Here is a 60,948-nt window from a genome sequence, read left to right on the forward strand (position 1 = left end):
AACCACCCACAAGCCCCAACCCACATTCTTACGGGCTAGCTTCATGATCAGATGGCCAAGTAATGTTCTTCTGTTCAGGGTCACAATATAAGGAACTAACTTTAAGTAAGTTATTTACATGCCTGGCACTCTGCTGGTGTTGTTGACTTTCATAATAGCCTGATGAGATATAAGTTACTAGCTCTATTGTCTTTCTTTTCTTTTTCCTTTTTTTAAGATTTTTATTTATTTATTTGACAGACAGAGGTCACAAGTAGGCAGAGAGGCAGGCAGAGAGAGAAGGAGGGGGAAGCAGGCCCCCCACTGAGCAGAGAACCCGATGCAGGGCTCGATGCGGGGCTCGATGCTGGGGCTCAATCCCAGGGCCCTGAGATCATGACCTGAACCGAAGGCAGAGGCTTTAACCCACCGAGCCACCCAGGCGCCCCTTCTTCTTCTTTTTTTAAGTAGGCTCCATACCCAGCATGGAGCCCAGTGTGGGGCTTTGAACTCTTCACCCTGAGATTAAGAGCTGAGCTGAGCTGAGATCATGAGTCAGACACTTAACCAACTGAGCCACCTCTGTGCCCCAAGTCCTATTTTCAAATAAGGAACACGAACCTCAGGAGATTAAATAACTTGTCTAAAGTCAAACTGCTCATACGTGGTACAACCAGAATTCAACCCGTGTCAGTCCCCAAGCATAAGCCCTTTCTATACACCACACTGCCTCTTAGAACCGACTCCCAGAATTGCATTTCAGAACGTTTCATGATTAATCAAATGCTAAATTGAAGAGTTTTTGAAATGAAAGCAAACTAAGCTTATAAAAATAAACAAAATCCTATTTTATTTAGCAGGTGTTTTAGTATGGGTTCTCCCCCAGAGAAAGAATAAATGGAATATCCATCCTTATCTTCTTTCTTTCTCTCTCTCCCTCTCTCTCTGTCTCTCTCTGCCAATATATAGATAGATTTACTAGAAGGAATTGGCTCACACGGTTATGGAGGCTGAATAGCCAAGATATACAAAAGTCAAGACCTGCAGTCAGGAAGCTAGAGACCTAGGAGAGCTGGTAGTAGAGTCCCAGTGTGAGTCAGAGTCTAGAGAAGGGACAAGACCTATGCCCCGGCTTGAAGACTGTCAGGAAGAGAAAAATAATTCTTTTTTACTCACCGTTTTAGTCTCTTCAGGCTTTCTGCAGATTGGATGGAGGCCCATCCGCCCTGGAGAGAGCATTCTTTTTTAGTCTACTGAGTCAAATGTTAATCTCATTTAAAAAAAAAATCCTCACAGCGACATCCAGAATAATGTTGAACCATATATCTGGGTGCCCTGTGGTTCAACCAAGTTGATGCAAAATTAGCTATCACAAAAGGTAATAAATTTAGAAAATTCATCTCTCTAAGAGAAGCTACGGGAAAAGAAATATAAATGGTCTTTTAATACGTGGTGTACGTACTTTTTTGTTGCAATGATGTATTTGTTGAATATTGTGTTCTTGATACAGGTTTTTAATGGTTTGGAAAAATTAACTGGCAAAAGCATAAATATCTACTAAGGGCACATGGGACCAGGTTAGTGGGGCTGAGAATAATCCTGATCTCTTCCTGACATTTTGTTGTTTTTTAAAGATTTTATTTATCTATTTGACAGACAAAGATCACAAGTAGGCAGACAGCCAGGCAGCGAGAGAGAGAGGAGGAAGCAGGCTCCCCACTCAGCAGAAAGCCCGATGTGGGGCTCAATTCCAGGACCCCGAGATCATGACCTGAGCTGAAGGCAGAGCCTTTAACCCACTGAGCCACCCAGGCGCCCCACTTCCTTTCACTTTGAAAAGACATTGGTTCCTGCTCTAAAGGACTTTATTGTTTCCTGGAGAGACAGACTTGTAAATAACAATTAGAATATAATTGTCACAATGAAAGTCGGTACAAATTACAGCACGCAGTCAGGCAGAATGAGCGCACAAATCTACCTTTGTTTGGGGTAGGGGTACAGAGGAGGTAATTTTTAACGAGGCCTACCTACCTCTGCCTAGAAAGTCTCATCTTGTACATGGCCAGCTCAAAGGCCAGCTCTGTACTAAATGTCCCAAACATTACATTGTCTTGAGGTATAGATAATCGTATATGTATAGCTTATCTCCTCTGCTAAATGATAAATTCATTAGCGTAAGGTATGGACCTCTTAGGCATCTAGGTATCTCCCATACAGCCTAGAATATTGCTGGCACACATTCTGTGTTCAGTTAATGCCTGCTGAGCGAAGGACTGAAACAAAGGAGTAGGGGCTGCATCATTTGGCTCCCATTCTCCCAGATACTTGACCCTTTAAACATTTGAAGTAATTGCTAAATCAGACCGCCTTTTGCTATTGTCGAAGTAACAGGAAGACTTCAAAACCACCAAACAAACAAACAAATTCTTTTTAAGGTCATCTGCCCTATTCCTTGGTGCAGAAAACATGTTATGTAACATTATAAAATCTGGCCAATGAAGAGGGCTTTCTCTAGTTTTCTGTTTCTTGCTTCCTTAATAAACTCTACATTCTCCTTTCAAAAGATCTTGCCAACACTAATTCATTACCACTGTACCCATCAGTAGAATGAAAAATATTTGCATATCTCTTTGGTATAGAAGGGAAAAGAGGTCAGAAGCAATTCAGGACTTGGAAGCTGCTGGCTTTTCTATTCTCTGTATTATGAGTCGTCGTCTTTCTTTTCCAAACTGTTTTCCCACTCCATATTGAAATAGGGAATTTGATTGTGCTCCAGGATTTTGTGAGAAATATATAAGCTATAACCTAACAACCTGTATAAAATAGTTTTTTCCCTCCACAGCTTTTTTTTTTTTTTAATTTGACAGCCAGAGATCACAAGCAGGCAGAGAAGCAGGCAGAGAAAGAGGGAAGCAGGCTCCCTGCTGAGCAGAGAGCCCGATGCGGGGCTCGATCCCAGGACCCTGGGATCATGACCTGAGTCGAAGGCAGAGGCTTCAACCCAGGCGCCCCGTGCCTTTTGCATCTTGTCTTAAAACCAAGATAGGAGATCCTGGTTGGGGGGAGGGGGCGGGATTTTTCAATAACAAGCACAACACTTTTTATTCTTGTAAAACATTTTACAGAAAAGGCTATTATTGAAAAGATTTAGTTACCACAGGATTTGGGAGGAAACACACGGGAACCCACTGGTTTCACTCTGGTGTTGGGGGACCAGTATAAACCATCTCTGAATGTTTCCAAACTTCAAGATGATTATAATACTTCTATCAGTTACTAGACTTATATGAAGAAAGTGAGTCTCTTCATAACTGTTCGATAAGGGACCTTATAAAGATGTAGCGTGAGATAAAGAGGATGGCAAGTCTTTCCAGCCAGGTATGGGCTTTAAGATTCAGTGGGGACAGAGTGGTGCTGGCCAAGGGTAGACGGGCTGCTTAGGGAAGGAATGAATGCGAGCTGCCTCTGCTCCTTCTGTCAATACTTCTTCCTTTCCATTTTGTGAGCATACACTTTCCTGGCTGTGTTCAGGATATTCATCCCACTCTACCCTCTGCCTGGAAGAAACAGACACCGGCCCCTCACAGCTCTGTTCTTAATATAACAGTGAAGGGTTTACTTTCAATTATCTCTGGCTTTAGAAATCAATACTTCTTTCTCCCCAAGCTGGTAATTAAATGAGTGATTCAATAAAAGGAAAAGGAATTGGTCAGGCTTTTTTGGATGCCAGGAAAAGGTATACCTTCTTATCTTTTGTATTCACCCAGCAAAGCCAATACATTTTTAAAAATCCTGTATTTGTAATCCTGTGAGGCTACAACTGATTTAAGCCCGATTAAGATAAAGTGTCAAATTCAACCTTGGACAGACCAAGCGATGCCAGAATTTTGATACTAACATAGAAAAGTGGAATGCTTCTCTGGTTCAGCTAGGCATCCCTGCTCCCAAACTCTCAAGAAAATTAAAATTCTAGATTCTTAGAACTGGATGGGACCTTTGTCCTTGTGATTACCCCTCCGTCTTGGAACCCATGAGTCTTGCCTCCAAAAATGTCCCTTTATGTGAAGTAGGACTCTGGTGAACCAGTTTTTTGTCTGTTACCTCTTTGTAATCAGAGAAAACACAACTGGCCGAGATTGTTGTCAGTATGTGGGTGCGGCTGGAAAAAAATACCCACTGGGACCAAGAGTTCTTTCTTCACTGTATTCTGCTTTCATACTGTTGCTCATGAATAAAACATATTCACATGACATTTTCTACTTTTCTTCCCTTATTCAGTCAATGCAGATAGCCACTTCCTCCTGGGCAGTAGGAGAGAGGTATTGGCTCTGTGTTGCCGGAGATGAAGCAAAAGATGCATGAAAAATTATAGAATTTGCTTAAGAGCACATGATGGAGGGATCCACTTAGAAATGAGAAGAAAAGTCAAAAGTCTTGGACTCTGGTTAAGTTGCTTTCTTCCCTACAAAAAAAAGCTTATCTAGTTTCCAGGACAGGAAAAAAAAAATCCCTTCCTCTTTCTTTTAAATCAAAAAATGTTATTCCTAGGCGCCTGGGTGGCTCAGTGGGTTAAGCCGCTGCCTTCAGCTCAGGTCATGATCTCAGGGTCCTGGGATGGAGTCCCGCATCGGGCTCTCTGCTCAGCAGGGAGCCTGCTTCCCTCTCACTCTCTCTGCCTGCCTCTCTGCCTACTTGTGATCTCTCTCTGTCAAATAAATAAATAAAATCTTTAAAAAAAATGTTATTCCTTACTGCCGCTTGTTATAATGGCAGGCCCTGCGTACCCATCACGTACAGTACGGTTCCTGCTTTCACAGAGCTCGTGGTCCAATGGGATGAACAGACAGGAAATGACTAACAATGTGAAATGTTATCATAGTGTTAGGAGAGGGAAAAAGAGCATCACGAGAGACAGTAGGAGAAGAAAAGACAGAAGGAAAGAAGGAAGGAAAGGAGAGAACCAAAGCAATTTCAGACATCAATTTTTTACAAAAATACAAACTTGGGCCAGTTTGAAAATAGGAGCCTGCACTAAGGTAGGCACAATAGCTTTGTTTTTGTCGAATAAGGTAAATCATTTGGAAGGTCACATATAGCAAGAGCAGCCAGGTTCAATGAGACAGAGACATGCTCCTCTGAAAATGTCAGAGGGAGTTGTGGCTTGTCTAACCAGGTCGTGCCACCTTCAGTCACTGACCTCCCTGTTCTCTAGAGTGACTTCTTGGCATGCGCTGGCTTTTCCCATAGCTAAACGACTCCTCTGCCAACTTGGCTTATGAAATGTTTATAAGCAGTTTAGAATATTGTGATGAAAGGCACAGAGAGGTTCAGAGGGATTTTAAATCACACTTTCCTAATTTCTTTTCTTTCTTCTTCTCTCCTCCTCCTCCTTCTTCTCCTCCTCCTCCTCCTCCTCCTCCTCCTTCTTCTTCTTCTTCTTCTTCTCCTTCTTCTTTTAAATGATAGGTAGAAACAAAGGTTACCAGGAGGACTTTCAACAGGTTTGCCTCTAACATTTGCAGAACTACCTGTGAGACAACAAATGAGGGCCCACATACCATCCTTAAACAGCTAAAATGTATAAACCAAGCTAGCAAACTTCAGTAAAATTGGATAAAGGGATATTCTTTCCTTTTACCTTGACACAGGCCTTCATGCCCTAGAAGACTAGATTTGGGTTTATACTTCTCAAACTCTTTTTGAAGTTCCACATGAGGAAGTGATGGGATGGGAAGAGCTAGCCCCAGCCGCTAGCACCCTTCTCTCCCTACCCCTACCTATCCCTGTCCCACACTGAGAGGGCCCTTACGCTCCTTCAGTGAACCTTGTCACTCCCACGATTTAGTTCCAGGCACACAGCCTTCAGGCAGCCACCTGTGAGGTCTGGCAATGTATGCACAGGAGTGACAGGCCACCCTTAGAGGAAAGACACAGGCAAGGGGACAGGCTCTTCTAAAAGGGGGTTTGGGGTATTTGGGCAAGAAATGCTGGGGTTCTAGGTCATAGTGTGATATTCCTCTAAATGGAAAAACTGAGAAAGAGATAGATATCTCTAGGTCATATGGCAAATGATTTGCTAAGCTAGGATAAAAAATCTGTAGGGCCAAGTGTATCACCATCTCATCTGTATGATTTCACCTGGCTAGCTCCTGCCTTTTGTTTAGAAAGTCTAGGTAGAGTTAATGCCTATACACTGTGTCTCAAGGACTACTGCGAGGTCCCAAATGGCCACTGGAAAAGAGTATTCCCCACTGACCTGTCATATCTCCATTCTCCTTTTCTATGTACTCTGAAATTCACACGTTTTGTCACATAGTTTGGGAGGTAAAAAAAAAAAAAAAAGGATTGGGATACAGCCTTCAGGAAGTCTTTATCTAAATGGACATTTTTTTGCCTGAAAGACGACAGGCTTTAAAGCAAGAGTCCTTTATACATCCTCTATTTGTGGTGTTTGTCACAAGTGCCGCTCAACAAATACTACTGAAGATATCTCTTGGGCCAGGGACTGATTTGGATTTGGCAACAAAATGAGACAGACCCGGTCCATGTCCTCATGGAACATCACAGTGCAAATATGATGAATGTCACAAAAACAGAAGCCACAGGGAGCTTGGAGAGGGCCCAGCATGAAGAGCTGACCTGGATAAACTTTCTGGCAACTTGAAGAAAATAGGAACTAGATAGAAGAAATGTTAGTGGGAGAAGGGGCAGCGGAGTGCTCCATGTAGACAGAAAGAAACGTGTTAATGCTCAAAACGTAGAGAAGAGAGCAAGGAGGAAGGGTGGCCAGAGATAAGGTAAATTTATAAGCAGGGAGGAAGGACCAGGCACAGAGGGCCATGGTAAGATGTACTGACTTTATCCCACTGAAGGTCATTTTATTCTATGTTAATTTTTTCTAAGATTTTATTTATATATTTGAGAGAGAGAGAGGGAGAGAAGGAGTACAAGTAGGGGAAGGAGCAGAGGCAGAGGCAAGGGAGAAGCAGGCTCTCTGCTGAGCAGGGAGCCCAATGTGGGGCTCCATCCCAGGACCCCTGGATCATGACCTGAGCCAAAGGCAGACGCTTAACTGACTGAGCCGCCCAGGTGCTCCCCCAGTCAAAGTTTTTAAACAGGGAAATGACGTGCAGATTTGCACATCTGAAAGACCACTATGGATATAGTGTAGTGAATGGACTTCAGGCGTAAGGATAAGACACAGGAAACCTGTTCAGAAGCTATTTCCACACTCTAAGATACAAGCGGTGGTGGCCCGGAGAGACGAGGACAAAACGAAGAAAAGTTTAGTCGTTAGAAGTGGTAGGATAGACAGAACTGATGGAATTCACACAATGTATGAAGGAGGAAGAGTCAAAGATGATTCTTTGTCTTTTCCATGGTAGTGTTTATAATGATTTAATTTATCACAAAGTAATTATTTGTGCAATTGTTTATTTAATCTCTGTCTTCCTCACTGGGTTATAAGCAACCCAAGGACAGGGACCAACCACACTGAACACCTTCTTCCCTTGTGTCCATGCTCTGCATGGTGTGTGGCACGTAACTGTGTTTAAAAGCTATTTATTGGGGCGCCTGGGTGGCTCAGTGGGTTAAGCCGCTGCCTTCGGCTCAGGTCGTGATCCCAGGGTCCTGGGATCGAGTCCCGCATCGGGCTCTCTGCTCAGCGGGGAGCCTGCTTCCTCCTCTCTCTCCATCTGTCAAATAAATAAATAAAATCTTTTAAAAAAAAGCTATTTATTGGTTAAATTATACTTTTTTGTTATAAGCAGATGGGTTTCTGGTGGTATCATTCGCTCAGTTAGAGACATGGAGGAGGAAGAGGTTGGAAATAGGGAGCTTAACCCTCAGGAGAGAGAGATGGGCTGGACGGATGTGGGAGTCGTGAGCGTGGGGAAAGCAGTGTAGGGAAAGCAGCTGAAGCCAGGCAGTATAGGAGATAGCCTAATTAGGAAGTTTGGGATAAGAAAAGAGACCACAGGAGAGCCCTCTGAGGACTGAGTGTATTAAGGACGGGGTTGAGGAGGAGCTTACAAAGACAGCTGAGGGGTGGTTGGAGGTAGAAGGAAACCCAGGAGAAAATGGAGTCTGAGGCTTAAGGGAAGAATATTTAAGAAAGAAGGAGTCAGGGTGTCTAATGTCTTTAAGAACTCAAACACAGGAGGTACTCGATAACCCGCTTCTCTCTAGAGCTGGGCAAAAGCCAGCGTGATTTAAGGTGGAAAAAGGGAGGGAAAACAGATTTAGCCAATGCAACCAGTCCTGTAATTCATTTATCAGGTTAGCTGTCATCTTTCAAAACCATTATACTCCCAAGAGAATGAAAAGAAGGACTTGAGTTTTTTTTTAAAAAAGGCAGTGTGGAACCTGAGTCAACTCAAGTCCTCGATGAGGCAATTGCGGGAGGTTCAGGGGAACAAGAGGTCCGCAGGGTGAGTGCCTGTAAGACAGACAGAATAGGAGAGATAACAGATTGTTTCATCATTTTGCCTTGGGTCAACCCTAATCCTCACCTTCAAAGAATGTCAAAGGATTTACTGTCAGGACTTAGTTAGCCAATGGAAGGCCACCTCTCACAGACATATTTTGCTAAGACCCTCACCCAAATAGCTAGAAGATAAAGTTCTGTTGAGAAACTTTAGGACAAGTCTCCAAGCTTTTCACCATTTTCCCTGCGAAGAAGCTATCCAGTGGAGAGCAAAGAACATTTAAGAAACAGCAACAACAAAGCCCCTCTTAGCTGAGAACCTGGGGTTAATATTTAGTTAACTTATGGTTCAAGGATTTGATTTGTCGCGTATCATCATTCTTGCCCTTTATCTTATTATAGGGATGTTAACTGAACTCATAAAACCATTTGTGTGAGATGCTTAAACAAAGTCAGTGATAAAAATACAAGGTGATACTTCCTTTCCTAAGGGTTTATAAATTAAACATTAACCTCAAGTGCCATTTGTTACCAGAGGGTTACACATTCCATCCAATTGCTAACTAGAAAAATGGAAAGATAAACTACAGATTCTGTCTCTGGTTTGGAAACTTCTAGGATTATAAGGCCAGGGAAAGTTGGCATGAAAAAATGCCTTTCCAATCCTTAAGTACAGAAAACCAGACCCTCACCAAAGCCCTGACCTCGGTGGATCCCCCAGTGGCCTTGGATTCCTTGCAGCACCCCAGTTAGGAGGCTGTACATCCCACCTGCTTGGCCTGGCCAGCCAGGTCTCAGTTCTCTGCTCTGTAAAGGCCTTACCTTCCCAGCTTAAGGGGTCGGGAAGAGTCTCGTCTTTCCTGCCTTCTCTATGTCCAATCATTTTCACCACCTTGTAATCTCTCTTACCATAGAACTTCTTGTTCAGAAGAGGTTAAAGTTGATTTGAATAGAAATTGAGTGAAGAGGGGCTCCTGGGAGGCTCTGTGGGTTAAGGATCCAACTCTTGATTTCAGCTCAGGTCATGATCTCAGGGTCATGGGATCTGCCAGTATTGGTCTCTGTACTCAGCATGGAATGTCTGGGATTGTCTCTCTCCCTCTCCCTCAGCATCCCCTACCCCCGGACCCCCATCTCACACATGTACTCACACACACACTCTTTCTCTCTCTCTCTCAAATAAATAAGTAAATGTTTAAAAAAAGAAAAAAAAAAGAAAGAAAGAAAGAAAGAAAAAGAAATCTGAGGGCAGAAAGTTTAGGAAGTCGAATTTCTACAAAAGCAACATCTCCATGGCACATGTAAGAGTCTTAGTAATAAAATTTCTAATTCAGAAATTAGGCAAAATTGGGAATAAAGAAGTTATAGGAAAGCTGTCTTTTCAATGTACGTTAGTAAAGGCAAACGTGTTTTTGTGTGCATTTCTCCCCAGGGGCTGCTAGTGACAATGAGGATTAAGGGGCTTAGAAGCAAACTCCACAATACCCAAGATAGGAACTCCAAAAAGACAAGTCTTCATTTCCTGTCATCTTTACGCACCTCTTTTTCTCCAGTGAAGTATACCCAGATACCATAAACTCCTTCCTAGTATTGTTTCCATCTCTCATGATAATTTAGAAAAGGGCCCTTAAGTCTGTCCCTAAAATTAATTCATTCAACAAAGACTTAAGTTTCTTTTGTTTTTCACCATTGTGCCAAAGGCTGCGGCTACAATTGTGAATTAGAATTGATCCTCAGCTTCAAGGAATTTATGGTTTAGTAGTGAACCAGGAAAAAAGAAATCAGAAGATTTCTGGCGACCTAAAGCAGATTCTGGCACTTAAAGGCAATAACACCTGATCTACTTTATAGCTAAGTACATTTTCTGATTTTGTATTACTGAAACCATGACTTCAAGTCTAAATACACCTGTGTATTCATATAACCTTACATGTTTACACTGTTAAATTTTAAACCGGTCCTTAAGCAGAGGGCTTTTGCAATTCATTCATTCTGGGGTTTGTTTCTGAGGTATTTCTTAATACTGACGCACTTATCAGAAGACTTAAGCATACCCACCAGTTTTGAGAGTCAAAGGGCATATGTGTTAATAAGCACAGGGTTTGTTCATGAATATTCTCTTTTCCTTAGTTTCTTTTAAAAAAAATTTTTTAAGCAAAGTTTTATTGTTCGATATGTGCAGATGGTAAGGGATCTGTTTGTGCCTCTTCACCAGCAGCTAGGATAACTCCAGCCCGTGTCTCTGCCCTAAATGATTTGGCTCCGTGCTTTGAAACCCGTTGAATAAGTCCTTTATTGAAGAGCTTCTGAAGGGCAGCCCTGGCCGGGGCAGGGGGAGGGGTGCTTGCGTATCTCCAGGTTCTGAGACAACAGCCGGGGTTGTAACCTTGGAGTTGGTAACCTCCTTACAAAGTTTGTCCGTACATTGCTTGATTAAACATTTGCTGAGCTCGTCTCGAACTTTGCCTTGGGACCACTTCTTCTTCGCCACTTTTGGACCACTTCTTAGTGACCACAATTCTGGACACTAGGACTTTGTCTGTCTTGGCTGACTTTCCGGCCTCTCTCTCCTTCTTGTCCTTGGGCCGCCTGGCGAAACTTGGAGAGCGGCTGCTACCCTTGCAGCATCACTCAGATGCCTGAGGAAAAGGACTCTTTTCCCAGTTTTGATGGCTTTGTTTGCCTTGAGAGACATGTTTAATTATTACACAGCACTCCTATTTGACAAACAGCTTTCCACAGCTAGGACGTCTTCTACTTTGTTAACTAATTTGATTTTTAACCTCTTTTTTTTAAACCACTTTTAACCTCAAAAGTGTTTTCACAATTTAACATCCGGCTCCTGACTTCAAACGCTTGGTGCGTGAAACTGAGATACGGTCAAAGTGAGACAGAAGTGTAGGATGTCATGCCACGACAATTTAACAATATTCATCCTTTTCCTTTCCTTTTCTCCTTATGAACTCAGTAATTAATCTGAAATCTTTCTACTGCCAGTCTTGGTGAATGCGGAGTCAATGACCACTCAACATCAAGTTATCTTGCATAGAATAAATGTGGCAATTTCAGCTCATTCCTTCATTCAACAAACATTTACTGAAGGCCTTCTAAAGGGCAGGTTCTGTGGGAGGTGTGAGGATACATAAGTGAGGAAACAGAGAAAATTCCCTGCCCCTGAGGATGTTAGTGCAGTTTGCAATCATTGAACCAAAACTCCCAAATAATCAGTTTTGAGAATGGACTCTGCACTTTTAGGGGCAAGGGAGACAAATGACAGGAATCCCAGATCATTTGAAAGTGGCAGCATGTGGAGTCAAAGGGCCACTGGATTTGCAATCAGGAGACATGATTGTAGTCTAGCTGTACTAATCCTCTTCATTATTTTCTGGGTCTTAGCCTTCTCATTTCTTAAATAATGGCATCGAATTTCATAATCTCCAAAGTCTCTTCTGGGTTGAATAGTCTATTTTTCCATTACAGGTAACATGCATTTACTTACTTGCTTAAGGTAAATGATTTGCACGGATTGTAGAGTTTTTTTTTTTTTTTAAGTATAGCAATATCTAGGAGTCATCTTAAACTTTTATTCCTTCTGTAGGTACAGTATAGAATTATATATTATATTCAGAGTAATGATCCCGGGGAATTGCAGGATGCTGACTCAGTAAGAGAAGATTTAATTATGTTCATTAGACTACTTATTAAAGCAAGAAAATACCCCAAGGCAATTTAAGGGTATTTCAAACAGAGTGTCTTCTCGTTAACCTATAGTTAATCAGAAACCCAATTAACCAGTATGCTCTATTCCAAGATTTTGCTGTTTTTAGACTTATTTATTCTTCTTTACAACCAAGACCAAATCACCGATCCAGATCTCAGTTGCCCCACATTTATACCACTAAAATCAATGGATTATTTCCCCCTCAAACAATATAAAAAGCTACCAGAATAATCACTTCAGAGACAGAAAAAGTAATTCTTTAAACAAGAAATAGATATGAGTGAAATTATAAAATTCCGAGTTTTGCTTTAGAACACTCCAGATGTGGGACACCTGGGTGGCTCAGTGGGTTAAAGCCTCTGCCTTCGGCTCAGGTCATGATCCCAGTGTCCTGGGATCGAGCCCCACATCGGGCTGTCTGCTCCGCAGAGAGCCTGCTTCCTCCTCTCTCTCTCTCTGCCTGCCTCTCTGCCTACTTGTGATCTCTGTCTGTCAAATAAATAAATAAAATCTTAAAAAACAAAACAAAACAAAACAAAAACAAAAAAACCCCACTCCAGATGTGCTCTAAGTTATGTGCAATTAGAAAGCAAGGGAAAAAAAAAAGAAATAAAGCAACTATTTTCCAAGTACGCTTATATTTCAATAAATCTTAATAATTTCTAAATTCCAAATACCTATAGGTTTTCAAACATGCTAAATAAGGTTCTCTGGACAATGTAACTCACTGATGAGAGTATAAGCAAGACTACTTGTCTTTTGAGCTTGTGTGTTTTTCTTTTCTTTTTTTAAAGAAGCTTTGCGACCCCAAGATCCAGAGTTGCTTGCTCTACTGACTGAGCCACCAGGTGCCCCAAGGTTATTTTTCTTTATTCACTATATTTCAGAAGCTAAAGCTAATGCAGAATTCTTTGAACTCTTAGTGGACACTAACCTGGCTCAAAATTTTTTTTTTTTTAAGATTGTATTTATTTATTTGAGAGAGGGAGAGAGAGAGAGCCCAAGCAGGGGGAGGGGCAGAGGGACAAGCAGATTCCCCACTGAGATCACGACCTGAGTGGGAATCAAGAGTCAGCCACTTTAACCAACTGAGCCACCCAGGTGCCCCTGTTAAGCCCGTCTTCTGGAAACACTACTTTCTCTCTCTTTCTGTCTCTTATTTATTCTTATCTCTTATTTACTTCTCACTCTGTCAACATACCTTTCCTCATCATTCAACCTAAACATTTGAATTGAGCAAGTAGTACACATCTAACAATGTGAGAAGTGAGAATTCGAGGGATGTCAGAGATCTGGGCTTGGAGCCTGCAGTCAAAGACTTAACAGTCTAGGTGGGAGGATGGCAAACATGTCAGAGCAAACAAAACCATGAGGAAATCGTTTCACTAAGCCATGCCATCCTGGCTCACCGGTATAACTTTAGAAACTCTTGGTTGAGAAAACCGAGCAGTAGAAGACACAGACATAGAGAAACAAAGAAAAAAACATGCCACCATCTGCCAGGAAATCTTACGCAAATCTGCAGAGGTGCGAAGCCTTCTCAGGCTACCTGAGCTTTGGAGCCTACGTAGGCTATTAGAAAACACGCAGAGAGTGCAACCAGCTAGACTGGCGGATTTCTGTAAACTTTCACACATCTCCTTTCTAATTGTAGTAATTTAGCTGGATGTCACCAAACATGATGAAGCCATGGAAAAACATGTCCTGGTACAAGTATCAGAAAAGTGTAAGTGTGTGTGTGTGAGAGAGAGAGAGAGACAGAGAGAGACAGAGATTCAGAGAGATACAGAGAGAGACTTAGCCTGGTCAGCATCAACTGAAAGACACATGATCAGTGATCCAGCCTGTTCCACCAATATAAACCCGGGTGTTTTTGGGTGGAAATAGCACCAGACTAGAGGCTAGATCTATTACCCAATGCCTGACTTATGTGTACCAAATAAAAATATAACTAACAAGACATATCTTACAGCAGGTACTGGGCCACACAGACATGTTTTTGTAAGTCACACATTGACTTGGGGATTACCATAGTTTCACTCTAACCAAGACGGTCTCAGCAATTGACTTTTAACCTCAGCAGAAGGCCAGTGCATGCCTGGGCAGAGCCTCTTCCCAGTTCATTCCAGTTTCACAGCGTGGAGGTTTTGGATTTCTGATCTGGCAAGGATGTTCCACCCCATGACTTCTAGGGGATGTTTATGGAGATTAACCCACAGGTAAGGAAAAGAAACTGCCTCACCTAAAAACATAAGGAAGTGGTGCACCCTGCTGGACAAAGTGGCAATTACAGCCCTAGTGGGGTTGTTTTGGTTTGGTTTGGTTTTTGTTTTTTGTTTTTAGGACAGCGACCCGCTCATTTTGTAGCACTAGGTTTCTTCTCTCCACAATGTAGCACTGCTGTTCTCAAGGTCATTTTTCAGCCAGCTTAGGGTAGAAAGACTCGGGACAGAGATGGGGAAGCCCAGGGTGGGGGCACAAGGGCTTAGGAAGCCGGAGAGGTTAAGAAAGCAAGCCAGTTCTTTCTGCCAGATAGATTGTCCCCGGCTCCTCAAATCAGATCCACTGCAGTAAGTAAAGGCATTCCCTACTCCAAGTAATTCATTTGGGATCATTTAACCTAGTGGTTCTCAAACCTGGCTGCTCACCAGAATCACCAGGAGGATACTTCTAAAGATATCAATTCCCAGGTTCAAGTCTACCCCAAGAAACTCTGATTCATAAATTTGAGGAGGGGCCCAGTCATCTGTCTTTAGAGAGTGCTCCTGAAGATCACTGGAGGTTCGACTACACAAGATTTGGAAGGGAAACAATAATTTAAGAGGAAGCAGTCCTTGTAGGGCTCTGCAAACAGGGCTTCCATTTTTCAACTCAATAACAGCAAATGCAGTGAGAATCTGTTCTGTGCTAGTGAGTCCTCTAAGAAATAAGAACACAATTTATTGAGTAAACTCATCTATATCTTTTAGGAGCTTACTAAGCAGACCTCTTTTTGGTGTTTTCTCTTGCCCGTTTCTGGCAAAAACTCTGTGACACAACAGATTTGTAATTCCCTAGTACCAGACCTCCCTGTCTCCCTTTTATGTACCAATCATCCCAGTTAGGGAACAAGGGGATCTGGCTATCGTTGGCATCATTCAGAACTGAATTTGAATCCTAATTTAATCCTAATTTAATAAGTCAATCCACTACAAGACATTTAAAAAGTTACCTAGCCTTTCTGCCTTTATTTATAATAGGAATTAGTCCTACCTGCCTCTGAAGTCTGTTATAAGATTCAAATGAGATCATTTAAAATCCTTAGCCATCTGCCTGGTACATGCTGCTTAATAAATGTCATTTATTCATAGTAGTAGTAGCCGGCTCTCTTGATCTCTAGAACTTATCTCAAGCACCCGTGTCATCTAATGACTCTCTGTGTTCACAGTTTTTCCATGTACCAATGGCCTGTTTTGAGAACAGCTGGCCTGCCCTCTAATCACTTGGGAAGAAAGTAAAGCAAGGAAAGCGTGCTTCCCTCCCCAGAGTTGGCATGGGTAGATACAATAAAGATACAATAACTATATTTATCCATCTTAATTCCCTCTCCGACACCCCCACCCCTGTAATGTTAGAATGATAAAGTTGGAATTTACCTGAGCATGAGTTTTCAGACTCTGGTGAGCAATAGAATGATCAGGATCCCATATAAAAAGTGTGGTTTCCGAGGCCACTCAGCAGGATTCTGATTAAGTGAACCCGGTGGGGGGCACAGGGTTCTCCACTTGAACCCCCAGCTCACACTTTGAGACCCAGGGCTTTAAGAACTATGTAGTCCCAGGTGATGGATATGAACAAAACTTAGCGTGGTGATCATTTATATATATATATATATCAAATCAGCATGTGGTATATCTTATGCATATACAATGTTATATATCAAGTTTATTTCAGTAATAGACTGGGATAGGGGAGGACAAAGAATTGTGGAGTCCCAGGGTAGCAAGCTGAAAAGCTCCCAGGGGTCAAGCAGATCATGCACATGGTTGAAGGGGCAGAATGTAAGGCAAAAAAGGTGTGATGCTTATCAAATAGAACTGGAAAGTATATGTCTTTCTTTCCTTTTAGAAATTAAGTGATAATGGACAAACTGAAATAATTTTCTAGACAAATAAAATTTGTCTTTCAGCCCAGAAAGGTAAAAGGACTTGCTCAATGCTACTTGAGTAGAGGTAAAGGTGGGCCCAGAGCCTCACTTTCTGAATACCCTGGTCACCAGGCCATATAATTTCACAAGGGGACTCAATAGTCTCCTTCTTTGGCCCACTAAATCTCATACCCAGTGGGAGAAAAGGAAAAATAGCATCAGGAAAGTCCACCTGGGAGGATTACTCCAGCCCGGAATATGCCACCAAACAGAATTTTCTTCGAGAAAAGCAGTGAGAGGTCATGGAAGCCTTGCGCCGCGACCCCGAGTGCCGAAGCTTTCCCAGACTACAGACCAATGCTACCAATTATTTTGTGATAGATCTTAACACTCTTTAAATGTTTATTTTCAAAGCAACCAAAAGCAGTTTGTATCCTTCTTGAGGGAACTATCCACCTGGTAATGGTGATCAATAACAAAACTATCAGACTATATTAGTCCTTAAAGATATCCCCAACATATCATTAAGGGGAAAAACCAAATTGCAATAAAAATGTAGACTGTGAGCAGTAGGAAAAAACACATATATACATACGTGTGTGTGTGTGTGTGTGTGTGTGTGTATGGTGAAGGGACAGAAAAATGTTTAGAAGAATATCTTCCTCTTAACAGTAAATACCTCCAGAGAATGGGCCTGCAAAGAGGAGAGCATTCCCTTCTTATTTTGTGTATCTCTAAATTTTTTAAAAAACAATTAGAAAGTCTCAGTTTATGCATCTCAAAAATCAAATACGGTCCCGCATCTGACTCCTTGCTCAGCAGGGAACCCCGCTTCCCCCTCTGCCTGCTGCTTCCCCTGCTTGTGCTCACACTCTTGCTCTCTTTCTCTGACAAATAAATAAATAAAATCTTTTTTAAAAGATCAAATACAGGGGCGCCTGGGTGGCTCAGTGGGTTAAAGCCTCTGCCTTCGACTCAGGTCATGATCTCAGGGTCCTGGGATCGAGTCCCGCATTGGGCTCTCTGCTCGGCAGGGAGGCTGCTTTCTCCTCTCTCTCTCTGCCTGCCTCTCTGCCTACTTGTGATCTCTCTCTGTCAAATAAATAAATAAAATCTTTTTTAAAAAATCAAATACAGATAGTAGATAAATGGCAGTGATGACACCACAGTTTTTTAATCTCTCTAAATCCCCACATAGAAAGTGAGAGAGCAACAGAAAGCAAACCAAAACTCTGTGGACCACATTTTGCAAAGCTGGGTGACAGGGTATCTCCACGAATGCCGAGCAGGGGAGAGCGAATCAGCAACAGCCACACGTTTGCATAATTTCAGCATCTGTGCCAGAAAGCAACAAGACCTCTGACAGACCCCCCCCAAACTGAAAAACCCCAAAACAGTCAAGGAAAGGAAGGCGAGTCAATTTGAGAACATGAGATTAAACTGAGAGTTTGGCCTAATCCTGTTAGTGGCTGAGGGCATGGGGCCCATGGTTCAAACCTGCATCTTAGAGCAATCTAACCCCTTAGCAACTCTTGACACTGACCAGCCCAGGGCTCCATTCCGGGATATGGCCACACACTGAGAGAATCAAAATTCAGCAGAATTGGGATAGCAGAGTCAAGGAAAGAGAAGGTCCAGATCAAGAGGGGGAGGGAACAATGTCGGGAAGCTCCAGTCAGCAAGCTACCATCCTTCTAAACTATACTTGTATCTCCTAAAATTTTAGGAAAACCAATAGCACATAAAAATAAACAACAGAGGAGCACCTGGGTCACTCAGTTCATTAAGTCTCTGATCTTGATTTCAGCTCATGTCCCGGTCTCAGGTCCCAGGGTTGTGAGATCGAGACCCCATCACGCTCCACGCAAAGTGGGGAGTGTGCTCAAGATTCTCTCTTCCTCTGTCCCTGCCCTTCCCCAGCTCACATGCCCGCACGCATATATTCTATTTAAAAATAAACAAATCAACCTTTAAAAAAATAAACAACAGAGGGGCACCTGGGTGGCTCAGTGGGTTAAAGCCTCTGCCTTCGGCTCAGGTCATGATCCCAGGGTCCTGGGATCAAGCCCCGCATCGGTCTCTCTGCTCAGCGGGGAGCCTGCTTCCTCCTCTCTCTCTCTGCCTGCCTCTCTGCCTACTTGTGATCTTTGTCTGTTAGATAAATAAATAAAATCTTTAGAAAAAAACCAGAAAAGTATCAAGGTTAAATTGATAAAAGAAGTCATTATCCTTAAAAGGAAAATAAGAAGAAGAATAACATTTCTACAGATAATCTAAGCACACCAGAAAGACTACAACTACTTTACTCTGCTTCAAAACAAACAGAAAGCCATTTACAAATAATACAAGACATAAAAGAATAGTAGAAACTGAAATAGAAAAATTCAGAAATAAAGTTAAAAAACTCACGGAAGAATTAGAAATAAAAGAGAAAATTCAGAAATAAAGATTAAATGATGAGGAACATCACAGCAAAAAGATATCACAGATGATGCCTTAAGATAAATAAAAGGTGAAAAGAGGGGAAATTTAAAAACCAAAAAGAAATTGGGGCACTTGGGTGGCTCAGTCAGTTAAGCATCTGACTCTTGATCTCAGCTCAGGTCTTGATCTCAGGCTCATGAGTTCAAGCCTGCACTGGGTTCACTAAAAAAAAAAAAAAACCAAAAAAAAAAACAAGAGAAAGTGACAAATACCAAAGATAAAATAAGAACATCCAGTGTAGGGATAATGGGATATTGATACTCTTATCATTGGGAGAGATTCCAGCTATATTGGGAACATAAATGTTTAGAAATGTTTAACTTTTTAATTTAGCTTATTTTTTTTTTTAAGATTTTATTTATTTATTTGACAGACAGAGATCACAGGTAGGCAGACAAGCAGGCAGATAGAGAGGAAGGGAAGCAGGCCCCCTGCCGAGCAGAGAGCCCGATGTGGGACTCGATCCCAGGACCCTGAGATCATGACCTGAGCCGAAGGCAGCGGCCTAACCCACTGAGCCACCCAGGCCCATTTAGCTTAAACTAAAATAGATTAAAAGTTCGTTCAGTGCTATTGAAGTTGTTTTTCTAATTAGAATTCAAACCCCCTTTTCTAGGAAGGTATCCTCTAGCTAGTTACAAAAATGAACACTCAGGTGAAGAGAGTGAAATGGGTCAGGATCCCTTACATCTTGGACTGATCCAGGTTTTATGGGTCCTTATGCAACATGGCTCAGGTCATGATCCCATGCAATATGGGGATCCCTCTTTAAGAAAAAGAATACCAAAAAATGCCTTATTTCTGTAGATTTTACAACAACATGGCAGTTCAAGGGGCCCTAATAAAGCGTGGGAAGTCTACCTCTGGCCATGCCTACTTCTAATACCAGAATAGGCTGTCCTCTAGCTTTTTTACTTTTTTTTTTAAATACTTCATTTTTCCAGGGCCATTTTAGGTTCACAGCAAAATTACCAGCAAAGTACAGAGATTTTCCATCCACTTCTGTCCCCACACATCTACAGCCCCTCCCACTATCAACGTTTCTGGCCAGAGATTGTTATAATCAAGAACCTACACTGACACATTCAGATTTACTCTGGGTGTGGAACATTCTATAGATTTGCACAAATGTATAATGACACATGTCTATACCATAGTATCGTGCAGAATAGTTTCACCATCCCCCAAAATCCTCTGTGCTCCACCTGTTCATCCCTCCCCACCACTCCCTGGCAATCGTTGATATCAGTCTCCGTAGTTTTGCATTTTACAGAATGTCTTTTAGAGCAGGTTGCTGTTGCCGACACAACATAGTTTGCCTTAATTTTTAACTTTATCCTTTTTTTTTTTGGTGGGGGAAAAAACACCTAACACAGTATTTACCATCTTAACTTTTTAAAAAATATCTTATTTAGTTATTTGAGAAAGAGAGAGTGAGCATGGGTGGGGGGCAAAGGGAGCAGAAAGCCCAGCGTGGGGCTGGTCTCTCCAGGACTACCCAGGATCATGACTTGAGCCAAAGGCAGATGCTCAACCAACTGAACCACCCCGGAGCCCTCATCTTAACTATTTTTGAGGATCCAGTTCAGTAGTGTTAAGTATATTCACATTGTTGTGAAATAGATCTATTCTCTTTCCTCTCGCCCCAGACTACCTCCTTTTTTGTACTCTTTCTCTTAACAGCATCCTTATCATTCAGATTCAAAATCTCAGCAATAACCAATAACCTCTGACTTCTGTTTTACTTACTGACTCCAATCAGTGCCATCTGTAAGTTCTGTGGATTGAGCCAAGATGTTTCTCATCTCCAAGATGTTTCTCATCTCATCAGTCCCTTCCTTTCCAAGGTAATAATGGCAAGAGTTTTATAAGTGATTCTCTTATCTCTAGGATCTCTCACCAGAGACATTTTTAAAAGCAAATTAACATTTTCTAAAAGTTTTTAATCATGTTACTCCTTTTTTCAGAAAAAGCTTCAGTGACTCTCCCTACAAAATAAAAGATGGTGTCCTTAGCCTATCAAACCACATTATGCTTAAGATGCTATACCTTATCTTTTTAGCCTCATCTTCAATAAGCATGGCACGATTTCAGGAGATCAGCAAGAAGAGCCATTTTTGATGTCCAAAGCAAAGAATGCCTCTCTAAAAAGACCATGCTGTAACACTACTGTGACACTGATTTCATTAGTGCTCTCACTTCAAGAATGCCTCTCCTATCCCCGAACGATGTAAGAGTACACACCTTTGTGAAATCACAGGCAATAAAAGTAAAATGTTCATGCTCCTTGAATGTTCATGCTCCTTGTATTGTTTTTCTGTTGGATATAATAGAAATATAACTCCTCTGGACAATCTTGGAACCTAAGTCCCGAGAAAAACTCTGCTGGTCTGTCCACTTCTCTTTATGTCCACTGCTACCACCCCTGGCCAAGCCCCACCATCTCTCATCCGGACTACCACAGGAGCCTCCTAAATTGTTCTCCCTGCTTCTATTCTACACCCTTCTAATCCATCCTTCATACAATGGCCAGAATACATTTTCCCATAGTATAAGCCATACATGATACTCCCCTGGCTTCCAGTTGTCCTTTCAATGAAATCCAAACACTCTTAAAGCTCTTTCTGATCTAGTTTGTGCTATCTCTTTGAACTTACCTTACACCAATCTCCCCCCTTTGCTTGCTATACACCAACCATGCAGGTATTCCTTGTGCTCTGTACACCTGCCTAGCTTGTTCCTGCTTTTGGCCCTTTATATTTACTCTTTCACTCGAATGCTCTACCCTGAATCTATGCTGGGTGGCTCCTTCTTATCATTCAGGTTTCACCTCATAAATTGCCTCCTCTGAAATGTCTTCTATGATCACACAACCTGAAAAGAAGTTTGGGGTGCCTGGGTGGCTCTGTTGGTTAAGCATCCAACTCTTGGTTTTGGCTCAGGTCATGATCTCAGGGTCCTGGAACCAAGTCCCAAGTAGGACTCTGTGCTCAGTAGGGAGACTCCTTGAGATTCTCTCTCTCCCTTTGCCCTTCCCCCATCTATCATGTGCATATACACACACGTGCGTTTTCTCTCTCTCTCTCTCACATTCTCAAATAAATAAATAAATAAATAAATAAATCTTAATAAATAAATAAATAAATCTCAATAAATAAAAGGCCTGTGGTCATTTCCTACTAATTACCTTGTTTCATAGCACATATCATCTGGAATTATTTTGTCATTTGTTCAGTATCTATTTCCTCTCCCACGTCTGTAAGTTCCATGACATGAGTTGGTCTTTGTTTTCTTCACAGCTGCATTCCGGTCCATAGGCAATTTCTAGCACAACACAGGTGCTCATTAAATACGTATTGAATGAATGAATGAACTACCTTCAAGCAATCTGAAAGTGGTGTAGCCTGTTCTCTCTTTAAATACCCCAGAGAAGATTCCACCATTTTCTGAAAAATGAATTCCAGCATCCAATAACTTTTCATTGTCAGAAAGGTCCTCTTAATATCCAACCTAAATCCTTCCTAAGGCAATGGCTGTCTCTTCTCATTTGGTCCTCAACGGAATCATTAAATTGCCTTTTTATAGTCAGTAATAAATTTGTTATTGACCCTCTTAACACTAGTGCTAATTCTCACACCTTCTAACACTGTTCTTTTCTGTCCTTGTCAGAGTTCTCTGTTTCAAGCTCCATTTGTGAGTCCAGCACTGAATATAACTACTGCTCCTCAAATGTGCTATGTACAGAAATCTCAACTTAAAAAGAGCAGTCTGTACATCATCTCACTTCTTTCCTGATCTCTTTTTCTACAGGTTGTGCATGTGAATTCCTAAGGACGCTTGGATGCTTGGACCTTCTCAAGAATCTGCAGGTACAAATGAGAAGTTGCAAAATAGCTAGAGTGTATAGATCCTAGGAAAGCTTCCACAACATGGCTGGTCCACCTGTGCTTCAGCCACCCACACAAAGCAGGTCACAGGTGCAAGTCTGAAATTTTTTTTTTAAAGATTTTATATATTTATTTGACAGAGAGAGATCACAAGTAGGCAGAAAGGCAGGCAGAGAGAGAGAGAGGAGGAAGCAGGCTCCCCGCTGAGCAGAGAGCATGATGTGGGACTCGATCCCGGGACCCCAAGATCATGACCTGAGCCGAAGGCAGCGGCTTAACCCACTGAGCCACCCAGGTGCCCACAAGTCTGAAATTTTTAAAAGGGGTGGCATCGGGCTTTCTGCTTAGCAGGGAGCCTGCTTCCCCCTGCCTCTCTGCCTACTTGTGATCTCTCTCTCGGTCAAATAAATTTAAAAAATCTTTAAAAACAAAACAATTTATTTATTTATTTATTTAAAACATCTCTTTAATAAATGACTACTTATTAAACAAGATAATAAGGACCTCTCCCCCAAAAAACAAGTTTAGGATATCTTTCCAAATGCATACCCCAAGAAGACTTCATCAAATTAGTGAAAGAAAGAAAGACAGAAAGAAAACAAGGAAGAAAGGAAGGAAGGAAGGAAGGAAGAAGAGAAAGACAGGACTGATGTCAAAGAAGTTATTGCCTGTGTTCTCTTCTAGGATTTTTATGCTTTCGGCCTTATAGTTAGGTCTTTCATCCATTTTAAATTGATTTTTGGGTATGGTGTAAGAAAGTGTTCCAGTTTCATTCTTCTGCCTGTTGCTATCCAGTTCTCCCAACACCATTTGTTTTTCCCATTGGACATTCTTTTTCCCATTGGATATTTTTTCCTGCTTTGTCAAAGATTAATTGACCATATAATTGTGGGTTCATTTCTAGGTTTTCAGTTCTTTTTTTTTTTTAAGATTTTATTTATTTATTTGACAGAGAGAGTGAGAGAGCACAAGCAGGGAAAGGAGCAGAGGAAGAGGGAGAAGCAGCCCCCCCCCTTGCCCCTTTGCTGAGCAGGGAGCCCAACGTGGGACTCGATCCAAGGACCCTGGGATTATGACCTGAGTTTAGCTATCTGAGCCACCCAGGAGCCCTGGGTTTTCAGTTCTGTTCCATTGATCTCTGTGTCTATTTTTGTGCTGGTATACTGTTTTGATGACTACAGCTTTGTAATAGGCTTGAAGTCTGGAATTGTGGTGCCCCCAGCTTTGTTCTTTTTCAAGGTTGCTTTGGCTATTTGGGTTTTTTTGTTGTTCCATATAAATTTTAGGATTGTTTGTTCTAGCTCCGTGAAAAATTTTGGTGGTGTTTTAATAGGTAGAAGTGCATTAAATGTGTAGATTGCTTTGGGTAGTATACAGCTTCTTTCTGGGTATGTCTCCTGAGGCAAGGGAAACAAAATAAAAAATAAACTACTGGGACCACATCAAAATGAAAAGCTTTGGTACGCAAAGGAAACAATCCGCAAACCTATGGAATGGGAGATGATATTTGCCAAAGACATATCTGATAAAGGATCAGTATCCAAAATATATAAAGAACTTACAAAACTCAACACCCCAAAAAGCCAAATAATTCAATTAAAAATGGGCAGAAGATATGAATAGACATTTTTCCAACAGACACATGAAAAGATGCTCAACATCATTTATCATCAGTCATCAAAACTACAATGAAAATCACTTCTCGGCCTTTTGGCTAAGATCAAGTGTAAAAGTACAATGAGATATCACCTCACACTTGTCAGAATGGTTAAAAGCAAAAACACAAGAAATAACAGGTATTGGTGAGGATGTGGAGAAAGGGGAACCATCTTGCACTGCTGATAGGAGTGCAAACTTGGGCAGTCACTCCGGAAAACAGTATGGAAATTCCTCGAAAAGTTAAAAATAAAACTACCCTGAGACTCAGCAATTACACTACTAGGTATTTACCCGAAAGGACACAAAAATCCTAATTCAAAGGGGCACATGTTTATAGCAGCATTATTTACAATAGCCAAATTATGGAAGCAGCCCAAGTGTCCATCGACTAATGAATGAATGGATAAAGAAGAGATGGTACATAAATATAATGGAATATTACTCAGCCATCAAAAAGAACGAAATCTTGCCATTTGCAATGTGGTTGGAGCTAGAGAGTGTTATGCTAAGTGAAATAAGTCAGTCAGAGAAATACAAATACTACGTATTTTCACTCATGTGGCATTTAAGAAAAAAGAAGAGGAATACAGGAGGCAAAAAAGACAGAGGCAAACCAAGAAACAGACTGTTCACTACAAAAAACAAACTGGTGGTGATCAGAGGGGAGGTAGGGGTGGGCGGTGGGGGAGATGGGCCAAACAGGTGATGGGGATTAAGGAGCACACTTGTTGTGATGAGCTCTAGGTGTTGTATGCAAGTGTTGAATCACTATATCATACCCCTGACATTAATCCTACAGGCGTTAACTGGAATTTTTTGTTGTTGTTGTTAACTGGAATTTAAATGAAAACTTAACAAAACAGGAAAGAAAAAGGAAATCAACCAATATAATTCATGTACTTTTTTATGATAAAGAAAGAGAACATGTTTATTCACTAGATGGAGAGAATGTATGGGATAAAATTCAACATCCTTCCTAACTCTTAAAAATCTCTTATAAAACTAGGAATAAGTGGGAACCTTCTCTGATAAAGCCTCTAAAAAAATTCCCCGTATCGGGGATCCATCACTGAGTGACAGATTACCCCAAACCTTAATGGCTTCACACAGTAACAAACATTTGTGTTCTCACACACTTTCTGTGGGTCAGAGATTAGGAGAGGTTTTGCTCTAGCTCAGAGTTTCTGAGGAAACCCCAAGAATACTGGTTAGTATGCAGGTGTCTGAAGGCAGGACAGAAGTTGGAGGAACCACTTCTGGGGTGGCTTACTCACAGAGCTGGAGAATTGATGGTGGCTGCTGGCCGAAGGCTTCTTTGCTGCATTGACCCCACGGAAGGCTGCATCAGGATGCTCCCAACACAGCTTCTGGCTTCCAGAAAAAGAGCAAAGGGAAAACGCAGCATCTATTATCACCTAGTCTCAGAGGTCAAACCGCCATTTCCTCAGGATATTATGACACAGGTCAGCCCTGTTCAGGGTTAGACAAAGATTGTTTGGGGGCAATCTTGGGGACGGGTTATCACAACACCAAGCTGAGTATCTTAGTTTATGGCAAAACATTCAAATTATCCCCTTCAGTTTCATGAAGAATACAAAGGTTGCCACTACCACACTTCTATTCAGCATTGGACTAGAGGAATTAGCTGACACAGAAAAATAAGAAAAAGAAACAAAAGGAAAAAAGAGTCACTATTTTCAGATCCTATAGATGTGTCAACATAGAAAAAGGCAAAAAATTATATATATATATATATATATATATCCCACAAAACACAGGAATTAAGGTGAATAATGTTCGGGATACAAAGCCAATGCATAAAAATCAGCTGAATTTTTATGTATCAGCAACAATCAGTTAGAAAATGAAACTTTAAAAAATGATTTCAGTTACAGTGGCATAAAAAATATGAAGTACTTAGGGGTAAACCTAACAAAATACATCTATGACCTTGATGGAAAATATTACGGAACTTCACTGAAAAACATTATAGAAGACCTGACTAAATGGAGGGCTTTATCATAGTTGTGGACTGGAAGACTCAGTGTTGAGAAAATGCCAGTTCTCCCCAAATTGATGTGCAGATCTGACAAATTCCAATCAAAATCCTGAAAGTGTTTTGGGAGGAGGGAAGAACTGACAGGGCGATTCTAAAGAACTAGATGGAGGGACTTGCTATACAAAATATAAGGAATTATTATAAATTCCTAGTAATTAAAAAGGATCTTACTGATTTAGAGACAATGTAACTAATGAAATAAAATGGCCCATGCATAAATGTTCCTTCCATGGAACCTTGGCTTATTATAGAGCTGATAGTAAAGAACCATGAAAAAGATGATAGCTTTTTTGATAAATGGTACTTGGTTACAGATGAAAAATAACTAAATAACTACCTTACCCCATACACAAAAATCCATTCTAAGCGATCCTGGAAGGTAATGTAAAAAGTAAACTATAACATAACATCAAAGACTGTCTGTACAACTGATGGGTAGGAAAGGATTTCTTTTTTTTTTTTTTTAAGATTTTATTTATTTAACAGACAGAGATCACAAGTAGGCGGAGAGGCAGACAGAGAGAGAGAGGAGGAAGCAGGTTCCCTGCTGAGCAGAGAGCCCGATGTGGGGCTCGATGTGGGGCTCGATCCCAGGATCCTGGGATCATGACCTGAGCCAAAGGCAGAGGCTTTAACCCACTGAGCCACCCAGGCGCCCCAGGAAAGGATTTCTTAAAGAAGACACAAAGGCATACATTAATAATAATAATAAATGTGTTCGAATCTCAGATGCCAACAATTCTACAATGCACCCTTATATTAAGAAGGGAAAAACATTGCTATTTAAATTGTAGGACAATGTTTTCTCACTACTTAGAATTTTTTAAATTACACGATTATAAACTTTTTTTAAATTTTTTAAGATTTTCAATGCATGCATAAGAAAGAAAATTTGAGGGAAATAAACTAGTCAAAATGTTCCTAAAATGTTTTCATATTCAGAGCCTGAGTTTTAAAAATAGTTTTTGATTCTGTTCTTCACAGCTGTGTTTTCCACACAGCAGCACCCTCTACCATCAGGAACCCTGGTGATGACTGCTGCTGCTGCTTTTTTTTTCAATTGAGTATTTTGCTATGAGATTGGATATTTATTTAATAAGATCTGTTTTCATGTGGACTTGTCTCTGTGATTAGCTGTGGAGAGTTCATCATGTGTCAGGCAGCCCTCTGGGCACGGAGCCTGCTGAAAATTCTCTCTCTCCCTTTCCCTCTGCCACTCCCCTCTCTCCCTTTTTCTCTCCCTCTCTAAAAAAAATGTCTTGGCACCTGGGTGGCTCAGTGGGTTAAAGCCTCTGCCTTCGTTCGGCTCAGGTCATGATCGCAGGACCCTGGGTTCGAGCCCCGCATCGGGCTTTCTGCTCAGTGGGGAGCCTGCTTCCTCCTCTCTCTCTCTGCCTGCCTCTCTGCCTGCCTCTCTGCCTACTTGTGATCTCTGTCTGTCAAATAAATAAAAATAAAATCTTAAAAAAAATAAAAATTAAAAAAAAAAAAGTCTGTTCTTTGAGATCTCAAAGAATTGCCGTTGTCCAGTATGAGATCAGGAGTCACAACCAGGTCCCTGGAAGGGCAGGTAAGAACAATTAAATTGTGACTTGTTCCCGGGCTGGTGAGCATGGAAGACCCATCAGTTTTAAGAGCTGCTGGGTTAGTTCCCTGTGACTCCCATCACAAATGACCACAGCCTTGGGGCTTCAAACACAGCTGGAGGCTAAAAGTCTGCAATCAGTTTCAGCAGGCCAAAAGCAAGTGTGGGCCGGGCCACGTTCCCTCCAGAGGCTCTAGGGGAGAGCCTATTTCCTTGCCTCTTCCATTTTCTACAGCTGCATTCCTTAGCTTGTAGCCTCTTTCTCCCTCTCTAAAAGCCCACCGGCGAAACACCTTCGAATCTCTCTGTACTGCCACGTCCTATCACACCTTCTCCCTTCTGTCACTGCAATCAAACTTCCCTCTGCCTCTTCCTTATAAGGACACTGGCAATTACATTTGAGGGCCCTCCCACATAATCCAGGATAATCTCTCCATCTCAGAATCCTTCATTCAATCACGCTGGCAAAGTAACGTTAGTAATGTTAAGGTAAATGTCTCAGGTTCAGGGTTTTGGAAATGAATGTCTTTGGAGGACACTGTTCAGCCTACCACAGATGGTAAATGTGAAATAATATGCATCTGTGAATTGATGAGACATGATAATATCAATAATGGCTACTTTCCTTTTAGGGTGCTTGGCTGGTGCAGTTGTTTGAGCGTCAGACTCTCGGTTTCAGCTTAGGTCATAACCTCACGGTTGTGGGATCAAGCCCCACATCAGGCTATATGCTTGGTGCCTAGAGTCGGCGTGAGATTCTCTCTCACTCTCCCTCTGCACCTCCCACTTGTGCTCTCTCTCTTTAAATAAGTAAGTAAATAAATAAATCTTTTTAAAAATAGCTAATCTGCTTTCATGTGCCAAGTACTGTTCTATGAACTTCACGTATAATTACTTATTTGTTAAGTTCGACACAAGAGACTACCTTTACAACACAGGAGTAAGGATGGATTTCTTAAATAAGATACAGAGGGATGAACAATACGTGAAATGATAATAATAATATGAATAAATTACTACCAGTAATAATACTGAATTATTACATGTTGTTAATCATAACATTACAGTTAAATTCTAGGGGCGCCTGTGTGGCTCAGTCAGTGAAGAGGCTGCCCTCTGCCTTCGGCTCAGGTCATGATCGCAGAGTCCTAGGATCGAGCCCTGCATCGGGCTCCCTGCTCAGCGGACAGCCTGCTTCTCCTTCTCCCTCTGCCTGCCGCTCTGCCTACTTGTGCTCACTGTCTACCTCTCTGTCAAATAAATAAATAAAATCTTTTTTAAAAAATTATAAAAAAAACCCACAAAATTAAGTTCTATTAATCAAAAGACACTATCAAGAAAGTGAGAAAACATACCACAAATTTGGAGCAGACATTTGCTATGCATACAGTTGACAAAAGCTGAATGTCCAGGGTATATAAAGAATTTATATACATCATTAATATAGGAAAGACAAATAACCTAATAGAAAAAGTAGGTGAAAGACTTAAATGTACCCAACATAAAGTGCCTGAAGGGGTGCAAAATGCTGGTTGCAGTGTAAATTGTAGCAACTGCTTTGGAACACAATTTAACATTATCTTGTAAAACAGATGTGCTAACCCTATGATCACAAATTCCACTTAAGGAATATACACCAAAGAAACTGTTGGGGGGCGCCTGGGTGGCTCAGTGGGTTAAGCCACTGCCTTCAGCTCAGGTCATGATCTCAGGGTCCTGGGATCGAGTCCCGCATCAAGCACTCGGCTCAGCAGGGAGCCTGCTTCCTCCTCTCTCTCTCTCTCTGCCTGCCTCTATGCCTACTTGTGATCTCTCTCTGTCAAATAAATAAATAAAATCTTAAAAAATAAAAAAGAAATGTCTTTAAAAAAAAAAAGAAAAGAAATTGTTGGGATACGTTACACTAAAGAAACTGTTGGGATACGTGTTCTCAAAAACATGTATAAGAATATTCACAGCACCACTGTTAAATACTAGCAAAAGGTCTGACACAACCCTAATACTACCAACAATAAAATGGATAAATCCATACAATTGAATACTCCATATGCCACTGAAAATAAATTCATTACAGCTACACATAACAGCAAGGATAATCTCAGGAATGTAATGTTAAATGAAAAAAAGCAAACTGCAGAAGAATACGTATGGTACAATTTCACTAATATCGTTCAAAAAACCAAGCCAAACAGTATTGCTTAGGAATAAAATATGTGAACAGCAAAGGGATGCTAAAAAAAAAAAATTAGTTTTCCCTATCAATTTTTCTTTCTCAGTCTTGGCATATGTCTTCCAATCTTGGCATTGAGTGGAAATGGCACAGTAAAGTAAAAAGGAGTGGATTAACCAGGATCCCTGGGTTACTGATTGCTTTCTGCCTATTTCTATATAAAGACTACGAATTCTAAGTAGAGGTCATTTACTGTGAAAGAGGATCACTACCACAAGTCACATTATTCAGCATTAAACTGTCTCAGGCAGGTATCAACTTAAACCGGTTGCTGCTACACTTTTTGGTTGTACAAAAGCTTACGCTCAGCCTTGGCTCTTTCCACTCACTTGTACAGGTCTTCTGGACTCTCTCGGTCATCTATTTCAGAATGCATTTTGCTATTTTATTTTTATTTTTATTTTTTTAAATATTTTTTTAAAGATTTTATTTATTTATCTGACAGAGAGAGATCACAAGCAGGCTGAGAGGCAGGCAGAGAGAGAGGAGGAGGCAGGCTCTCTGCTGAGCAGAGAGCCCGATGCGGGCCTCGATCCCAGGACCCTGAGATCATGACCTGAGCCGAAGGCAGCAGCTTAACCCACTGAGCCACCCAGGCGCCCGCTATTTTATACTTCTATCTCTACCATCAGCATTCTTCTTCTTTTGAAAAAAAAATGCATTGAATGAATATATCTCAAAGACCCTGAGAAGCTCAGCTTGGCAGAGACACCATTTCTCCTCCGTCATTTCCCCTGTCATCCAAATTCTCAGGGAAGGAAACTTGACCGGCTTAGCTGGGTGATACCAGCTTATAACCATTTGTGTTGCGGATGGTAGAGGCTGCTCTGTGGCACAAAGTCGCTCCTGAAGGTCCCCAACTGGAGGTAGAGTAGCCCATAAAAGAAGTCCTTATGAGCTGGGTGGACGCTCAAAAAATGTTCTACGGAAGCTGTTATTTATACTAATTCAATGAATACCCTTATATACATGTCCCGAAAAACATCATCTGATTGCTTTCGTAGGACAAAAGTTGTAAAGGTGGAATTATTGGATCAAATGTATTAACGTGATTGAAATTTTATTTATTTATTGTTAATTATTTTGATTGAAATTTTAAATTCAGGGGCGTCTGGGTGGCTCAGTGGGTTAAAGCCTCTGCCTTCAGCTCAGGTCATGATCTCAGGGTCCTGGGATTGAGCCCCACATCGGGCTCTCTGCTCCTCGGAGAGCCTGCTTCCTCCTCTCTCTCTGCCTGCTTCTCTGCCTACTTGTAGTCTCTGTCTGTCAAATAATAAATAAAATCTTTAAAAAAAAAAAAGAAAATTTAAATTTATATTATCAAATTGCACTGCAAAGCATTGGATTAATTCATACTCCTCAATGTGTAAAGCGACCATTTGACAAAACACAATACTCTTGTCAATATTGGGTCTCATTTTTTTTTTTTAGAGATTTTATTTATTGTATTTATTTGAGAGAGAGAGTGAGTGGGAAGGAGAGGGAGAAAAAATCTGAAGTAGACTCCATGCTGAGCACAGAGCGCACCGTGGGGCTCGATCCCACAACTGTGAGATCATGACCTGAGCCGAAACCAAGAGCAGACACTCAACTGACTAAACCACCCAAGTGCCCCAGGTCCCATTTAAAAAAAAACAAAAAAAACCGTTGCCGGTTTGATAAATGAAGGTGGTATCTCATTGTTTTAATCTGTCTTTTCTCAAAACCAGCGAAGCTAAATTTTTTCATCTGCATTTTGGATTTTTTATTTCTTAACTTTTGAAGAGCTTACCCATATAAATAGGGCTGTTTTTTTTCAATCCTAATAGTTTGTATAAGAGCAACATAGACGTTGAAAATATTTCTATTTCTATTAGTCTTTTTATTTTGTTTATAAAGAGGTGTTTGTTTGCTTGTTTTTTGGATGCCTGGTTCAATCTAAAAAAGATACTGTTGCCTAAACATTGCCCTCAGATCTGTGTGTGTGTGTGTGTGTGTGTGTGTGTTTTAGAGAGGGAGAGAGAGAAAGAGAGATGGCAGGTAGGGGGAGCAGAGGGAGAGAGAGAATCTTAAGCAGGCTCCAGGGCCAGCAGCGAGTACAACTTGGGGCTCTGTCTCATAACCCTGAGGTCATGACCTGAGCCAAAATCAAGAGTCAGACACTTACTCAATGAAGCCACCCAGGTGCTCCTGTGTGGAGATCAAATTTAAGAATAGATTTTTTGGGGGGTGCCTGGGTGGCTCAGTGGGTTAAAGCCTCTGCCTTCGGCCCAGGTCATGATCCCAGGGTCCTGGGATCGAGCCCCACATCGGGCTCTCTGCTCCGCGGGAAGCCTGCTTCCTCCTCTCTCTCTCTGCCTCCCTCTCTGCCTACTTGTGATCTCTGTCAAATAAATAAATAAAATCTTTAAAAAAAAAAAAAGAATAGATTTTTTTAATACTCTGGAAAACAATAGATTAAAATATTAATAATAAGTACTGAAAACTTAGTAAGCATGAAGTGTCAAGCATATATTCAACCACAGTGGCCTCCGTTGTGCTAAAAAGCTAATTCCATCCTCTTTCATTCACTTAACATGGATCCGTATTCACTTGTACAGGTCTTCTAGACTCGTCACTTGGATTTCTGCCACTGGCCCTAAATTGTCTCTGCCTCTAGTCTCATCTAGGCCATCTTCCATCATTGCCAAAAAATAATCCATCAGGTATACAAATTTTATGTCACACAGCTGCTCATCACCCTTTGGTGGTTTCCAGTTGCCTTCAGGATAAAATCCAAACTCCTCAGCACAAGGTCCTTCCCCTACCCTCCACCCCCACTGCATTCTACCTAATTCTCTGGCCTTCCATCTCCATATCACCCACACTACAGCCACAGAGAGCTGCCCGCAGTTCTCCACAGGTACCCCAATGCTTCACAGATTGGGTATTCCTTCTGTGTGGAACGCCCTTCCTCCTTGTGACTATTGATGAACTCTTATTTATTTTTTGGATGCTCCCCCACTCTTTACATATGCTCAGAAGCCTGTCTGCTCTCTCCTGTTTCTTGGTTTTTTGTTTTTTTGTTAAGATTTTATTTATGTATTTGACAGAGAGAGACACAGGCAGAGAGGAAATAGAAGCGGGGGAGAGGGAGAGGAAGAAGCAGGCTTTCTGTTGAGCAGGGAGCCCAGCTCAGGGCTTGATCCCACAACCCAGAGATCATGACCTGAGCCAAAATCAAGAGTCGGATGCTTAACCAAGTGAGCCAGCCAGGCGCCCCCTGTTTCTTTAGGTACCCAGCTGTTATGCTTTCATAGCGTCTCATGCATTTCTTTCCCTTACCACTTCTGAGTGTACTGATCTCTTTCTTCCGGACTGTAAATGTGGTGACAGACTTCTCTATTCATTTTAATTCAGGGTCTTACCCAGGGCTTGAGACATCATAGACCATTAAGTTTTTGCCAATTAAATACAGAGACAAATGAACATTTCTAGGTTTTCTCAGGAAAAAGTACAACAAAGCAAATGCGACACTATCAAAGTTTTAAATAGGGATTAAAAAATGGAGCAGAGTGTTAGGACATTAATAATCATTTAAACGAGTTTACCACTTAGGTGCCTGGGGGGCTCAGTTGGTTAAGCATCAGACTCTGGAGGGCAGAGTAGGAAGTGGGTCGTCAAAGAGAATTTGTACTCTTTATGCATTTTGTCATGCTTACGTTTTTACAATGAGAATGCATTAATTTTTTTACAAAAGATAAGGGTATTAAATTTTCCCTTTGGGGGAAAAAATTCTGAGGTGATGGTGGAGTGCATCAAGAAACTTGTTTTAAATTTACTCTTTTTTCACAAAAAAATCGCCCAAGCCTGTTCTACCTCCTAGAAGTTTTTTCTGTCCCCTGGGAATTAATTCCCTAGTCAAGTAAACAGAAAGAACTTTGTTCCTGTTGTTGTCAGGGAAGAAGTCAAGATTGAAATTCAGGAGTCATTACTCTTTACCTTCCTAGGATTTGACACTAGGTCTTAAAGACTTGGCTTCTTTCTCTTTTTCTCTTTCTTTCTTCCTTCCTCTCTTTCTTCCTTCCTTCCTCTCTTTCTTTCTTTCTTATTCTTAAAGATTTATTTGAGAGAGAGAGAGAACAAGGGGAGGTAGGCAGAGGAAGAGGGGAAGGAGACTCCCTGCTGAGCCAAGAAATGCCGGTCTCCATCCCAGGAATCCAAGATCACAACCTGAGCCTAAGTGGAGTCAGAGGCTTGAGCTCAAACCAAGAATCTGAGGCGTCAACCACTTAACCTTCACCGACTGAGCCACCCAGGTGCCCCCAGCTGCTTCCTTTCTGAATGATAAAAGACAGAAAGATCTAGGAGGGTATAAACTTTTAGTTGTAAGATGAATAAGTTTTGGGGATCAAATGTATAGCACAGTGACTATAGTTAATAATACTTGTATTACTGTATATAATACTTGAAATCTGCTAAGACAGCGGATCTTAAATTTTCTCACCACACACACACACACACACACACACCATGTAAGGTGATAGATGTGTGAATTAAGTTGATTGTGGCAATCATTTCACAATATAATATATACATTTGTCAAAATATCACATTGTATACCTTAAATTTATACAATTTTTATGTGTCAATCATACCTCAATAAAGCTGAGGGGGAAAGGAAGAGAGAACAGAGGACCTAAAGTTGAGTGGGAGTCAAAACCCACCAAGCTTATGTCACAGTTAGGACTCCCAAATAACGACCTGGTCTGGAAGATTCCGGGTGGATGACAGAGATAGTCAAAATATTTAGGTCAAGAGCCCTCAATGATCCCACGTGAATAATTTGATAATGAATTAATCTGCTAATTCTTTATTTGTCAGTTGAGTTTGCCAGTGTAGATCTGGCTGGAAAGGGTTCTGAAGAGTGAGCAACAAGGGTGAAAGGAAGAGAACAAAGACCATTTCCTCTGGGGAGTCCTCAGGAAAGGAGGTGTGGATGCCAAAACAGGAGATGTGGCCATGTGGAAGTCAGTTGGGGGCCCTTTGAGGACCCCAACACTGTGGCTGAGGTGACCCTTCCTCTCTAGTGGACAAAAGGGGCAGCAACTCAGATGTGTGGGCAAGAATCTCAGTGTCCTACTTGCTTCACCACCAGAGTCTTAAGAAGTTAGGGTTTTGGTTACCTATTGAAATCTCAACCTGTCTTTGAAGTTCGGATTCTACCTTCTGTAGAAAACCTTCCCTAAATAAGCCTATGTGATTTACAGGCACTTTGAAATAAGTTAATACCTTATTAAATTACATTCTTATCTTACCACCATACTGGGCTGTAAGTGTCTCTAGGGCAGAAATCACATTTTGTCTTTTTAAAACGTCCACGCTGCCTAGCGTGGGGTTGAGAATGTAACAGGCGTTCAACAAGTAAGTGTTCCATGGAAAAGTTGAAAGGAAGAAACCCACGGGTACCCTAAAGTAGCCCAGGCTTCTTTCTAACTTACAGAGGTGGTTGGGTTGAATCCCCACATTTGCAAATCAGAGGGCTGAGGCTCACCCAGTACATGGTATATTTTTCTCTGAAGAAAGCTACTCTGAATGCAGATTAAGGCTCAAAGCCCTACAAAGGACAACCGGGAAAGCACAGTCTCTTCTAAATCCCCTTGGGGACCAGGCTATCCTCTCTGTGTGTCTCAGTCTGCGGGTGAGTGTGCATGGGTGGGGGAGGTAGTGGTGGGGCGGGAGCGCATAGGCAAGAGGGAGGAGAGAAACCCCAAGCGCTGATTATGTGGAGGGGATTTGCTATGTCTCTTTTCCTACCCCCCTTCTTTCTTTGTCCTCTTTCTCCGTGTTCCTCTCTTTGTCCCCTTTTCCTTGTCTCCTTCTTCTGCATTTGTCTGGGAGGATCCTGGAGTGTTCTTTTGATCGACTCAATCTTTCTCTGGCACTTGAGTTCTGATTGGCTGAAGGACTTAGAAGGGGGAAAAAAACTTTAATTAAGTAGATAATCTCTTCTTTGGAAGTTTGGCAGCTCCATTTCACCTCCCCTTAACTCTGTTTGGGATCGCTTACACACCACGAAAGTTGGGACTTGAGGAGAATTCCACCCCATTCCCACTGAGGAGTATATTTCCCCCACCTTGTCTGGCTCCCACGTTTTTAGAATTTTCTATCTCTGTTGCTCCAGAGGATTATGTTGCTTACGAAGCCTTCTGTGTGCATCTTCCTTTTCACCAGTATCCTCCGACTCAGCTACGCCTGGTAAGTAACCTGGACTCCTACCTGGAATGGGACTAAGTAAATGTATGTAAGGGAGAGAGCTTTTTTTCATTTCCTGAAGTGTGGGAAGATTTGGGATCTTTCCTAGGAAAAACTGTTCTATGGAGTAGGGGCTCTTCCTAAATTTATGGTTGATTTCAGTAAATCTTTAGGACCCTGACTAACTAAGTAATAGATTTAAAAGTAGATTAATAAATGCTATACTACAAATATTCTAAGTGGTTTTGGGGGAAATGGAAAGTAGTCCTCCCCCCCCTTTTTAACCAAATCCTGATGTCAGCATTGTGGAGAAAAGGAAGGTGGTTCAAAGCAAGTTCTACTGTGTTTGAATCTGATCTTTGAGGTGAAGGCTGGAGATAAAATACAATGGGCTCTTACTTTGCACTTTCTGACTTAACTTCACTTTTTTCAGAATATTCCAAGTAACTATGTCATCATGTCTTAGAGATAAAAATTAGCTTGAGCTGTTGAGTTGGTATTGGGTGAATAAACATATTTGAAATGAAATATTTTAGAAATCTAAACTTTCTACAAATTTATTTAATGTATACAATTTACACACAGTTCTACGTTGCTCTGAAAATGAGGAAATGTTGGCGAAAGTGCTTTGGAAATTATAAACCACCTCACCAAGGATAGGTGATGTTATTGTCAGTTTCATGTAGAAAGACCTGGGAAGTGCATGTTGCTAGAGTATTTGGAGTTTCTCCCCAACTGAGATACATAAGCTCAGCCTCTTTATCAGTTTGCATTTTGACCATCTGTTTAACCAAGGTCTGAATTCAACTGCTGCATAAACTGTTGAGGAAGCAAAGGTAGGCATTTCTTTGCTGTAATCAGCTTCCTATGCCAAGAAGGTATTCTTATCATAAATGAGTATAGCCATCTTTATTACAGACTTGGTAAGAAATATGCCCAATTTATACAATGATTTGCAAGTTAACGCAGTCATTTGCAACACTTCCAGTTACAAAGTGAACCACCAAATAATTGGTTCATTTCTAACTGGCATTTTAATTAAATATTTCACATTCAAAAAAAAAAAGTGTCTCTCTTTTTCCCCTCATGAGAACAAAAAGACAAAAGGGAGCGGAGACTATTTCAGAGCATTTCTACTGATGTTCATGGTATTCTTCAGCTGATTCAGTATCAGCAAAAGAGAAACACGAGATTCCTTTCCCCAGTCACCAGGGCAGTGTGAAGAATTGTTCTATAAAAAATACCTTTACTGTGTGTTCCTTCCCTGCTGGAGGGGGTCATGTTCATTTCATTCCGATACTGACACAGCCACACTGAAAGGTGGCTGGGTGGCTTGTCTGTCCAAATTCAAGTGTCTGGATTCAAAAAGAAAAAAGAAAAAAGAGATGTGAAAGAAAGTTCTAATTTAAAAACAGGGTTTAAGAACCCCTCCTCGCCTTGCCTGACTTTGAGGAGAAAATGTACAAATCTCCTGTATAATGTAATTAGATTTTAATTGCTTTTTCTCTATAAGCTCTAATTTGAATTAAACACTTACACTTTGCCAAGAGTCTGTTTTTGGTAGCATTTGAAGAGTGATTTTTAAATTTAACATTCAATCTTGATTATTCTTATAATGGAACTATCAGGGTTCTGCATAAGGTCACCTTCCCCTTTGTGCCATGCAGAGAAATTTGACCAACCACAGCCTTTCAGATATTTCTCTTAATACTTCATTACCAACCTTTTATGTAAGGGCCTCAAAAGCATTTAACAAATAGAGAACCACAATTTCTGCTTGGCTGTTCAATTGTAGGCTTGCCTGAAATTACTGTCAAAAAAGTCCATCAACAGAAGCTCTTGGGTTTGAAAGGAGGAAATAAAGATGACACTGACTTACAGCATGCAGTTTAACCAGGCTTCTCAAGGCAAGATGACTGGAAACTTTTTAAAAAAGCATTCTCTACCATTTCTTCTTGTTGGGACAATTCTGAGAATTATCCTTTAGTAACTTGAGAAAAATCTTTTCTTTGAATCTGTTTTCCTTAATCCAAATGGCTCCCAAAAAAAGAGAATGGGAATGCGTGATACAGCTAAGCAGAGAGTGATGGTTACAATGGTGCCCAGAGATGAGCCAATTTGACTTTTTGTTTCCATTACTCTTACTCATCTGGCATGAATGGGTCTACAACATGTTTTTCCTTAACTGTTGCCTTCATTTTACTTCAAATGATGTCTCATAATGATCCTAGGTTTTGCCCAGTTCTGCCCATTTCTCCTTTCTCTCTCTCTCCCCTCCACCTGCCCAACTTGATGACCAAATCAGAAAGATGCACTGGAACACAGAGGTTAACTATGGCTCTGCTCTCATTCTTTCCAAAGGCTTTAAAGGGGGTCAATTTCTTTTCTGCAGTACAGCAAGAATTTATCGAAAATATTTGGGTTTTAAGACAGCTTTTGAAATACACCATTCCTTGGTTTGCTACATTTATGTATTTAAAGTAAACTTTCTATGAACTTTCTATGAATTTCTATGAAATTTCATCTGATGATGATTGCAGAACCCCTGATCAGCAAGGGCTTCAGTGAGTGTAGGGGGGCTGTCTTGCATCTATACTCTCTCCAAGCATCATCTATAGCAAAAATTATTCTCCACATACATGTGCTACTATTTTTCAAATATGTATTATGAATAATAAAAATACATACTTAAAAGTATTGAATTCATGATAATTTATGGTTAAGTTTCTGTTAAGTTTTTCCACTAAAAGATACAAAAAAGAGCAGGATGCACTAAACTTTGCTACCATAAAAAGAAATTCTCATCCTCAGAGAGGCTGGGAATCTCTGAAGTTAGGGAAATAAAAGGTAAGTGAAAATTGCTTTGGAATCTGGAAAATAATATGCCAAAACCAAAGAGTCCATACCAATAGCTCCCCTGATCAACAAAAAATTCATAACCCATGAAAAAACTTGGGATTTACAGGGTAACTCTGAGGGGATTAGGTCAGTAGCTGCAACGTTGAAGGTCCTTCTAAGGGCTTGAGACACGATCACCGAAGTTGAATTCCCAGTTTTATCATTGATTTGTCAACAACTTGAGCCCTACATTTTTGCTTTCAGAGTCTCTATACTTCCTGCCATGAATAAAAATAAGTTAGCTAATAATAATAATAATTAATTAGTTAATGATATTTATTAGTACCATCATCATCATCATTTACAAAGGCTGAGAGTTCCTGGGAAGAGACACTTCATTACAACCTCTCTTACAAAACCAGTTTGTATAAATAAGGCAGATGCTCCATAATACATGTTTATTTTATGTGTGTGGATGATAATATGACACAAAGAAGCATCTCCTTTTTGTGATATTATATAAGCAGGAATATTAAAAAAGGATCGGAAGGAGTGTCAATCCAAACCCTCTCTTTTCCATGGAAAGAGTTTACTTTTTTCTCTTTTTCCCAGCTGGGACACTTGCTTTAATGCTGTATCTTAGGGAATGCTATTCTCTCTTGGGACTATAAGTATAAATCCCTTTTCCTGGGCTCCAACTACTCTTAGATTTTTTTCTTTTCCAACTGATATGATCAAGTTCTCTTAATCTGCTGGATGTTTGCTATTATTAAAATAGGGGCGCCTGGGTGGCTCAGTGGGTTAAAGCCTCTGCCTTCGGCTCGGGTCATGATCGCAGGGTCTTGGGATCGAGCCCCGTGCTGGGCTCTCTGCTCAGCAGGGAGCCTGCTTCCCCCTCTCTCTTTGCCTGCCTCTCTGTCTACTTGTGATCTCTCTCTCTCTGTCAAATAAAAAAAAAATCTTAATAAAATCAGTTAGGACATTTAGAAAAGATTTTATTTGTTCACATTTTGGGTGAAATATTTTTTGGCTAAAAGATTCCAAAGATCCCACTAGACCTTTGCCATCTACTCATTTTTGAAGACTTAGTTTAGGTATTCCCTCCTCCCTGAATTCTTCACAGTTAAATTAGCTACCTCTTCTCTCTGTCCCCATTATAGCAAGTGGCAGGTTAAGCCATCGTGGCACTTGGTACCTCTTACTGAATTCTGCTTTTGTTTTATAGATTTTATTTATTTATTTATTTGATAGACAGAGAGAGAGCACAAGTAGGCAGAGAGGCAGGCAGAGAGAGAGGGGGAAGCAGGCTCCCCGCTGAGCAGAGAGCCTGACGCGTGGCCCAATCCCAGGACCCTGAGATCATGACCCGAGCTGAAGGCAGAGGCTTAAACCACCGAGCCACCCAGGCGCCCCTGAATTCTGCTTTTGAACCTATCTTCTTCACTAGCCCAGAAACTCCTCTAGAATCAGACACCTTGCCTTATTTATCATCATGTCTCTTATGCGGAAATTAACCACAATGGTAATAATGGGTAACTTACTGTGCAGGCAGACACTGTTGTAAGTGCTTTACCAATTCTTCTATTAATCCTTCGAATTAGATACTATGGTCTTCTACATCTTACAGGTGAGGGAGCTGAGGCCCAGAGATTTTTTTTTTTTTTTAGGATTTTATTTATTTATTTGACAGAGATCCTACGTAGATCTTGGGGCAGGCCAGGGCGGGGCGGGGGGTGGGGGGAGCAGGCTTCCTGCTGAGCAGAGAGCCTGATGCAGGAGGCCCAGAGACCTTAAATAACTTGGAAGGTCACCTAACTTGTAATGATCCAGATGGAACTTGAACCCAGAAGACTTGGTTCTTGAGGCTTCATTCTGAATCACGATGATGATGAATGTGTTTTGAACTGACGTTTGCATGTAAACCATTTTACATAAGGGAAGAACCATGACAGGAAACCTTAACCTTAATTTAAACTTAATCTTTTCTTAAGTTCAGAAACTCCTAGAAGTAGGTATCAGCTCTCAGAAGTAGAGCATCTTCATATTTTCTAGTTTAAAGGTAGAAGGCTCCATGGTTTACTTAGGTCCTTACTCTTGTATTGCTATAGTCTTCTGAAAAAGGATAATTTAAGATTAGCTTTGGCCCTGCCCCATAATCTGGGACAAAATCTATCTCAGAAATAATGATAATGTGGGGGCACATGGGTGACTCAGTGGGTTAAAGCCTCTGCACTCGGCTTGGGTCATGATCCCAGGGTCCTGGGATCAAGCCCCGCATCAGTCTCTCTGCTCAGCAGGGAGCCTGCTTCCCTTCCTCTCTCTCTGCCTGCCTCTCTGCCTACTTGTGATCTCTCTCTGTCAAATAAATAAATAAAATCTTAAAAAAAAAAAAAAAAGAAAGAATGATAATGTGAACCAACGCTTAGTACATGTTCACTAAGTAACTGGCCTAAGACACAAAAATTGTCACTGGTGAGACAGGATTTGAACCCATAGCACTCAAGGCTTCTCTCCAATAAGCTTTTCCACTTCAGATAGGACCTTGCTTTGTTTTCCCTGCCCACATTCATAGCCAGGAGCCAGAACACTGGACCATGGTCCTTCCTGTTGTGGCCATCCTTCCTTCTCTGTCTGATACTCTAGTTCTTCTGGGAATGTTTAATGATGTTAACAGTAGTCTCATACACATTAGAAGTCTGGCATTAAGAAACAAAAGCTTGTGCCTGATTAGTATTTTTATATGAAAAAAATTAGTACTATTAGCTTATTTAAATTATCTTACACTTATTTACCCAACAAATTTATATTATTTCGTACTGTTATTTCATTCCTTTTATCTCACCGAAAACTGTCTGCAGGCTGATTTGGATTACATGTGTGCTGTTGCCCAAAACCTCAAGTTATCTGTTCTTTTCAATTTGGTGGGCCTGTGTTTGTTCGTAGATCACCCAAAAAGTATCTGTACTATCTGTACTGCTTCTGATGTTAAGGTTTTATGTGTAGTATAAGAAAGCTAGTTCTGATGATATTTTCCTAAGGATAAAGACCCATTTTTGTAGCACATCTTAGGGTCTGCAGGAGCCTGAGAATTATTGTAGTGTCCTCCATTTCATTATTTTTCATGTAACAGCTTTTAAAGAGACACTTAGAATCTTTAGAGCTCTTTTGTCTTTTGATTCCCCTTACACTCAAAGTAAAAGGCAGAGGCAAAAACAAATTCCCCAAGATCCCTAATTCGAGCATGTGATAAGGAGATATAGTGAATAAAGGTACAGTGTTGGTCAAGAAAGAAAGAAAGAGAGAGAGAGAGAGAAGGAGGGAGGAAAAGGAAGGAAGGAAGGGAAGGAGGAGAAAGAAAGAAAGAGGGGCGCCTGGGTGGCTCAGTCAGTTGGACATCTGCCTTCAGTTCAGGTCATGATCTCAGGGTCCTGAGCCTGAGTCGGGTTCTCTGCTCAGTGGGGAGCCTGCTTCTCCGAGCCTCTCCCTCTATGCTTGTGTGCACATTCTCTCTCAAATAAACAAATAAAATCTTTAAAAAGAAAGAAAGGAAAGGAAAGAACTCTGTTCTATCTCCTTCAGAAAGGCAGAGGAGAATTCACAGGGCTTGGAGAGAGAGGTCAATATAATTTTTCTTAGGATAAACCCTGATTTTGCAGAAAGCAGATTTTTTATACTAAATCAAAGACTAGCCTGGAGGAAATCAAGCTCTTTTCACCTAAGTAACATTCCCCGTTGCCTCCCATTGAAATACGTCTACATTCAGAGGACCTCTCAAAAGAAACTACCATTCACTCTGGACAGATTCTCTAGTCTCTTTATAAGACAATGACTTGTTTTTCTCAAAATTTTTTTGTAGGCACTGGTTATTGATCATATCATTTCTCTGTACGCTTCTTGGGTCAAAGTTATCTCTAAGCCAAGAGCAATCAGACCATAAGGGGATCGCTTAAATTCACCATTACCCAGCCAGTCCAAATTCACTTTTGGTTGTTTCCCCAACTTCAGCATCCTTTTGGACCCAACACACCATGAGGCTGTGTTCCAGTCATCTCCATAAGGCCCTGTAAGTGGACCAGTAGTTCAGTCTTTCTGTACAACTCCGTAGATGAAATTCTTAGGTTTTCTAGGCCAAGCTTAAACCATCCTGCCTTGTGAGAAATTTCCTCTTCATTCAAAACTAATTCTCTTTTGCTACCATAAATCACAGTCCTTTTCCTTGACTCAAGCTCTTCAGGCTCACCATAGTTGAACTGAAAGATTCCATTCTACACGAGTAGCCAGGATAATAAATAGCGAACCATATTATCCTAACATTTCTTCATGTTAATCCAAGGTGCCTGGTGGAGCCCACGCTGCATACATGATTGGTTCAGAAGCAGCATATTGTTTAATTCTATGTTATGGAAAATTTCATTTTTCAACAAAGAGAGAGAGAACAGTGTATAATGGACCCCCACAACTCTGCTTCAACAGCTGGCCTCTGCTAGCTCATCTTGCTTCATCTTCTCTCACATTTTCAACTGCATATATTTCTCTTTGTCTAAATCTTCTAAATACTTCTAAAAACTGGAAGAAGAGCAATAGGAAAAGAAAGCTCCTATTGTGTCTGAGAGATCTAGAGTCAGTGAGTAAAGTGAATCTTGGAGAACGTATAAATAAGACCAGCTGCCCTTGGGGAGAAAAATGAAGAATAAAAATTAGTAAAAAGAGAAAATTCATTCAAATACATTTAGTTTATTTCTGTTTGAGCTGCAGCTGATCAGCAAAGGCAACAGAAGTGGAGCGTTGGATTGGATTTAGTTCCATTAAATAGTAAAAAATGATACATAAAGTGTCAATTTTCTAACCTTGAACTGTACAGCTAGTTGATTTGTAGGCTAATTCTCAGAGTTACCGTATACACCTACCTTCCTGATCCTGAAATAACCTGATATTGTATCCAACAATGCAGTTGAGAACATAGTATTTTCTAAGGTCTATACTACAGGGACCAGAATAACAAAATCAACCAACAAAACAAAATTTCCTGCCTCCATAATGATCCTGGAAGAGGTTCCTGTAGTCCCAGGCTTTCTGGGAACAGTGGCTTGGGCTGTTCCTTAGCAGCTTTTGCTTAGAGGGCACAGAACAGAGAAAGAATACAGCTTATTCCCAGTTAGAGTCCTCATTTAAATGCTAAGTGTTGAAGTGCTTTTTTGTAGCTCAGCGTTTCTCAGCAGAGTTTGCTACAATACATAAAAAAGGAAGGAAATGAGGACAAGGGAAGACAGCCTATCGATTTATAAAACACCCTGGAATACACATGGCATTTTAGTTTCAGAGGAAAAGACTGTCCCTTGAACATTTGTGATTTGCTCAGGAAAGAATCGGCCTGGGATTGTTTTGCAGAGACCCAGAATACACAATTGTCCCATCAGCTATTATATGGTCTTTTTTTTTTTTTTAAAAGATTTTATTTATTTATTTGTCATAGAGAGAGAAGCGAGAGCAAGCATAGGCAGACAGAGTGGCAGGCAGAGGCAGAGGGAGAAGCAGGCTCCCTGCCAAGCAAGGAGCCCGATGTGGGACTCAATCCCAGGACGCCGGGATCATGACCTGAGCCGAAGGCAGCTGCTTAACCAACTGAGCCACCCAGGCGTCCCTATTATATGGTCTTTGCCAAGAATTATTGGGCACAGGCTGGATTTGAGATATTATGGGAATTTATTACAAATTTTAATATGATTTTTATTAAAACTGATGCATCTGTTTAACTTTTTTTTTTTTAAGATTTTATTTATTTACTTGACAGAGAGAGCACAAGTAGGCAGAGAGGCAGGCAGAGAGAGAGGAGGAAGCAGGCTCCCCGCCGAGCAGAGATCCCGATGCCGGGCTTGATCCCAGGACCCTGAGATCATGACCCGAGCCAAAGGCAGAGGCTTTAACCCACTGAGCCACCCAGGTGCCCCTGTTTAACTTTTTTTTTTTAGCTAAGTGGTTTATAAGACTTTTCTTTTTTGTTGATTTTAGGGCACTGCATTATAATATGGAAAATTCACATTTACAAAAAAACAGCTTGAGAATTATTTATAGGCCTGAATTCCCTTGGAAGAAAGAGACATAGATATGGGAATAGGATGAAAACTACACATTCTTTCATTTTTTTAATATTTACCTTAGGGAAAAAACCTTCACTTGGCCCCAGTCTGCACTGCAATCATGCCTGTCTTTACTTTCAATGCCTCAGTCTTTACTTTCCTCCCTCAGTGAGTCTACACTGGCGGCTTTCATTTCATAACTGCTCATTTGCTGTAACCTCGCTTCAGTTCCTTTGCTCTACTGAAAATAGATCTCTCCGCTGATATCACCTCTGTCCCTTCTGGGCAAATTTTTAAGTAGGAGGCAACGTGTCTTTGAAATTCTGGGTATTTCTCTTCCCTTCAAGACTTCAGAGATCTGTGCCTTCTGTTTTCTAATCCCTTCCCCTAGCTAAATGGGAAAGAGCCTGATTTCAATTATTTGGACTTTACAATGAATAAGAACTAGCCACGCTGTTCACTCCTTAAAATTTTTTTTTGCATCTCAACTTTAATTCATTCTAGTTGTACAGTGAATTGCTCCTAGCTTAAATATCCTTGGGTATTGTCAGAGGGGGTAGTGAAAAACTTCGGACCGATGGGATATTATTTCACAGCCATTCGTAAAACTTGCCTTCTATGTCATTGTGTGTGTGCCCGGCTCCATGTGTGCTGATGCGCCTGTGTTCTGTGGGTCCAGTGCTGTAGAGGATGGAGAGAATCACATGGAAACTCGTTCAGAACGAGCTATCTTTGGGCTCTCCCTGGCCAGAGACATCCTGTGAGTTCTAGGAGGTGAAAAGCCGGCTGTTAGACATTCCTTCTAAGAGAAGTTGCTTCACTGGGGCACCTTCTAGCTACAGCTCCCGGCAGCAAGTCTCCTCAGGATCTTCCCCACAGCCTGTTCGCTCCTTTCCTGTTCTCTGTGATCGCCACACAGAGATCGGCACCTGCATTTGTTTACTGCCACTTCTCTGTTTCCCCTCACCCCAAGCTGTAATCAGATGGTCCCTTCCGAAGTAGGCCAGCTAGAGCTTCAGGACCCAGAGACTTTTTATGGACCTCGAAAGATGAGATTAAAGGGTAGGGAGAAGCCAAACCTATTATTCAAAATTTGTGAGGAAAGTGAAGGTGTGGGGCTGGGGAGTTGCCAAACCAACAAGGTGTCAGAGTGCATTGAGATCAAAGTTTGGGGCCCTGAGAGGAAAACACTAAATTCTGGAGATTCACACTCAGAATTTTGCTTTTTAAAAATATGTGGGGGATCGGGATGCACCTGGGTGGCTCAATCGGTTATGCGTCTGCCTTCAGCTCGGGTTGTGATCTCAGGGTCCTGGGATCGAGCTCTGCATCAAGCTCCTTGCTCAGCGGGAAGCCTGCTTCTCCCTCTGCCTGTAACCCCTGCTTGTGTTCTCTCTCCCAGATAAATAAATAAAATCTTTTTTAAAAAAACCCTATGCAGGTTTAAAAATACATATACATAGGTGTGGGGAAGGCAAAAAGGGGATCCTAACTTAAATCTAAGCCCCTACGTTAACCACTGGGATTCAAATGAATCAGGGCACACTTGGCCAGGTAGTGCTCACCCATGAGAAGTTTGCTGCATGGCACTGAGTTCTTCCCTGGGAAAGGACTCTCATACTCAGGGGAGATGGAGTCCAGCACATGAACTTGACCCGTAATAAGGGCCTAGTCATGCAAAGGAAGAAGTAAGTCTGAAGACAGGATGGTATTTGGTACAACTGGTCCTGTGTCCATCTGTGCCCCAGACCATATAGAATCAGCCATGTGTTCTCAACCACAGCTGCCAAACTGCTATGTGCTACAGCCTCGTGGGCTACGCTACTTTGGAAAATGCCCCCAAGCAGGAAGAAATTGCTGAAACTAATTGGATAGTGGTTTAAACTGCTCATCCATAATTAGACATAAATACCAGAGAATGGGAACTTCCAATTTTCTGTGAACTTCCTAAGGTGGTAAAATAAATTGCGTCAAATGGTATCAAATGAAGAGGGGCTTTGAAAGTAGGGTGTTTGGATCTATGGATCATAACTGTGAGGTAAGGAAACACAAAGGAACAAAAGAAACTTGGAGACTTTCCAAGAGCTAAAAGAGAAGCTATGGCATTTGTATTTGGGTTGTCCAATGTCCCTCCCCTCCTGTACCAGCTCTCTGGGAAAAATTTTTGCTGGTGACCAGGCTGATTATGAAATAGGCAACTCAGGAGGCAAAATGACTCATGAGAGAAGCTGCCTAATACTGAGCTGTGGGTGTTTGGTGGTTTACAGTCCTGGAGATCAAAGAATTTTCAGTTGGGGTCAGATTGTGGCTGAATATAGCCACTGAGGTGTTGCAAGGCTAGGAGATCCATAGGGCAGAGAAGAAATGGGAAAAAGGTGGAAAGTCCACAGGACTCTCCTCTAGCATTACCCATAGCTTCAAAACTACAAATGCATCTGTATCTAGATGGTTGTTTAACAAGAACTGAAAAAAAAATATTTAGTAATTAGGAATAGTAAAGGCTTGGACACACATTGAAATGAAGGGGAAAGAACTGATAAATGTTGACAGTAGAGGAGCTAGGCAGAGGGCAGGGAAAATGGGACAAGAGGGCATGATTTAGCTAACCAGCCTAGATGGGGGCAAGTGACAGCAGAGGGTATGATGAAACATTATTGTTAAGAGCTGAGAAGGAATGATGGAAAAAGAGAGAAACAGAGAGAGAGAAATTACTACTCTCCCAAATTCTTACTGTTGGTAAATTAACTTGGGAAAAGGATGAGATGGCATCAGAAGCTTGTAGGAAAAAGTACAAATCAAGAACTGAGTTAGAGTCACTGATGACAGTGGATTGATGACAAGAATATGATCTAAGAATATAAAATCATAGCTATGGCATTGAAGACTTCCATGAATGGAGGTAGTCAGCAATTTCCTAGAGGACAGATGGCCCTTAGACAAACACTCAGAATCCTGGTGGGCACATTCCACCTACCCCCCCAAAACAGTTTTTTCCTGGTATGACAAAGGTAAACATAGCAGTTATAACTGCTAGGGGGGAAAAACTACAGTACCAAGAAAAACCAAAGGGAAGGAAAGAAATCCCCATGATTTTAATGATCAGTGCAGCCAGAGACCCAGCCCCTCAAGGCAGTGACCAGAGAGAGCTATGAGAGCTACCAAAACCAGAAGGTACTCTATCCAGAAACAAAACAAGAAAATGTCCATCCATTTGTTACTGTTACAGTTGGAGCAGCAATTGTCTAGAAGACTGAAGCAATAATTTAAACTTTCCAAGCCCTCAAATTATTTACTTAGGTATTAGAGGCCTGTTCTCCCTCTGAACCAGTGTTTCTTGAAGTAGACTCTGAGGATCATCTTAGGAACGTGGTATACACAGATTCCTGCCATCTATTCCCCCCATTACTACCACTCAACAGGAGTCTCTGGAAGTGGGACCCAAGAATCTTCATGTTTAATAAACTCCCCAGAGGATTCTTATGGACTCTACCAGCTAATCCATGTGGATTAATTTTCAAATGCCTACACTGAAGTCTATTCTCCAAATCTCTTGGCATTCCAGATCATGTACGTACATATGTATATATGTATGTAATATTTAATTTTTATATATTTATAAATATGTTTATACTTTTTATATTTAAATTATAAATGTATTTTTTAAAGATTTATTTACTTATTTGACAGAGCGGGAAAGAGAGAGCACAAGCAGGGGGAGCGGCAGGCGGAGGGGGAGGAAGAAGCAGGCTCCCCACAGAGCAGGGTGCCATGGGGCTCAATCCACCTTAGCTGAAGACAGATGCTTAATCGACTGAGCCACCCAGGCGCCCCTATCAACTTATTTTTATGTAAATGACATTTTACAGATTTACAGAAGTTTGCAAAGAATTGTACCGGAAAGTCTTATGTACCCTTTCCCCAGCCTTCTTCCCCAGTGTTAAGATCTTATAACCATAGTATCTCTTCTATAAAGCTTACTCAGACTTCTCAGTTTTACATACAACACTAAAGTTTACACTCCATTGCCCTAGACTGGAACCCTTCAAACAAAACAAAACAAAAAGCCAAAGCAAGACTAACACCAGGAGACAGGAGGTAGAAGACTGCAGTCCTGCCTAGGTCAGGCACTATGGCCTCCTGACAGTTAAAGGGAATTGGTGGAGTGTGGCTGTTGCTTACACCCTTCACCGCTGGGACTCACAGGAAGGCCAGGAGCAGATCTGGGGGGATGCTCTCACCAAAGCCATCTTCTTTGGGCATCTGGGGAAAGGGGCAGGGCTAGCTTCAGGCAGAGTCTCATTGAAGAATTATCCTGCTTATCTGGCAGGAGAGCCCCATCTATTTTCTTTTAAGCCAATGGACACTGCCAGCTCCCAGCGTAATAAAGAGTCTCACCTAAATCAGAAACTGCACTGGTGCTTATTCTTGAGGGAGTCGTCCTAGGGATGGAGGAGGTCCAGTGTGAATGAATCAGTAATAGCCGGTGTGCCAAGGCCAAGGATATGGCTCCTGGGTGGACAAAGGCACCTTGAGCAGGAGGTCACTGAAAGCTGAGCCCAGGAAGGGTCTCAACAAAATACGAGAGAAAGTCTAGTTGCTACTTCTCTTCATCGCCCATTTCTTTGTGAGGATGGCACCTTTTGAAGGTGCTCCAGGCTGGGCCCACCACTTGCAGTCTGGGTATATGGGCAGATCAGGAGTACTGGCAGGGCTGACGGCTCTAGAAATTTATCTAAATGAGTGGCTATGGAGTTTTCCCAGGATAGCATGGGATAGGGATAGCAAGATAGGGAATCAAGAAGATCCCAGCTATGAAGCTAGTCACCGGAACATGTTAGCAAGTCCCTCAGCTTCGGTCCAATGAAGAAGGCTGGTGGGTAATGAGGAGGCCATGTTACAGGCCAAACCTGAAGAATTATTTTACCGAAACCTTCTAAGACCATGCACACAAATGGCAGTTTTGATACCTAAGTGGAAAAGCAAAGCTCTAAAATGGATTAAAAGACATCTGTCCCTGTATTTAAAAAAAAAAAAACTATGGTTCCTCTAAGAGAAGTTTTAGGTTCACAGAGAGCTTGAACAGAAAGTACAGAGTTCCTGTAAATACTCCCCTTTGCCCCTGCACAGTTTCCCCCATTATTAACATCCCAAATTAGTGTGGTACATTGCTACTTTTTTTATGCATCGAACTCAGTCTAAGCAGAAACAGTCCTCCCTACGATGTGCCCAGGGAATATGGTGGTGCCCAGACAAAGCAGAGGCCATGCCTGGCAGATATGGGTGCCTGGCAGACATACACACAGAGGGAGGGTTGGAGCAATGGAAGAATAGAAAAGCAGCAGAGACAATGTGATAGTTAACCATGCTTGTTTATCAGTGTGTGCAAAACATCACTAAGACCATCAAGAAGTAGTTACCAAGAACTTTTTGGGGGTCAGAAGTCCTGAATTAGCAGGTGGGAATATGAGCAAGAGAAACGCAGGTTGTGGAAAAGCACAGCAGCGAAGGAATACATGCTCCGGGATCACACTGACTAGGTTCCCATCCTGGCTTCACCACTTACCCAGCTGTGGGATGCTGGCTAACTGCTGCATGCTTCAGTTTCTCGTTCTGTAAAATGGAACACATTATAGTTCCTACCTTATACAACGGTTGTGACAATGATATGAGCTGAAAAACGTGCAAAGAAAGCACTTAAAGTATTTTCTGTCCACAGGATAAACATTCAGTATATAGCATAGTACCTACCCTGTAGGGTTGCCATGGAAATTAAAAATGATGATGCAGGTGACGCACTGGTTTAGAAGAGACACACTCCATAAATGTCAGCTATTATTGTGTGATGGAGGTTAAATTTTAAATGGCATCAGTATATATACTGGAAGACTGTCAAAAGGAGAAGAAACAATTACACCATTTTTATTTGGCAGCATAAAAACAAAACTAACTGCAGTTATTTATGTAAATCACTTACCACTTATGTCTAATTACTATGAAGCACAATAACAATTATACATAACATTAAGTGTGGCAGATTGACTTTGCTAAAACTTTTGATTATAACACCAACCTCTGTGTACATATGCTTAGTGTTAACTGTCTGTTGCTCCTGTGGTATGATCATCTGCTAATGGGGCATGGTCGTCTGCTCTCAATGTTAGAAAATTAGTGGGAGCACTGGCTTGCCAGTCTTCCTTGTCCATATCCTCCCCTGGATCTTTTCCAGTGATCCTATTATCCTACAATTTTCTGTTCGTTCTGATGATCCTTCCACCATTTTTTCAAAACCCTTTAATTCAATCCATTTTTAAAGAGCACTTACTCTGTTCAAGGTACTGTAATAGGAGTTGGAGGGGATACAAGGATAACTAAGGCAACCCCTACTTACAGTCAAATATTAGGGAATAAAAGGAAATCTTAATACGAGGCAGAAGAAAGTTACTATGAATCTTCAGGAAATGCTGGTTGTGGCTTTTGAACTAGATATTAAGAGTAAGTAAAATTGTTATATGGAATTGACTATTCTGGACATTTTGTAGAAAGAGAATCATACAATTTATGAAGCAGAGAAGGGTGGGGGAGTTGCCATTTTAAATAGGATGACCAAGAAAAGATTTAGGGAGAATGACACACAAGATTTAAAGGCTGAATGCAGGTGAAGGAACAAACTATGTGGAGATCTGAGTAAAAAGCATTCTGGGCAGAAAGAACAGCCAATGTGATGGCCCAGAGGCTGAAGAGTGCCTGGTGTGCTGGAGGAACAACAAGGAGACCAGTGTGGTGTTAATGGGGGCCAGATTGCACAGGATTTTATAAACCATGATAAGGTTTGGCTTTCTGCTCTATGTGAAAGAGGAAATCAGGGCACCTAGGTGGCTCAGTGGGTTAAGCCTCTGCCTTTGGCTCAGGTCATGATCTCAGGGTCCTGGGATCGAGCCCCACATTGGGCTCTCTGCTCTGCAGGGAGCCTGCTTTCCCACCCCCACCTGCCTCTCTGCAGATCTCTGTCAAATAAATAAATAAAATCTTTTTTTTTAAAAGAATAGATTTAAAAAAATCATTGGAGAACTTTGAACAGAAAGTAGCAAAATTTGATTTACATTTTTATTTTTCTAAAGATTTGTTTATTTATTTATTTACTTGAGAGGGGGTGGAGGGCGGGGCAGAGAAAGAATCTTCAATCAGACTCCCCACTGAATGTGGAGCCTGACATGGGGCTCAGTCTCATTCCACATGAGATCATGACCGGAGTCAAAACCAATAATTGGATGTTCAACTGACTGAGGTACCCAGGTGCCCCTGATCTATATTTTCAAGGGACTGATCTTTAAATAGACCAATCATTTTGAGAATAAAATGTGGGAGAATAAGGGTGGAAACAAGGAGCTCAGTCAGGAGGCTTTAACAATAATCCAGGCAATGGAGCTCCTGGCTGGCTCAACTGATAGAGCATGTGACTCTTGATACCAGGGGTTGTGAGTTCAAGCCCCACATTGGGTGTAGAGATTGCTTAAAAGAAAAACCTTAAAAACAAAACAATCATCCAGGCAGGAGACAATAATAGCTTGGAACCAGGGACAGCAGTGAAGGTGTTAAGAACTGATTAGAGTCTGGATATAATTTGAACTGGAGTTGGCAGGATTTGATGACAGAATGAATATGGGATATGAGAGAAAGAAAGGAGCCAAAGATGATTCCAAGATTTTTGTCTGACAACTAGAGGAGGAAGTGTCCTTTACTCCAGTGGGTAAGACTACAGAAGGAGCAGGTTTGGGATGATGGCAGCAAAGATCAGGAGTTAAATTTTGGATGGATTAAGTTTGAGATGCCCATTAAACACTGGAGTGGAATATGCAAGTCTGGAGTTCAAGAAAAGGTCTGAGAATTGTTAGGAGGGTAAGGCACAAACCTTCTGAATGACATTCCATCTGGGTGGTATCTTCAGCAACAGTCCATATGGGGTATGGGAAGCTTGTACTTCGTCTAGGAGCATGGTGATTATACCGTGTTCTATAGAGCTGCCTCTGCTTGGTAAACAAATTTTGTATCTTCTACTGTTTATTAGCATCTTGCCTCCAATCACATAATTGTCCCTGGGAAATATCCATAAAAACACTTAAATTCCTTCCTTTTTCGCGCTCTTTCCACTTTCTAACATCACACACTAACTATGCTATCTGTGATCCATATTGTATTTTACTCCCCAATAAAATATCTTGCCATTGTCTCATTAATTAAGAACAAGATCCTCCTCCTTTGGTGTTCACAAGGACACACTACCTTTTTTTAAATTGAGATATAGTCAACACATAACATTATATTAGTTTCAAGTATACAACAGGATGATTTGATATATGTACATACTGCAAAATGACCATTACAAGAAGTCTAGCTAACAATCCCGAGTCTTTTCTTAATACCGGATGGTCTGGATATGAGGAAGCCAGCCATAATGGTTCACATATGTCTGCAAATAACTCTGGGGTTAACAAACATTAATTAATGGAAATGTCCACACAAAGCCTACAGTCTTGTCCCATGGCAGGTGTTCAATTAAATCTAACTGATTAATCATTTTGGCTCAAACAGCTCATCATACAGTTCTTTACATATTGTAGGATCTTGAGGAAAGAGTCCTCTACTATCTCCCACCATGGTCTCTGTGATCCCAACTTAGTATCCTCTCACAACCCAGGCTCGTGGCAAAGCTTTCTCTTTCTCTACGACTTGATTTTTGTTTTGTTGCTGTTTTCTTTCCTGATACTGTCTATCCTCTGAATGGGAACTAGCCTCTATCTGGCCTAGTAATGTCCAAAAGCCTTTGCAAATTATGACTAACATAAAGATCGCCTCTATGAGCCAGAGCAAGACTCTCCGGTGTTACCCCCTTGTGGCCACACCCATCCCCAATCCCTAACCCCTGAAAATCACTAATCTATTCTCCAGCTCTACGATTCTTGCATAGAATTGCATACGATTGTTGCATAAATGAAATCATGAAGTATGTAGAAATCATGAAGATAGAACATGAGTGGAGTAGAGGAAGAGAGAGAATCCTAAGCAGGCTCCATGCCCAGCAGGGAGCTGATACTGGGCTCTATCTCACGACCTTGAGATCATGACCGGAGCAGAAATTGAGTCAGATGCTTAACCAACAGAGCCAATCAGATGCCCCAAAGTATGTATCCCTTTGAGATTGGCTTTGATCACTTTGATCATCCGTGTTATTGAAGGGATCAATTAGTTTATTCCTTTTACCACCCAGTAATGCTCTGTGGCATGGATGAACCAAAGTTAATTTATCCACTTACCCTGGGAAAGGTATTTGAATAGCTTCCAGTTTTGGAGTATCACCCATATCATCCATGTACAAGTTCCTGAGTAAAGACAAATCTTCATTTCTCTGGGCTAACTACCCAAGAGCAGAACTGCTAAGTTGAATGGCAAGTCCATTTATTTCGGTTTTGAAAGAAATGGCCAAACTACTTTCCAGAGTCAGATTATTTATTTTTGGAATTTAATTATGACTCAGTTCCTAGAAAGACACTCTACTACTTCGTTCTTTCTTTTTTTAAGATTTTATTGAGAGAGAGAGAGAGTGCGTGCGCAAGCGGAGGGAATGGCAGGCAGAGGGACAGGGAGAAGCAGCCCCCCTGCTTAGCAGGGAGCCCAATGTGGGGATTGATCCCAGGACGTTGGGATGGTGACCTGAGCTGAAGCAGACACTTAACCAACTGAGCCACCCAGGCTCCCCTATTTACTTCTTTCTGATTAGAGAACTATCCTTCTCAGAGTCCTACGGAGTCTGATGGCCTTGGATCCTGCTTTAATCACTTATTAGATGGGTGAGACTGAACAAGATATTTACCTTTTTTGTGTCTCAGATTCTCTATTTAAAAAATAGGAACATTAACGGCCAATACAGTAAGAATTTAACAAGATCGGCATGGAAAATACTCACAGTGGAGTGCTGGTACACAGTACTAAGTTCAAGCTCTCTCTTCCCACTCCATGGCAAAAATAATAATCAAATATTACTTGCAACATTTTTGTTATTTGACATTTTAAAAATCAAAAGAAAGTATGTAGCTCTTCTTCTTCTTTTTTTTTTAAGTAGCTTCCACACCCAGCATGGAGCCTAGTGCAGGGACAGGGACTGAAACCACAATGCTGCGATCAGAACCTGAGCTGAGATCAAAAGTCAGATGTTTAACTGAGACATCTAGGCGCCCTAATGTTAGCTCCTTTTGTGCATATTCTATTAGATAAATTTATCTTTAATAGCTCCCTTGTGCATAATTTTTCCTAGGAAAAACCATTTTCATTTCTTCCTATCAATTATGTTTGCTGAGGTAATCCCTATAATGCTTGGCAACAGAAATGAGTTGGTATATCCCCATTACGCTCTGTGGTTTTTGTCTCTTCTAGGTCAGTGAACAATTTCCTGATGACGGGTCCAAAGGTAAGAAAAAAATGGCCTTTGATTTATTTGGATTTCACTGATCTTAAGTGAAGACTATACATGTCAATTTCTTTTCATGATATCCACATTTTTTATTAGCTGTGTGTATTACAGAAGGAAGGACGTGGTATGGAGAGGGTTAGGGATGCACCCAAAAGAACACAGCAAACTACTGTCAGGACCAAGGCAAGAACTCAGGAGAACTGATTCTGAATTTATGGCCAGAAGTTCCAGAACCACAAAAGTCCATGGCCTTTCGCAGTGTCAGGTTGCAGCCACACATCCTTCTCAGTGCAGTGGTAGGGCACAGTTCTCCATCTTTAAAATGCTGACTTTGTACTCCATGATCTCTAAGGACAGTTCCAGCTGCCAAATGTTCTTTTCTAAGACAGTAATGGGATGAGAACAGCCGAAAATTTATGAATTATGTAATTTGGACTCATTTTGGAGAGGCAGAATAGTATAGTGAACAAAGGCTAGCGAGGTCTAGGGGCACCTGGGTGGCTCAGTTGTTAAGCGTCTGCCTCTGGTTCAGGTCACGATCCCAGGGTCCTGGGACTGAGTCCCACATGGGGCTCCCTACTCAACAGGAAGCCTGTTTCTCCCTCTGCCCCTCCCCCTGCTTGTGTTTTCTCTCCCATTGTCTCTCTGTCAAATCAATAAAATCTTAAAAAAAAAAAAAAAAAAAGGCCAGCGAGGTCTAGATCTGGTAACATTGAATTTCATTCCTACTGTTACCATGCTAGCTGCGGGACTTGAACAAACTGCTTTACTTCACCTTTCTGGGTCTCAGGTTCTTAACCTATAAAAATAGTACCTATTTCACAAGGTTATTTGTGATGTTAAATGGAATAGCATATTTAATTTAAGTGCTTACTCTGTCATTATTTTATTTTTTTAAAAAGATTTTATTTATTTGTCAGAGAGAGAGAGAGAACACAAGCAGGGGGAGCAGCAGGCAGAGGGAGAAGGAGAAGCAGGCTCCTCACTGAGCAAGGAGCTGAACATGGGACTCATTCCCAGGACCCTGGGATCATGACCTGATCCAAAGGCAGATGCTATACCGATTGAGCCACCCAGGCGTCCCTGTCATTATTTTAGAAGGAGAGGAGAGTGGGCAGGAAGAGAGATGCATGGCCATTTCAGTGCAAATGCCTCCCAAGTTCAGCTGGGAGTCTGAATTTTGACCCTTGTGTTTCTGTAGGCCTACCTGATCTATTCCAGCAGTGTTGCAGCTGGTGCCCAGAGTGGTATTGAAGAATGCAAGTATCAGTTTGCCTGGGACCGATGGAACTGCCCCGAGAGAGCCCTGCAGCTGTCCAGCCATGGTGGCCTTCGCAGTGGTAAGGAAAGCCTCGCCACAGCTCCCTTGACTCCCTGGCCATAGATTAGAGCCCTGTTCTTCAGGGATGGCCCCCTGCTGCTTCTACATCAGCATCCTAGTCCTCACCTGGTTTCTATTCTCAGGTGATCCTGTCTCTGGGATCTTCTCTCTGTCCTTTTTCCATCTCCTCCTTCTTACAAAGCTTTTTTTTTTCTCTCTCTCTCTCTCTTCGCAACACCCTCACTGCTCAATGCATGGACCTTGTCTCACCCCTAGTCTATAACATCCTTGGCCTCCCAGTTGGCTAAGGGCTTCCTCACACTAAAGAGCATCAGGAGGTAGGTAGGAGTATTAATTCTTCATGCCTCTTAGCCCCTTCTTTCAGCAGCTCAGCAGAGAGGTACAGGATAAGTGGGGACTAACTTGGACACCAGATTCCCAAGAAGATAAAGAGTGGCCATACCAGTCAATGAAAGAGCTGCTAAGCAGAGGTTTCTTCCAGGACTAGCTGGCCCATGCCTCTTAGACTTCAGTATTTCAGGAAGGAAACGGCATGAGTTCTTTACAGCCTGGACTTCAGATTCATCTCCTTCCCCATTTCTTCCTCTGGCTCTTTGCCACCTAAATCCTTATGAATCCTGTAGGTCAACAGTCATCTAGCCACCTAGTCATAATGTGTGACCTGAAAAGATGGGAGGGGAGAAGCATAGCGCTCAGATGGAGGCTGGAGCAGACCGTGGAGGAGGGTAAGGTACATTGTAAAGGTGGGGAAACAGGTTGGAGCTGGGGACGAGAGCACAGTGATGGCACTCAAGGGAGACAGCACAACTGGCACTCTCTGAGTTGTAACCCCTGCTCTGGCTCCCCCATTTTTGTTCCTGCCAGCTAACCGGGAGACAGCGTTTGTACACGCCATCAGTTCTGCCGGGGTCATGTACACTCTGACTAGGAACTGCAGCCTCGGCGACTTTGACAACTGCGGCTGTGACGACTCCCGCAACGGGCAGCTGGGTGAGTAGAGGTACGGTGGGTGGCCAAGGCAGGCCAGTGAAGTCAAAAAAAGTTCGGTGGGTAGTTTGGTGGGTGGAGGACAGCGGTGTTCTTCTAAATCTGGGGAAATCAGGGCCTCCCAGTTTAAGCCAAAACCCTAGAAGTGACAAACCAGGCTCAGTGTAGCTCGGGGCCCTCCTTCTCCAAGTGGAGGGTTTCCTTAGTTTAAACACAACCAAGGAACACTCCCTGTGGATTCAATCCTGCTACTCTCTTAGAACAGAAGGAACATCATTCCATGTCCCCTTATTGGGGGACATGCCTACCCATTTCCTTTCTACGCTTTACCTCTGCTGTCCTCTGGAATCCTCTCTGACCTCCAATTCACCTTTCAACTTGGTTGATCCATATTATTTCTATTGTGCCCCTCCCCCCCAAGCTGGTGCTTTCCTCTCCTTTTCCGGGCAATTGTCAATCGCTCACCAGGCACGAACACACTCTGCCCAAAGACCAGAGAGCCAAGCCGCAGGCGCCTTGCAGAGAATCCACTCCTCGAGGACTTAGTTCATGGAGCCCAGAGCAGGGAACTGGCTGAGGCTGGAAGTGGAAGCGGAAATGTGGCCTAAACAAATCTAGGCTGAAACTGATCTGGAGAGGATACTTGCCCAACGCCAAACCCAGTTCGAAACAGTAGCCCAGGAGCTCATGCTTGCCTGCTCAACGACCTTTCCTCCCCTCGTACCCTTCCAGGGGGCCAAGGCTGGCTGTGGGGAGGCTGCAGTGACAACGTGGGCTTTGGAGAGGCAATATCCAAGCAGTTTGTCGATGCCCTAGAGACAGGACAGGATGCTCGGGCAGCCATGAACCTGCACAACAACGAGGCTGGCCGCAAGGTGAGTCCTATGGCCCCCGGGGTGAGGCAGCTGGTTCCACCCCCACCGGCCCTAGGTGCGGACCCCTCTTCAGTTCATTTAACAGATTGGAAAAGCGAAGGTCCAGGCCCGCCAGCTACATGGACTAGCTAGCCGCCTCGCAATCCCCCAGCGGCCAACTCCCCCGCCGCTTACTCCCTGGCCAGCTCACTCCTAGCTCTCTCCCCAGGCGGTGAAGGGCACCATGAAACGCACGTGTAAGTGCCACGGAGTGTCCGGCAGCTGCACCACGCAGACCTGCTGGCTGCAGCTGCCCGAGTTCCGCGAGGTGGGCGCGCACCTGAAGGAGAAGTACCACGCGGCTCTCAAGGTGGACCTGCTGCAGGGGGCCGGCAACAGTGCCGCCGGCCGAGGCGCCATCGCCGACACCTTCCGCTCCATCTCCACACGGGAGCTGGTGCACTTGGAGGACTCCCCGGACTACTGCCTGGAGAACAAGACGCTGGGGCTGCTGGGGACGGAAGGCCGAGAGTGCCTGCGGCGCGGGCGGGCCCTGGGCCGCTGGGAGCGCCGCAGCTGCCGCCGGCTCTGCGGGGACTGCGGGCTGGCGGTGGAGGAGCGCCGCGCCGAGACCGTGTCCAGCTGCAACTGCAAGTTCCACTGGTGCTGCGCGGTCCGCTGCGAGCAGTGCCGCCGCCGGGTCACCAAATACTTCTGCAGCCGCGCCGCACGGCCGCGGGGGGGCGCCGCGCACAAACCCGGGCGAAAACCCTGAGGGGCTCCTCGGCCCCCTCCTTTCCCCTTCTGTCCTAGGCTTCTTTTAGAGAGACCCCAGTGATAGAGGAACCTAGGGAATGCCCCTGCCCCAGCATCCCCCTGCCCAGGGATCCCAGGAGGGAGAGACACCACCATCTCTCCAGTTTCCAACCCTTTTTCCACCCTTTCCCCCAATTCTTCTGCGCTCTCCTCCGACTCTGTCCCCATCATCCTCACCCGCCACACTTAGGTGTGAGAACTCCCAGTCCTGAGATTTTGAGCTCCTGATCTTCCCTGGACTAGGGTGAGAACAGGCGCGTCTCCTCCCCTTCCCTGCGGCCCTAAGGCCTGGCCTGGCTGATAGAGCCTGTGGAAGAGCACTGCCCAGATTCACAGGGCCTGGCCCGGGAAAGCCATGCTTTTCCCTTTCATCCATTTTCTTGCACCCCTCCCCCTACTCTTCTGCTGCCAGGTCTCTACCACAGCCACATCTTTTCTTTCTTCAGAGCTCCTTCCGTGCTTCTGATTCCCTGCTAACCGCTGGCAGACACCCCAGCAATCTCTAATGCTTTCTCTCTTGTTCCCATTCCCTGAAGAAAAACTGACAAAACTGACCCTGGAAAAAGCATGTGTTTGGGGCTTGTTTCCCAAAGGCAGGGCCTGAGGATGGAAGAAATGGGAACCCTAGCAGGGTGACTTGCTGGAAACCAAGGGTACTACTCAACCATGTGATATGGTGACTCCACCCGTCAGGCCGTGACCTAGTGACCTTCAGACAATCACCCGAGGTGCCCCAGGCCTACCCACAATGTCTGGGAACTATGTAAGGGCAGACGACCAGCCACTCCCTGCCCCTGAAACTTCTCCCTGCTCCTAACCTACTCCTTCCTAGCAACCGACTTTACCTCTCCTCCTTCCTCAAAGGATCCTTGTTTCTCTGAGCCAAGACTGAATGAAATAAAGCCCATTTCCCATTCAGACCCCACTCTGTACCTCTAAAAGCAGGTCATGAGGAAGGAGAAGCTGGGACCTTTCCTTTTCGCAAACCTGGATCTCAAACAGGCAGGATTCAGGGCATTGGATATTTGCCTTCAATAGGTAAACTTCCTGCGATGAAACTTTCCAGTTGGAAGCTCAGCACCTTGAACTTTAATTTATTGAAGTCCCTGTGATATGTGCCTTCTTTTCTAGGTATTGAACTTATTCTTGGGGGCATTGGGGAGGGTGGGTGGAAGATAGAACTTCTAGGCCCTCTCTT

At 42.3% G+C, this 60,948-nt stretch overlaps 1 protein-coding gene across 1 annotated transcript; it reads left to right on the forward strand.

Annotated features, from left to right (window-relative positions):
* The first annotated feature begins 36,306 nt into the window (after positions 1-36,306).
* WNT8B (Wnt family member 8B) lies at positions 36,307-60,444 on the forward strand. Its single transcript, XM_044236647.1, has 6 exons — positions 36,307-36,374; positions 55,715-55,748; positions 56,953-57,091; positions 57,958-58,083; positions 58,813-58,955; positions 59,164-60,444. Exons 1-6 carry the CDS (start codon positions 36,307-36,309, stop codon positions 59,707-59,709), a joined length of 1,056 nt encoding a protein of 351 aa, XP_044092582.1. The 3' UTR covers positions 59,710-60,444.
* Positions 60,445-60,948: the final 504 nt, after the last annotated feature.

This window comes from Neovison vison, chromosome 2 (genome assembly GCF_020171115.1).
Source record: "Neovison vison isolate M4711 chromosome 2, ASM_NN_V1, whole genome shotgun sequence".
Classification (NCBI taxonomy): Eukaryota; Metazoa; Chordata; class Mammalia; order Carnivora; family Mustelidae; genus Neogale; species Neogale vison.

Bases quoted from the DNA above. Each gene is read 5' to 3' on its own strand.
- WNT8B (XM_044236647.1), top strand. From the start codon at position 36,307: ATGTTGCTTACGAAGCCTTCTGTGTGCATCTTCCTTTTCACCAGTATC. The intron at 57,092-57,957 runs GTAAGGAAAGCC...TGTTCCTGCCAG, and splicing joins CCATGGTGGCCTTCGCAGTG to CTAACCGGGAGACAGCGTTT. The intron at 58,084-58,812 runs GTGAGTAGAGGT...GTACCCTTCCAG, and splicing joins CTCCCGCAACGGGCAGCTGG to GGGGCCAAGGCTGGCTGTGG.